Raw genomic sequence first — 71,569 nt, forward strand, 5'->3', positions numbered from 1 at the left:
GTATTGGTTGCAATTTATATTCCTCTCTTTACTATTTTCATGCCTTACATACTCGGTACACTATTCGTACTGACGTCCCTTCTTGTGGACGCTGCGTTTCATGCCGCGCAGGTAAGCAGGTAGACGGGTCCGGTTCTTAGAAGCTTCACCAGCAGTTCACAGAGAGTGCTCCAGTCATTCCGGAGCCACTGTTTATTGGTACTATTTTGTGTACATATATATATTCGGGCGTGACAGTGCTCGGCCCTTCTCGTGTATATGTGTATTATGTCTAGAGGCTCGTAGACAGATGTGTACAGTTAAATGTTTTGTACTTTTAGCAGTCCTAGTCGATGTATAATGTGTTAGTAAAGGTTGTTCGCCTATGTTCATAACTATGCTACAACTGTTAATGTTAAGTAACAGAAAAAAAAAATGGTATAGGTCATACAGCCCACTTAGTAATAAGGATATGAGACAAGATAAGGGGTGCTCGGTACAAGTACCGGGTACTCGTCACGGCCCCTAGTCGGGTCGTGACATTATGTAACCTCTAAATAGTAATTTTCCTATTTATCTATCTCCTTTACTACCCTATTCATATCAAATTAATTCAAGGATGAATTTTTCAACTATAAATAGTTTGTCATCCTTAACTTGTGGGAGTAGAGAAAAATATATACTTTGGAGAGTTCTTAAAAAGTGAGGAAAAAGAGAGAGTTTATTAGTTGAAAGAAGGTGTTCTTCTTTTTGGTGGAGCTTTGGACTCAACATCTTGTCCAGAGTTTGTTGAGTTGTACGACGTGATCGGGTTGTTGTATCCTGGAGGGGACAAGTCAGAAAGATTACTGCTGGACCGTTAGATTTGCTGCAGTGGGCTTGAATCTCCTTAAAGAGAGCGAGATATCCGCGCCTCAGCCGAAAATAATTTTATTTCTTCGTTTTTTTATTTTTCAATTGTAATTGTAATTTCATTGTAATATCACCAACAGATTTATTATTTTGTGTCTCCTCATTTAGAAATTTTAAACTTAATTAAAAATTTCTATTAACTTTTAAAACTACATTTTTTATAATTTCTTTGATTTTCTTAACATGGAAAGAAGATAAAATCATATGGACACAAAATTTTCATGTTAGAATCAAGTTGCTATTTTCTCACCTTTTTTCTTCTTTAATTTTTCTACTTCCCCTCTTAGTTCTACATAAAGAAGAAGAAAATTCAAATGGAAATAACACCAGAAGAAGAGCATGCACACATTTTGTTTACTAATTTTGTAAGTTAGAAATCAAGTTGCTATTTTTCTCCTTCTCCTCATTTATTTATTTTTCTTCATTTTTTTAAATCGTTTCTTCAGAGCACCTTTCCCGTAATTATAATTCTTCTTTTTAACTCTTTATTCTCAACAAAAAATCACACTCTCGAAACAAATATTGTGTTACGATAAATGAGAAGGTAGAAGAAGAAAAAGGAAGAAAAAAAATATTTTAATGGAATTCTCATGCTTGGATTCATGATCTATCAAAACATGAAGTAAAGATAAATAAAAAAGAAACAGACTGTTGGTAGCTTATAATTTTTCAATACCCCAAAAGAACAAACCGTACATGTAATACAAAATCCTTAAGTTATAACCCTGAAAATTCAAGTATCAATATCGTAACAGCCGCTAAAAGATGGACAAGACGAAGAAAAATGAGTTGGGACACAATTAGTTTCGATAATAGATAGAAGATCAAAGCATATTTAATTGAACATAATTCTCAATAATTTTAATCATCATCTCAAAACCCCCAAATCTTTTCAGGTCCTAAATATTTGCCAGAGCAGCGAAAGAACAAAAGAACCTACAATCTAAAACTTGCAATAGGGAAAAAGTGACTAGAACGACTAATAATAAAATAAATCAAACCAATATTATACATAAAAAAACGTAGGAAACAGAACAATCCCAACAGAAAACAAATAAGACATTGTAATCTTATCCTCAAAAATGAAGATCACTTGTTTTTGGAAAAAGCTATTTCTTTCAGCTTCTAATTAAAAGCTGAAAAATAATTTATGCTATAATTCAAAAGCACTTATTTATTCACCAAAAGCTTGTCAAATCTCTTTATTCTCTAAAATAAATAGTACTCCTTCCGGATAAAAAAAAGAGTCCATTTAGCCTTTTTTTCTTGAGTCAAAAAAAGAGTCCACTTATGAAATCAAGAAAGAATTAATCCTGTTTTTTCATATTTGCCTCTATTAAGTGTTATATGATCAAATCTCAATACTTATTTAATTAGGGGTAATTTAGTTAAATTACCTATTTTTGTCTAGGAGTTAATGGTTTCTTAAGAGGTGTACAAATAAATAATTGGACTCTTTTTTTTATCCGGAGGGAGTACTATCATTTTGAAAAGCATTAGGCCTTTCAAAAGACGAATAAAGAAGGAAAAAAAAAAAAAAAGGTCAACCTAAAAATGGTCGAAAGTGGAACCACGTTTTTCTTGAGTTCTAAATCGAAATGAGTTTTTTGATCTTCCAAAAAATACCGGATTTATGTCTGGAAAAAAAAAGGCAAATTAAACCAAACTAGCTTTAACGCATAAAGTACCTGAGGTATGCAAAAATTTACTATGCCCACTCTTTCGCTCTTTCACATTTATATATCTCCTTTGTTCACTGAACGTAAATAATTAGGCTGTGAAAAATGAATGGGAAGAATTTGTTAGTTAATCAGATTTTAACATGCATTACTCTAATTAGGGATGTTCATGGTTCTGTTTGGGTATTTTTCTTAAAAGGAAATCAAATTAATTAAGTCATTTATTCATCACTTCAGTTTTTATCGATTTTTTTAGTTTTTTTTGTAGCGTGTTCTTCTAAATAAATGACAATATACACCAATTACATATTAGATTGACTATGCTACAGCATAACACTATCAAATCAATTATCTTTAAAATATATATATATAATCAAGTTATATAACACCTCATTAAATGTTTGTGCAGTAGAAGTTTGCGTACTGCAGGTGATTTTTGCGTTAAAGCTAGTTCAGTTTCCCATTTTGTTTTTCTTGCAGACATTAGTCCGGTACTTTAGAAAACAAAACTCATGATTTCGGCTTCGAACTCCGTTTTTCTTCGACTCAAGCTGATATATTTAATTTGCCATGCACGAAAATGTCTTATTTCCTGGATCATCTTTGATTTTTCCTATGAAGGTACATAAATTGGAAGAATTGTCAGCAGTCTAATATAAAGAGCTAGGAAGAATTGCCAGCAGTCTAATATAAAGACCTAGAACTTTAATTTGGTGTTGGGTGGTTTGTGAATTAAATGGAGGAGGATATTTTATACAATTGGAATTTGTAATGAGGAAGAGTTATAATAACGAGGGACCTAATTGAGTAAGATGAAACTTCAAGTTAAAACGAAATGACATTATTACAACTTTATCACTGAGATAGAATTTCATTTTACACACTAAAAAAAAGGGACATAAATCTTGTTGAAATGGAAATTGTTTATGTGGATGCGACCCCAAGACGAAAGATGTTCCACATAACAAGACAATTTTGCATGGGAAATACAACTTGACTCTAGAAAAAACGCGGTTCTACATACTTAGAATATAAGCTGTTTGACAATTTCTAACTCTACTTGAGCTTTTTAGTTGACCCCAAATTTAACTTGGTCCTTGCAGAAATGACAAATTTGTGAGTTGTGAGACAACTAAAGATAGCCATATGAATAGTTAATTAATATTAATTGAACACATAATAAACAGACATGTTCGATGAATAAACTCTCATAATAAACAGACATGTTCGATGAATAAACTGTCATTTCAATGTCGTGTATAATTGTATATTGACTTTGTAAATCCAGAAACAAACTCCTAATTAATTTAATCCGGGTTCAATGTCCCTTCTTTTTCGTATCGAGGACGCACCTAATTAACAATTTTTTTATCATATTTTATTCCCAGATCTTGTTGATGATTATTGTGTTGTCTCGCTAAGAAAGCCCCAACACAACATTAGGTAAAGACAAAAATAGTAAAAGAAAAATTGCATGTTAACGAAGTGATAAAATTCTATGTTATCTCTCAGATGTGACACAAATGTTGAAACAAAAAAATATTTTTTTTTGCTCGATTACACAATCATAATTCAAAAGAGTTATCAGCAGAGGATTCTTGCATATATAAGAACTTCAGAATGGTGCTTGAATGTTTTATTGGGCAATTCCAATTTGTTGTTCTCCCGTTCAAAAATTTCAATGCAATACCGTGCCCCTTCTCCAGGGTGCTAGATAGATTTAAAGAACCAAACGATTTCAATTAAAAAAAACTTCTCATGATGGCTTCTTCAGTTGTTAAATGTCCAGCAACCATTATGTCATCTAGCAAGTATAGGATCCGTCAAAAGGTACCGCAAGTCAGAGCTCAGAGCTACGAGGATGAAGGTATATAATTTGTTTATTTTTTTTCTTTTCTTGTATATCTGCTATTTTTAATTGTATTTTCTATTAAAATTATATTATTATTGCAGGTAAATCAAGGCATGTTGTCGATGCAAACTTACAAGTATTAAAGCAAAGAATAGAAGAAGTGAAGATCAAAGAGAGAATGGAGAGGTGTTTGACATGTAAGCAAGGTTGGAATTATACAGCTACTAATGCAAGTTTATATTATGACAAGAAGAGCAAGAAAGAATATTTGGATTACATATCTCAATGTGCTGAACTTTTGGGGATGGTTGGCGGGACTATTGGATTTACTATTCTTTGCTGCACTCTTTGTCTCTGTCTTACTTCCCTGCTTATTCATTTTAGTCTTTAATTACACATTCGTTGGAGCTTTTTGTATGTGTTAACTTCTTGTAAAGATTTTTCCAAGAACTCTGTTGAAGTATTCTTTTTTCTAGCCTAAATTAGAGCTATTTTTATGCATTAGTTGCGTTTATTTTTTGAACGTTGTGTGCTTTAATTGCTGTGCAATGCACTAGTCTTTAAGTCTTTCTTTTGTTTCGATATAGTCCAAACATCTGGAGCAAAATACATATCTTCTCTCGCAGCCTATACTGTGCCAACTATTGGATTTATCAACATCAATCGAACTATATAAAGTTATACAATTCTAGCTAAATGAACTACAATGAAAGGACATAAAGAAGGGGAGTTGGATTTAAACGAGCTGAAAGTTCTTAGAGCCTGTTGCATTTACTGGTCTAGGATAGGTTTAGTGGTCTCAACTTAGCTTGTTGCCCAATTAAATGAAAATTTCACCAGAGTAATAAATACTCATTTTACAAAGGGTATTTAACAAAATATGGTGTTGAAGATGTTAAATTTACTCATATATTATATTTGTGTAGGTAAAATAAAGTATAAATATGATGTGAAATTTTATGTTAAGAAAAAAATCCAACAAATATTAAAATTTGAATAGTTTATTTCTTGTAATTCTTGAAAGTTATGATAGTTAAATATAGACTGAATGTACAAGCATTCAGAGATATTCAAAAATATAAAATGATTTACATAAATTTTGAAATCATTATTATGTACAATATTTCAGATGCTTCGTTTTAAATGACATCACTATTATTGAGAATTATACAATTTTTTCCTTGATTATAATCGGATATTTATTATTTCATTGCAAAAGTTGAAATATGCCGGTCCAACAGAATATTTAGTACAACTATTTGGGGATTCAATAATGGGTCATTTGCACGATTGGCCTTCAAAGGCACTGGCCTTTAATTTTTGTCCCTCAAATTGGTGGTCTTTAATTTTTGTCCTTCGCTAAAAATTACTTGATTTCGGATTCAAATCCCCGCTTAGTCAAAAATTAAAAACAAATCGCAAGGTAGAGTTTGAATTAGCAAGATAGAGCTTTGCAAAACTCTGCCTTCACCAGGCAAAACTTTGGCTCAGGGAGAAGGCAAAATTTTGCCTTAAGACAGAACTTTGCCTTCATGCATCAGACAATTTTTTTTTTAAACTTAGTTGAAATTTTATAAACCTCTGTCTTAAGGCTTAACTTTTGCCCAAATAGGCCTAAATTTGGTACAAACTTCTACCTTTCGACTTTTTTTTTAAATATTTGGTTGAGCTGGGGTTCAAACCCAGAACTCATGAGTTTTAGACGAAGGGAAAAAATTGAAGATTTCAAATTTGACGGCAAAAATTAAAGACCAGTGCCTTTGAAGGGTCCGCACAAAAAAAATGTTCAATAATTGTTTTAAAATGTTCATGACAGTAAACAACCTAAATTTTTAGTGCTACTTTTACTGCAGTTCTACTACGTAAATTTAATTATTAAATATTACTAGTAACAAAATTGATTCCAAGCATATTTTGGAAATTAGATATAATAATCATAGTACTATTGAAATTCACTATTTTACTTAGATGGATGAATTACATAAATATTTCTAATTGTAAATTTTATAGTAAAAAATTGAAATACCAATATCAAAATTTACTCAGAGTTTTTTTTTTTTTTTTTTTTGGGGTAGTTTTAACAAAGAAAAACCTGAAACTGCTTAGCAGATTTTCTTGCGGTGAGGATGAAAATTATTACTGTAATTCATAACTATACAAGTTTTAATAGTATTCATATTTTAGCAGTATTTCCATATAAATTCCTTACCTTGTACGGACGAAACCCTCCCAAAACCAGAGTCCGGAACCTAAATGACCCAAAAAAAAGATGGAATGAACCAAAATACCTCAAGAAAAAAATGTGGTACCAAAATATCCTTAACGCAGTAATCTACTGCGTTATATAAAAGTCACTTAACGTCCCACGTTAAAGTCCGTCACCCGAGTTTTGAGGTTTTTTTTTTTAAAAAAATAAAATAAAATTACATAGTGCAGCTTTTTCATGCGCTATACAAACTCACCCCAACTCCCAAGTTTCTCACTTTAACGTGGGACGTTAAGTGACTTTTATATAACGCAGTAAATTACTGGGTTAAGGGTATTTTCGTACCACATTTTGTTCTTAGGGTAGTTTGGTTCATTCCTTTTTTTTTTTTTTTTTTTTTTTTTTGCTCATTTTGGTTCCGGACTCCCAAAACCAGCCCCCTAATTTCTCGATTTGCATAAACATAGTTCCAACCCCAAAATTTCAATTAATTTTTACTTGCAAAATTATTTAATACGCCCTCAATATTAGCTGCTGCTGCTTCTTCTTTCTTTCTCTCTCTCTCTCTCTCTTTTTTTTTTTTTTTTTTTGGCACTTGTGAAGGAAGCACACGGGTTTTAGCATTTGCTACAAAATATGACGGGCTAATTCAAAATTCCGAAAATCTCGCTCCTCCTCAGTTCAATATAAATCATGTATTATAAATAATATTTTATCCTATTAGCATTAAGCAAACATATTTTACCATGATCACTGTATATAATGCAAAATATTCTTTAAATATTAGACGATTTTGTTACTCTCCAAAAGTTAAAAATATTATTAAAAAATAATTACTTGTTGAATAAGATTGTAATATCTAAGCCTCATCCTAATACAAATTTGCATGTAATTTGTATACCATGAAGAATCTTAATATTATTATACTGCTGGTGGGTTACTTGAATTTTAAATAATGAAGTCTCTTAATTTGAAATGGTCCCAATCCTTTTTAGATTTCGAAGGAGCTAGGCGGGTGGATGAAATTATAATAGTTGGAATTGCTTAAAAGAGGGGGTTCAATTATATTATAAATATTAATCTTACTTATTGTGATTAACCTAATCTGTTTAAGAATAAATAAATTTCAAAAAAACTCATAAACCTAAACCCAAACAAGTTTGTTTGGAAAAAAAAAAAAACGATTTTGTTTTAAATATTATTAAGTACTCCCTCCGTTCACTTTTACTTGTCAACTTTTTACTATGTACACCCCTTAAGAAATAATAAACGAAATGCATAATTTATCAATGTGCCCATATTAATTGGTGCATATTTTTATTGGATTTGAAAAATGATTTGAAGTGAGTATTTAATACTATGGGTAAAACAGAAAAAAAATTTGTCTCGTCGTGATATAATAAAAGTCACAAGTAAAAGTGAAAATCTATTTTTGGAATACTGGATAAGTAAAAGTGAACGGAGGGAGTATAGGATATCATAATAACACTAGATATCTCATTAAATAAGTTAACTAAATAAAATATATCACCTCCTTTAATAATGTACGCCGGTCTCAAGTGGAACCGTTTATATTTTTATTGTTTAATAAGGCTAATATGTATAACTAAAGAACGCGATATATTTTAAGTAATTAACTTATTTTCGTAATATACGTTTGAAACATGCATAAACATTTTAAATTTTTGAACCGCAATGTGCGATAAGAACACTTTATGATATATCAAATGGCATTATAACATATTGCATGCATGAAACAAAAGGATATGGACTGTTGATGAAGCATATAATTCAAAATTAGGTTTTTGAAATTCATATCAGGAAACAAAAGGATATGGACAGTTGATGGGAAATGGGCGTGCACTGTTGTCATTTTTTTGCGCGGATTGCCTTTCTTTTGGGGTGATCTTTAAATTTTGCCCCTCATATTTATGGTCTTTAAATTATGCCCCTCTTATTGCTGGTCTTTAATTTTTGCCCTTCGCATTGCAACACTGAGCGTTCACGCAGAAATCATGAGGTTCTGAGTTCGAACCCCCGCTCAAGCAAGGTTATGCAGAAAACTGCAAGGCAAGGTTTGGGTCGCGTGTATGCCGGACCCGGCATAAACTTATGAAGGAATTACCAAAGTTATGCCGGATCCGGCATACTCATGCCTTATGGGCAGACTTGGCATAAGTATGCCGGGTCCGGTATAACTTTGGTAATTCCTTCATAAGTTTATGCCGAGTCCGGCATAACTTTGAGATCTCATGTCAACTTTTTACAGATTTTGTGACATCAAAATGCTCTATTAAAATTCAAGTGGTTTTTGTGTCAATGTGGCCTAAAGACTTTCTTTGCTACATTTCCTGTATTGGATATATTATAACTGCTCTTGTTAATATATTATGGGGTAGTGTTAGAAAAGAGTAGTTGTCGTGATTTTGTTCCATTATATCTAAGCCTAGTTTTTTCATGAGTATTAACACTATGATAATTGTTGACAGCATTTGCATGACGATGAGTGGAAGAGGCCACACACAAAGTTTTCACCATGAAGCCTTTTAGTTCTGTAATAATATTGGGAGGAGGACAATGAAATTCTTCCTAGGTACCCTCATCCGGTGGGGGCATACTTTTAATGGGCAAACTTTGATGCTAGACCCAGCATAAACTTGTGAAGGAATTACCAAAGTTATGCCGGACCCGGCATACTTATGCCAAGTCTGCCCATAAGGCATAAGTATGCCGGGACCGGCATAAGTTTGGTAATTCCTTGACAATTTTATGCCGTTGGGGGCATACTTTTAATGGGCAAACTTTTATGCCGGATCCGGCATAAACTTGTGAAGGAATTACCAAAGTTATGTCGGACCCAGCATACTTATGCCAAGTCTGCCCATAAGGCATAAGTATGTCGGGTCCAGCATAACTTTGGTAATTCCTTCACAAGTGTATGCCGGTAGGGGCATAGCGAATTTTAACTCTGCCTTGCGAATTTTTTTAAAAATTTTGACTGTGTGGGGGTTCGAACCTGGAACCCATGGGGTTTAGCCGAAGGGCAAATCTTAAAGATTTCAAATATGAGGGGCAAAATTTAAAGACCACCCCAAAAGAAGACTGTTGTTGGGAATAAGACTTGGGCCTTGCTCCAAGTAAACACGTGTCATTCGCACAAATGTCCCTATTTCGGGGTGTTCTTTAATTTGTGTCCTTAAATTTGTGATTTTTTTTTCCCCTTGCATTTTTACCGCGGCATAATTTAGATTTCACAAAACGTATTTTACGTTTCAACTTCGGCATATATATCATAACATATACGCAAATTATGTCTGACAAGGAAAAATGCATAATTTTAAATTTTGTTCGGTATAGTTTACGTTTAACTTTGGCATATGTATCATAACATACATGCGAATTATGTCAGACAAAAAAAAAAAATTAACACTCAACATAATCTGAAAAATATTGCAAAACTTATGCTGCATAACTTAATTCCCATATAATTTATGTCGAGCGAGGTAAAATTTTAATTTTAGAAATTAAAAAATAAAAATATTACAAATATTATGCATTGCGAAACATGTCCTGATATTTTTATTAAATAAAGAGAAAAGACATCATTTAACCCCTGAACTTGGCAGGAAAAATTACTTTAGCAATTAAACTTAAGTTGTATTTATATACCCGCCTTAATAACTTTCATCTTAATTAAATACAACCCCAAATGCTGACGTGGCAAAAAAAAAAAACAAAAAAAAAATGAAGAGAGTAAACAACACAAAAAGTGGACCCGCCGATATATATATATTATTATTATTATACAATTACAAAATAAAATAAAAATAATATACAATTAAAAAATAAAATAAAAATAAAAAATAAAGCTGGGCCCCATAACCCTAACCCTTTTAGCCTTTCTCCCTTCTTCTACCCCCACCCCCACCCCCAACCCCAACTCACCCCTCCTCTCCTTCTTCCCTATTGTTTCAACCTCCTTCTTCATCCTCTCCTTCTTCCCCATTGTTTCAACCTCCTTCTTCACAACCCCCGCCCCTCTCCCCCCTTGCCACCCCCCACAACCTCGCCCCCACCACCTTCTTCTTCTTCTTCACCCCACAGCCCTGCCCCCATCACTTTCTTCTTTTTCATCCCACAGCCCCTGTTACACCCTGAAAAATTCCCCCTTGATGCACAGTAAATAGACTAACGAAAGGCACGAAGTATACGGTATTGCAATAAGTGAGAAATGACATTTGATGACCCTAATTGAGATTTTGCAAAGACATTCGGAGTAAGAGGAGAAAGTTTGACAAGAGAGGGCAAGGCATACGATGTGTATCGGAAAGGATTTACGAGTAATAAGTTAATGATGATTTAATAGTGTCTTAGAGAAGAATTATAATGTCCCTTAGATCGTTAATGAGGTGTTAAACAAGTATCAAGAAGGTTCCATAAGGATTGGAGATCAAACGAAGTGACGAGAACAAGATCAGAGAAAAAATGGGTTACACGGCCGATTATACGGTCCGTATAATGTTTATACGGTCCGTATAATGGTCCGCAGAATCGTCACAGTAAAGGTCTCTCATTGATGGGATTATACAGTCACTTATACGAACCGTATAAAATTATACGGACCGTATAATGTGCCGTATAATCGTCACAGAAGCGAGATGTTGAAGAGGCAATTTCACGGTCACTTATACGGACCGTAAAAGTTTATACGGCCGTATAAGTGTCCGTATATTTTCCCGACGGATCAGATTTTTAAGTTATTAAAAAGGGGACCAAGTTCATTATTTCATTTCATTTTCACCCAACACTTGAAGAACACTCTATAACTCTCTCCACTCTTCATCCATAAGAACTCAAGAGAAATTTATGATCAACTTCATCAAACTAAGAAAACCAAGTATACGAAACTCATTAGAGATCATCTAAGTCAAGAAATTTCATTGGAGGTGAACTAGGGTTTTGGCTCAAGTGAAGTATTTCCACCCAAGGCTTATCCCTATGACATCTAAGGTAAGTTTCATGGTCTTTCCATGTTATTTAAGTTATTGAGAGGTTGAAAGACTTGGATTGTAGAAGGAGATAGAAAATGGGTCATGAATATGGGAATAATGTCATTTTTTAGTAGTAGCTTGGATCGAGTGATGATTCTTGATATGTTATGATTATGATCACGTTATAAATGATATTAAGAACATGGGATAAACATTGTATATGAGTGAACATAATAGTGTACTATGACCATGATTATGGAGGAATTGAAGTGAAATTGTGAAATGTGGATAATGTAGATGAATGACAATTATTGCTTATAATATTGTCAATGTTGTTATGGAGATTTGAGAGTTGATATGTAATATCAGGAAAGTTGTATAAACAAAGGAAATGCTGCTCAATTTTCTCTAGCCTTAGTAAGCATGTTCTTATAATCGATTAGCTAATGTTAATTCGAACTTTCTTGAAGGTAGAAACGCGAGCATCGAAGGAGAACGATCAAACAATAGAATAACTAAACGAAAGAGGTATGTAAGTATAATCCTTTCCTTCTAAGGCATGACTCCTATGGCATGAATCTTCCTATTTTTCCATAATCTTCCTAAGTAACGAAAATTACGAGTCTATGACTATAAAGAGCTACATACGCACATGATAAAGAAAAGAGATACGATACGAGCATAATAATGATGATGATGAGTTTAAGTATAGAGAATCCTCGAGTAATATGCGATGTCCATGAGGTTTATGATCCTAAGCACGGTTCCATTGATGTTTTTCCTTGTGTACACTCACCATAAAATGTTAGTCCCCTCAAGGTGTGACATAATGATTATGATCACTCCATAATGTAATCGGGGGTTCACGACCTTATGTCACCCCGACATCGCCATAGTTACCTTCAAGTTCTAATGTATGTTTTGATGATAAATGTATAATGATGCTAAGTTATGATAAGGTCATGATATGCCTATGAGATGTACAATAATGTTAAGTTTATGATGTGCTCACGATGATACAATTCCACCGTGCCTAAATGGCCGGACATGTCACCGCAAAGGCGGGCTGCTTGTGATTCCACCGTGCCCAAATGGCTGGACATGTCATCGCTAAGGCGGGCTGCTTATGATTCCACTGCGCCTAGAAGGCCGAACATAATTACCACTAGTGGGCGGCGTATGAGGTTTACCCGGACGCAGGTTAACGATGATGATATATATATATGATCCAATGATACACGTACTACGAATATATATGATATATGTATGAAATGCATCCACTCTTAAAAGTTAAGCAGATTATATTTTCATCTTATGTCTTATGATTTCTCTGTGATGTTCATTTTATCCATGCCTTACATACTCAGTACAATGTTCGTACTGACGTCCGTTTTCTTTGGACGCTGTGTTCATGCCCACAGGTAGGCAGGGAGGTGATCCAGACTCGTAGGAGGTACTAGCAGACTTTTCGAGCACCCCATTATTCCGGAGGTGCCATTGATTTATCCTTTTGTATATATATATATATATATATATATATATATGTTTTGGGCATGACGGGGTCCTGTCCCGTCCATATGTCTAGTACTCTAGTAGAGGCTCGTAGATACGTATGTGTGGGTAGCATGGTCTCACGATGTCCCTATTGTATGTACATTACTTTGATAGCCGAAGGGCTTATGCATATAAAGGTAATTATGTTTCCAAGTGAAAAATGATTTTCCTATGATTTGAGTATAAGATTAATGAATGAACGCTTGATGAGTACGATGGGTTATGGTATGAGCGGTGCTCGGTGGTTAGCCCCGGATACCCGTCATGGCCCCTAGTCGGGTCGTGACAGCCCCGCCCCCACCACCTTCCTCCTCCTCCTTCTTCTTCTTCTTCACAAATCCCTCTTTCTCTCTATATTCTCATCATTCTTTTCTTTTCATTTTCACCATTTTTTGGTTTCTTGATTTTGAATTTTGTTTTCTTTCAAAAATAAAGTTATAGATTAATGGTTATGCAAGAAATGGGGTTGCTAATAATAATAATAATAATAATAATAATAATGGCCAACAATAACAACCAAAATAACCAATTTGGACGAATTTGAGTGTAAGTGGGACTAATTTGAGAAGGAATTGGATGAAATTTGGTGGGGAGATGGTGGTAGTAGTGGGTGTTAAAAGATGATGGTGATGATTTTTTTTTTTTTTGAAGGGCAGTTCGTCCAATTTGGAAATATGGACGTGGAAATATGGGTTAATAATTGGGTTAACAATTGATTAGGAATATGGGTTAATAATTGATTAGGAATTAATTAACGTGGAAATATGATTAATAAAAGAAAATATTTGACAAAGATGGGATTTTTGAGTTGGGTTGATTTAAGGCGACGGTGGTTATGGTGGTGGCGGCGGCGGCGGCGGTTGCTGCAAGTGTGGTGAGGATGAGAAAAAAAAAAGAGAAAAGGGAGAAAGAAGAAGGAAGAGTAGAAATAATAAAAGAAAAACAAAAAATGAAGGGTTGGTAGTTTTTGACATGGCAACGACGTGGCAATGACGTGGCGCAAGTGTAATACATCTCACATTGTGAGAGTGGTATTATTTTTTTAGGGTGAAAACTAATTGAAACTTAAGTTGTTAAAGGGATATATAAATACAACTTAAGTTTAGTTATTAAAGTAATTTTTCGTGCCAAATTCAGGGGTGAAATGATGTTTTTAAAGACCATGTGAGGGACAAAAATTAAAGACCACTGCGTTTGAGTCCGTGCAAAAAAATGCCTAAACACAAGGGTCCACCTAAACATCGTACTAGTACTCCTTGAATCTTGGGTAAAATAAAACAAGATCTAGAGCCTGTTTGGATGGGCTTATGCTTATAAGCTGTAAACAGCTTATAAGCTAAAAAAAATAAGTTGGGATAGTCTAACTTATTTTTTTTGATTTATAAGCTGTTTTCAGCTTATAAGCTGCTTTAGATAAACTAAGTTAAATGTGCCCAATTATTCTTTTGAGCTTATTTTAAGCACAAAATGACTTTAAGCTGGCCAACCAAACACTCAAAAAAGCTGAAAACAGCTTATAAGCAACTTATAAGCCAATCCAAACGGGCTCCTAGTCAAAAGAATTTCTCCAGAAAAGTAATTTTTATAAAAATAGAGAGAGAACATAGAGCCTGTTTGGATGAGCTAAAAAAAATCAACTTATAAGCCAAAAAAAAAAAAAAAGTTAGGATAGCTCAATTTTTTTTCCTTTTTTTTTTTTTTTTTTTTTTTTTTTGTTTCTAAACTGTTTTAAATAAGTTAAGCCAAACGAGCCCATATATTTTTGAGCTTATTTTAAGCACAAAATGTCTTATAAGCTGGCCAGTCAAACACTCAAAACAACTTATAAGCTATTTTTTAGCAACTTATAAGCCAATCCAAACAGGCTCATAGTCACATTAGAATTCATAAGTGACTCGCACAAATTCCTTTCAATCAAATGTTAATTGATTTAGGTATTAGTAATGTAGGTATTAATTATACGGGTATTAGTAATGAAGGTATTAATTAAGCATGATTTAGGTATGAAGGTATTAGTTTTTTTTTTTTTACTTCGTCGTCCTACTATCTCGCTGCTATTACTACTTATTATTACTGTTGCTTTTTCATCTTTCTTTGAGCCGAGAGTCTATCGAAAACAGTCTCCCCATCCATCAAGAGGTAAGGGTAAGGCTTGCGTACACTCTACCCTTCCATACGCCATCTAATGGGATTATACTGGGTATGTTGTTGTTGTTTTTGCTGTTAGTTATGCAGCTATTAGTTATGCAAGGTTTACTTATGCATGATTTAGTTATGCGTAAATTATTATTTTAAATGTTGGTTTGTTTATTAAAAGTTAATAAATATTATATACTTTTTAAAATATTTATTTACAATTAAAAATAAAAATATTATACTAAAAATTGTTTAGAAAAGAGGGTAATATTGTCATTTCAATTTTTTATTTCATGTATTAGTAATTCGATCTTCTACCCCATATAAAATAATACATAGATTCCTCATAAAGTTATACATGTATTAGTTATGCGGGTTTCTAAATTGCAAACCAAACGTCGTACTAATTTTATACATGAATAACTTACTTCCTAACTAGCTACCAAACACGGTATAAGTGTGCAAAAATTAATATATGAATAAGATGTCTCTTTGCTAGCTACCAAATATTGTATTGGTTATTCAGAGAATAATACATGAATAAGTGGTCTCTTAACCAGCTACCACCGACCCCTCAAAATTTAAAGTAGTGGAATTATCCTTTATTGACCACAATTATCCTTGCCAAACTGTTTACTCTTAGAAGGTGCAGTTGAATTTATTTGGTGGTTTAAAGAATACGTTGATTGGTTCGTTATAGATAAAGGTAAATAGCAAATGATAAAGTGATGGAATCAAGTAATCATAAAACGATAATATGATAATCAATCCTAGGTCGTATGAGCTTGAAGAAATCTTTCAATAAAGATGACTCAGGATGAACAATCAGCCTTGAAGAACAATGTGGAGCTAGTACAAAAAGTAGACAACATGCAATATGATTTGCTAAAGTACGTAAAGTGTAAATTGTTGAGCTAGAATTGGGTGCCTGTATAGGGTAAAATTCGTCAACACCAAGTGGATATATCAAAGGATGACACGTTGCGATGGTGACATGTCAGATTTGAGTCAATAAGCGAGGGACTCCGGGAAAGCATAACGACGCTCCGGAGGAGTAACTCGACAGCCTCTACCGGAGACAACACCCCGTCAAACGTCATTCAATGTGCAACCGTTACGAGAAACCCCAAGTTGTCCTCCGATCTTAATGTGCATTATTGCCCTTCATTGTCATAGCATTGAATCCCTTTATTACTTTTTATTACCATTGGCATTAATATTGGTAATGCAAAGGACATGATTTGTGGATCATGTACCACATAGCTCTAGTATAAATAGAGGTATTCATCCTATTGTGAGGCATCTGAAACATTATACAACAACAACCCAGTGAAATCCCACACCGTGGGGTCTGGGGAGGGTAGAGTGTACGTAGACCTGACCCCTACCAAGGTAGGACGGCTGTAATGTGAAACATTAGACAATAATACAAAATACTTATATTATTCTTAGCATTTGCTCTTTCTTGCTTAATTCGTGGTGGTCATAGTGTCTCATCGCCTAGAGACTCTAGTTCAAAGCTTGTCCAAGGCCCAGGCTACGTAACTAGCTATGCTTTACTTTCACTTGTCTTGTTAATTATTACTTGCTATTTCATAATTTTGATTATATTGATCCACGTGTCCTTGACCACGTACGCAAATTCAACTGTAACGATTTTCCGTGTAAACAGAAATATTTCTTAATTTTTATTTTGAATTTTTAAGATGACACTTATTTTGAGACAAATAGTTTTTGCTAATGTGACACTTATTTTAGTTATATTGATCCACGTGTCCTTGACCACGTACGCAAATTCAACTGTAACGATTTTCCGTGTAAACAGAAATATTTCTTAATTTTTATTTTGAATTTTTAAGATGACACTTATTTTGAGACAAATAGTTTTTGCTAATGTGACACTTATTTTGGAACGGATCGAATATTTTTTACAGAGGCAACAATTGACACATATGAGGACTTTCCTAGCTAAAGTGCACAGATTTGACGGTTTGGTTTAACCCGCAATGATTCGAGCGGGTTGTGTCCCTTATTTATTACTAGTAACATTTACTACTATTTATTATCGTCTATTCTTTGATTATTATGAATTTGTGACCAGTGCTAGACTTTCTTACCGTATTTTTAGATAAACATAGTGTTATTGGCTGTAAAAGGTTGACGGATACTGGTGGTGATGATTTGTCTAGGATATTCTTTGTTGTGTGATTTAGCTGAGGCAATAAAAAATCGGATAGCCTAAAATAGGGAAAACTTTGTCCAATTTTCCATATAATCCCGATAAAGCTGTGCTTAGAATTTGTTTTTACTCGCGACGATGTCTCGCTAAACCAAACAATGACCGCAAATCGATCCTAGCAATTTCTATTTACTTCTGATGATTTAAAAAAATAATGCTTGGTTGAATCCACATAAATGCTAGTCATAACTAGAAATAGTAGAAAGGCATCATAAACCGGAAAATAAGAAATTAGTTGAGATATATAATCCTCTTCTCTTGAATAAGGTCTCTTCCTCTAATCCAGGTAGGAACTGTTCCACTGAACTACAGCTGAAGCATAGACAGTGCATTTATTCAAAACAATTACACTATTATATAAGACTAGACAAACAATAATAGGTACAAGAGACGAGGGGGTAACCATGTCTTTCTTAGCAAAGAAATCACTCCTGTTGTTTCTCTGAGAACAAGAAATAAGCAAGCTGACATCTTTGGTAAATACATTTTGAGACTTAAAAACTAGCGAGCAATAGAAAAACTAATTAGAGGTTGTAACATGGTAACCGAAAAAAGATTAAAAGTGCCTGGATCATACATAAGCAACGACATACCCAATGTAATCTCACAAGTAGGGTCTGAGGAGGATAGAGTGTACGCAGACTTTATCCTACCTTTATAGGTAGAAAGACTGTTTCCGATAGACCCTCGGCTCAAGTAAAGCAGACCGATCATACATAAGCCAACACTAAATAAGTGATTTTGGAGAGATCAAGCTTTCTGTAAAAGTGATTCCAGTCTGAAGGATATCACATCGAGGCCATAATCTAAATGGCCCTCTGGATGTCCTAAAAGCATGCCCTGTACATTTATGACTTAGGCACCAAAATAGCAGTTCACCATCCGCAAACCTATATTTCGGCATGGCCTTATCAATCCAAGGACCTTCGATAGTTAACAATGTAGTCCAAGATTCCTTGACACCATAGTCTTTCAATACCCATAACTTTAAAGCTGCCTTCCTCTGAAGATAAGAATTAGAATAAACACAAAGCATACCTTCCAATACTGAAACGCCAATAATGATTTTGGCCTTCGAGCATAAAATTTGCTCTGGCAAAGGTATCTCTCCGTACACTTCACTTGAAATACTAAATGAAACCACCAAATAATTTCTTGAAACCACAGAATGACTTCCAAAAATACCGATCCAATGAAATGCCTCGTTTACAATTGGCAAAGACTGCATAGCTTCGATCTCATTGCAAATGCCACGAGGATGTTTATCAATATTTCTCCAGGAACTACTTTTCAGCGCAAGAATTTCACCAGGACGATCTATGTTAGTGTGAATTTTAAGGATCTTATAGCCACCAGAAGTTGAGTCATAACCCAATCCCAAACGAGATTCTTCCCGCTTTGGAAGCTCTGGATTGGGAAGTAGTATTGATTCTCCTGTGGAGGGGTTCCATAGCAAATGTATAGTGCGTCGACCATCAATATTATCATTAACATGGATAACAACCAACCCATCACAACAACCACGGATTGCGCAGTTATATGGTCTAGAGATGACAGAGAAATCAAGTTTTCGTACATTCTCAACAGGTTGAACCGACGATGATAAAGGAACACAATACATGGAATATAAATCATTTTCAAGGCAACGTATAAGAAGTTTTTGGGAATTCTGTTCATTCTTGGCATGATTGAGATGCGTCATCTTAAAGTAAGGCTCGGAGATCAATGTTTCCCATAATTTTGAAACACATTTGAATCGGAGAAGAGACCGCACAGGTAATCTGTTGAGGATGTCCGCAAGAATTTCCTCTTGGAAGTGAGTTCGCTAGATAGAAAAGAAAATGTGATCAGACAATTTGTTTAAGGTATTCAAATAGTATTAAATAATTTCAAGCCAGACTTTAGAAAAGATAAACCTGGAAAAATTCATGATTTCTTCAAACTATAATGATTTGTTGGGTTTGTCTCATAAACAGAGCAATGAAAGAATCTAAGTCCAAGCAAGCAACAACAATTAAACTCCTCACCTTATCAACATCCATCTGCTCTGTACTATTCTTCCCTGAAATAAAGCAGGAGCAGATAGTAGTGGAGCGCAAACAAAAACTAAAAGAAAAAGCAGCAGCAGAAAGGAACAGATACCTTTACAAATTTGATCTGATTTCTTCTTCTTCTGATTAAACTTTTGACTTGCTTCTTCTCCATTGCTAATTGTAATTTGATTGAAAAGATTACCCTTTCCAATATTTGAAATCGATTTACTCTTCTTCTTCTCTGGTAACATTATGATAATTCATAGGATAAAGTTTCTGATGTTGGAGATGCTTGCTAGGGTTGCTCTCTCTTTCTCTCACTCTCCACAGTTCTGCGGTTGCTTGTATTCTCGTTGGATTTACTAACTGGTCCTTCTACTTACCCCCATCCACTCTATTTTTCTTTTCTTTTTACAAGAGTATTTAACTAAGTTGGAGTTAAGTATGTAAAATTTTACTCTTATATTATAAATGGCAAAGGCTATGCTCCTAACCATTGCGAAATTTTACACATTTGCCCATCATTAAAAGGTTGGTACAAAGATGCCCCTAACGTTTTTTTTTTTTTTTGCCATACATGCCTTTGAGTTAACGGAAAATATTGGAGGACATATTTATTCAGTTTCGCAAACGTTAGGGGCATATTTGAGCCTTTGAAATTCCTGAATATTAGGGGGGGTAAATATGAAATTCAAAAACTACATAATAATCATAAAGAAAATTGACCTTTAATTGATGTGATATTTGCCTCTCCATAAATTTTGACAAAATTAATGAATATCTAATTTCTAAACCATGTGAATACTCATCGTTTGTGCAAACTTAAGCCTTCAGTTTGCAAGGTATTTCATGCTTCATATGAACAAACTCATCTCAATTATCAAAACCCATATTTAGGTAGCATAATCCTCGCACATGGAAGCCATCTATTATTGTCATAATAATGTTTATAGCACTGGTGATTCACCAAAATTGAGCAGAAAAAACCTGAGTTGATCTTAAAGTCATAAGTATTAGGTTAAACCCTTATATCGATATTGAAAAATATGTTATCATCAATCCATAATTAAAGAAATATACAAACCAACTTTTATGTGCGCAAGATATAAGGGACGTAACAAATTCTCATGAACCTCTTCGACATAACAAATTCTCATAAACCTCTTCTTGTCTCCATCCTGCAACAATATAACTAATTAAACATGAAGAGATGTGTATATTGAGTTATTTCATTTTTCATAAAAATTACTAATTAAGTTAGATCATGTGTACACTATTGAAGTTTGAGATGATGGCAAAGCTTCAACAGAATCAGTTTGCACATTTACGGGTCCAACAACGACCGTTTCCTTTGATCCAATGACAAGGTTTTCAATCGATGATACTACAAGCCTAGCTTGTTCTTGTTTCAATATTGTGTCCTTGTAACTTAGAGCGCATGTTCATGTTTGCATCACTTTCGAAAAATAAAGCCAAAACAACATAAAATTAAAGGACTTCAATATTAAGAAATAGAGGAACGGGGAAAAAAAATATCAAAACCAAACTATGTTAGGAAAATTTATCTTTGTAAGCAAATATAAAGACATAATTGAAGAGCACAAAAAGACACAAAGAAGAAACGCTAAAAATATGTTTACCGACAATAAACTGTAAAATATGCGAGAAATATACCGAGAACTTATGCAAACAACAAATAAGCCATTAAGTAGTTCAAACGCTACACCATTAAATAATTCAAACACTACGCTATTAGATAGTTGAAAATCGTATCCCTGAAAAGTTATCATCAAAACATTACTAAATAATTATCATAAATTATGTAGATATTTATCAAGAAAAAAATCCACATACAATTTAGAGACTTTCAGTTAGAAGATCACGTTGAAAACCTTGATAAGAATTGTATCTCCACGAAAAAGCTAAAGTTTCTCATAGTGATAGGGTGTAAAACGATAGCGAATTTATCATCGTTGACCGCCTTGTCTACAATGACCATATTTCTCAATTTTCTTCTGCTCCAAAATTGTCACAGCAAAAAGCTTCTTAGCAATTTTTTCTGCCAAAAACAAAAAAGAGAGAGAAAGATTGTGGATAAGCAGATGAGTAGCATAATCGAGCGGCAAATAGCTGGGCAAGCTAAAACAATAGATGAGTAGCATAATGGACTAGCAAATAATACTCCTTAAAATTTTTTTAAAGAACAATCAGATCATTAATAATCAATCATCCATATACAACCTTAACCTAATGTAAATGTAAATTATTGTGGAAAAAATGTAGTATAGTTTAAAAAGAATAAAATTTGAAAAGAGAAAGATATTGAGTATTGTCTAGAGGGTTCTCTTTTTCGTTCCATTGTAGGAAATCTTTTATAAATAGATGGACTTTTCCAAAACCTAATAGAATTTTGTTTCTTTCTTCATGGTAGTATTTAATTTAATTACAATTCTATTTCTAATGCTGTTTTTTTTTTTTTTTAAAAACAACATTTCTAAGGTCCTTCTTGCTTTTAATATAGTATAGATAGATAGATAGATTATTTTGTAGTATAGTGTTTTTTTTTTTAGTTTCCCACATAATATTCAGTGTCCACATTAGAGCCTGACTAAATCTAGATTTGCGCCACTCAGGGCCGAATTTAGGGGAAAGCGCTCCCTACCAAGAATTTTTTCATACCCAAAGTTTGAACCTGAGATCTCTGATTAAGGGAGGAGCAACCCATCCGACTATAGTGGTTTGGATGCTTCATTTTAAGTGACGTCAGTATTATTTGAAAATCGTACAGTTTTTTCCTTGACTATATTCAATTGTTTTTTATTTTCATTGCAATTTTTTTTTTTGGCCGGTCCAACAAAATATTACTACAATTATTTGGGGATTCAATAGAGGTTTATTTGAAGTTTAAAGATGTTCACGACAATAAACAACCGGGATTTTTATACTACTTTTACAGCAATTCTAGTAGGTAGATTTACTTATCAAATACTAATAATAAACTGATTTTCAAGCTTATTTTGGAAATTAGATATATTAATCATCGTACTCTTGAAATTCACTATTTTCCTTTAATGGATAAATTAAATAAATAACTTTTGATATAGTTTCTAATTGTAATATAAACTTTATAGTAAAAAATTGAAATATTAAATAGTAGTATCTAAATTAAAATTTTCTTTTAGTGTGTAGTTTTAACAAAGAAAAACTTGAAACCGCCAAGCAGATTTTCTTGCGGTGAGGATGAAACGTGACTAAATCTTATCAACTAGGTCATCGCATAATGAACGGCCAGGATTAATAAATAAGGATTTTTTAGAGGGTAAATAAAAAATTAGAAACCCCCCCCCCAAAAAAACTAAAAAAATAGAATTGAAATTTCTCACAGAGTAGGAGAAGTATCTGGTTAGTCCAATTCCTTCCTTGATTCAAACCCTATATAAGCAATCGCTACGCCGCCTCATATATTATTCATCCTCCTCCTTTATATATTCTAACCCTAATCTTCCTTTTCCAACTGCTCCACACTTTGTTCATTCAAATATTATATTTACGTTGTTCAATCGGTGAGATTTTTGATTTCCATTTGTTATGTTTACTTTTATTTCCTGTTGATTGAATATCGTCTTCGTGCATTACATAGGTTTATTTTCAGTTTTATGGTTGAGTATTAATTGATTTGTCAATGTGTTTATACTTGTGTACAATGTCAATGGCTTAGTTTCTGCCACGTATTTTTGTATAGCTGAGTAATTAGTTTTATGTTTACGGTGGTGAATATATATGTTGTTATTCATTATCGATGGTTCTGTTGTGTCTGTCTTTGTGTGCTTTATATACGCTGGTTATGAGTATCTTAATATTTAATGATTGATGCTTAATTTAGATGGTCGGAACATGGATGTTCATCCTAATTTATTAAGTTATTGTGATTACTGATTAGTAGGCTATATTAACAATGACAATGGCTTGTCTGTTTTGAACAAACTCTTGTCAATTCCATATTAAAGACTACCAGCATATCACTTTGAGTCCAAATTTTTACAATAATGGGTTTTTCTTCTAGCAAGTGCTACTTTAGATTGCAAGTTAGAAGCTCAGACATGCAATATGTGAGCGGTATATCTGTCGAGAGTTTTAAAATCTTACGACTACAAGTCTCTTATCCAACAAGTGGTGCTGTAGTTTACAATTCAGAAGCTCAGATATGCAATATGTAAATTGCCTCTTTAGCCGGTTATGCAATATGCCTAAGTTATGAGAATAGTACCTATGGCGTTCTATTTATTCATAGACATAAATTTTCCAGAACATAGCATTCTAGAGCTACTTGCTTCAGCTATACAACTGAAAGAATTGGGTTAAAAATCTCCCTCGTCTTTAAGGCGGAAGCTCAATCTGAAACCTGTTATTTCAATTTTTACATAGCTTATATTAGTAAATGTCTTCTTTTGCAACTTCTTATTTTTTATTTTAAGGAAGGTAATAGAAGCTTCCTGATTATCTTATTTATCTGTGGTAGCCACTGCTCCTTTTTTTGGACTGCTTTATCATGCCTTTTTCGCTAGTTTCAGTTTCATACCGTTTTGAACTGCTTGCCCTTTTTCAGACCTTTTTTGTCATGTTTTCTCTTGAGCCGAGGGTCTTTCGGAAACAGCCTCCCAGGTAGGGGTCTGCATCCACTTTACCCTCCCCAGACCCACATTGTGGGATTTCACTGGGTATGTTGTTGTTGTTGTTGTTGTAACAGAAGCTTACTTCTTATTTTTTGATGTGGCTTTTCTTTCTGAAGGTTGCCAGTTTGTGGGTTTCAAGTTGTTGTTTCTCAAGTTGAAGATTCTTTTATGTCCGAACAAGCCACACTCTATTTGGGATCCGTTGGATTGCTTGGAGAATATTGTCCTACGTCAAGAAAAAAGAGTCCTCATATTTCTGATAGGGTTGACTGTATGCATCTTGACTTATTTCAGGAAGGACACTTGGAGCTCAGTGGTTGCAGCCAGACGCAACCTTCTCTCAACAAATTTTGGGCCAAAGGATCCTCTAGAAACCCCTAACGCTTTATTTAGGAAATTTCACTGAATCAGAATGGCTTTGCAGAATATTGGAGCTGCCAACAGTGATGATGCCTTCTACAGGTACAAGATGCCGAGGATGATTACCAAGATAGAGGGACGTGGGAATGGCATCAAGACAAACGTGGTTAACATGGTTGACATTGCCAAAGCTCTAGCAAGGCCAGCATCTTACACCACAAAACATTTTGGTTGTGAGCTTGGAGCTCAGTCAAAGTTTGATGAAAAAACTGGAACTTCCCTTGTCAATGGAGCTCATGATACTGCCAAGCTTGCTGGTCTTCTGGAGATTTTCATTAAGAAGTATGTTCAGTGCTATGGGTGTGGAAATCCTGAAACTGAGATCCTCATCACAAAAAATCAGATGATCCAACTGAAGTGTGCTGCGTGTGGTTTTATTTCTGATGTAGACATGAGAGACAAGCTGACAACGTTTATTCTTAAGAACCCACCTGAGTCTAAGAAGGGTGGCAAGGACAAGAAAGCAATGAGAAGAGCTGAAAAGGAGCGTCTAAAGGAAGGTGAGGCTGCTGATGAAGAGCTGAAGAAACTGAAGAAAGAAACAAAGAAAAAGGTTTCTTCCAAGGAAGCCAGTGGAAAACCTATCTCTAAAAAGAAAGCCAGTGGCTCTGACGAGGATGCTTCCTCACCCAAAAGGCATGTGAATGTCAGGGAAGAAGAGGATGAAGAAGATGATGATGTTCAGTGGCAAACTGATACATCAATGGAAGCTGCACAGAAGCGTATACAGGAACAGTTGAATGCTGTGACAGCTGAAATGGTTATGCTCTCCGCAAATGAGCCAGAGAAGAAGCCCAAGGCAGCTACTAAAGTGCCCCAAAGTTCCAAGGCTGTTTCTGCACCATCTGAGGATGATCACAAAGCTGAGAATGGAGAGAGAACCTTTGAGATGCTTGTTGAGGAGGTGAAAGTACATCTAAAGAAGGGAGTTACGGTCAGCCAATTTCGATCTTTCTTGGGTTCACTCTCTGGATCTCCTCAGGACATAGTTACTGCTGTCTACGAGGCACTCTTGGATGGTGTGGAGAAAGGGTTCTCCAAGGAGCTTATTAAGAAGAAAGGTTATCTTCTTGCTGCTGTTGGTCAAGAGGATGGGTCACAGCTACGTATGCTCCGAGCGCTGGAAGAATTCTGTGGGAAGTCTAACCCTTCAGCTGTGAAAGAAGTAGCACTCATTCTGAAAGCTTTGTATGATGCTGATGTGTTGGAGGAGGAATTTATAGTGCAATGGTATCAAGAGGGTCTTGCTGGGGTTAAAAAGGACTCTAAAATTTGGAAGAATGTTAAACCCTTTGTTGACTGGCTGCAGAGTGCTGAGTCGGAGTCCGAGGAGGACTGAGATCACAACTGTCGTTCCTTATTAAAACTGTTCTTTGCAGGCTTGCGTTTTGTCTCATTTAGGCTTATGCTGTTTTGCCAGTGACTATTTACTAGTTCGGTAGTCATGTTTTCTCCTTTATTTATGGTTTTGCTTGGGTCTGTACTTTTATATATCATGGTCGTACTTCTGTTGTGTGATCCGTCTTGTCTTCATTTTTACGGTTAAAAAGGTGAAAACTTGTACTGTATCAGAATATGCTAGTTCTACTTATTCATTCTGGTTGAGGATGAGTTTTTAAGTTTAAATTCCTATATTCATGTAAAGTATCAACTTTCCCGTGGTTAGGTGATTAGATTTTTGTGGTGATATTTTTACTACAGAGCTTCAACAATATATGACGGCGTTTGTGTTATTTTCAGACATCTGAGGTCAACATTATCCTTAACGTAATTCTTTCTGGATGTTGCTGAGTATAATTACAATGCTGATACTCAACCTTGATTCAACTTCCCAAAAATGTTTTTTCATGAGTCAGGCGTCGATTTTTTTTAAGTGTATCTGTCTTACTAAAATGATTGCATTCACCAGATTAAACCAAACGAATAAAACATGTACTTTTTAGTCGAACACATGTATATAAGTATTTCCCTTTATTCTCTCCGGAATGATTAGTCGCATCGGATATATACTTACTACTGTAGTAGTTAATATGCTTCAATGTTGTAAACCAATTTAAATGTCATAAAATTCATTTGAAAATGAGTCTTGCTAAGATTCCAACATGATAAGTTATGCCTGAGCTTGGCTTTCTTCGTACAATGCGGAACTGGGAATTATTCACGCCCGTACATAGGGATGTATTGTAAATTTGACGATGCTGTGATATCATTTGTTTTTCTGCTATATTCTACAGGTCTCTTTCTAGTATTATTACAGTGAATCTGATGTTGGATGGAGTACCAGATATTTAAAGCGAGCTAGAAACTTCTCGAAAGCAGACACTGCTATGCGAGAGCATGTGATTTCTTTTTTGCAGCTTTGCTTAATCTGACTGGCAACAACTCAACCATCTTTTGGTTGAATCGCAACAGAAGAATACTCAATCATGGAGCAGTGAGCTGATGACATTTACGGAGGACCACCACCTGCAGCTTCTCAATGGTGTTGAGATAATAGTCTTTTAAGCTAAGGGTTCATTAGACATGTATAATATGTGGCTGAGGTGGATGTAGTGGTAGTTCATTCTCATCATTCAATGGGACAATCTGAGAGTGCCGAAGCTGTTGTAATGGTAATTCATATTCTTCATCCGACGAGACAATCTGAGAGTGATGAAGATCCTAAAACCAACATAAAGAAGAGAAGAGATTGGAAATCAACGGCCATCACATTTTGAAGGGTGCACAGAGTGCGCATGAATGACCATTGAAACTCATCAACATGAGAAACACATTATTGCTTATCGTAGCAGAGTTAATTTTTGCAAGTAATATTCATTCAGGTTTGGGCTATAAGTGTTACTTCATAAAACACGTACAAGTCAGTCTGATATCATATTTTTCACTCTTATGTATCTGTCATATTAATATCTCACTGGTAGGTTAAAAAATTTGTTGTTTGCTTAGCGTACTGTTTTGCTGTAGTTACTGTTCCTTTTTCCATTTTGACCTGCTTTGTTTTTGTTTTATCCTGAGCCGAGGGTCTATCGGAAACTAAGGTAGAGGTAAGGTCTGCATATACTCTACTCTCCCCAGACCCTACTAATGGGATTATACTGAGTATGTTGTTGTTGTTGGCAAATTAAAAATATCTTTCTCTGTAATTCAAAATCAAACTGTCATTATGAGTGCTGTTATCAGTTACTGCAAATTTCATTGGATAAACAGCGTTGCTGTGTCTATGCAGTTCTGTGCTGTTCCTGTAGCAGAAATATAACAGGTTCAAAAGCCTGATGCTATGAGAAGCATGGCGCAACAGAAATTAAGGGATTACAAAGTGACTGCAATTGAAACCATATTGAGCATTTTCAAGGGAACCTAAAATGAACTGAAGATCACTATCAGAAAAGAAAAATACTATAATATTAGCTACAAAAATATAACAAGAGTTTTTGATTTACCCACCTGTTGATGCCTTCGGCGTCGAACAGCAATTAAAGCTTTCACCAATACATAGATTGCCAGTAGGATTCCAATGATTTTCAACACATACAACTACAGAGACAAATATATAAACCACTCAGAGGAAAAGGCAAAAGTTTTCTCTTTCAAAAGAAATTTAACTCTCACTAACCATGACCAATGTTACCGAGTTATCTCCAGCAACACCAAATATTATTGGCAGCATTGTACGCAACATCAGTAGAAGCACAAACTGCATGGACAAGGGAAGAAGTTGATCTTATAGATTGTACCTCGATTGACAAGAAAAAAGAACATAATCTAGAGGCATGGACTACTATTTAGGTGTATTAGCCATCCAGTGCTTACTCTATTGATTATACTCAATGGTGTATCACTACGTTTTTTAAATCACTTGTAGATAACACCCACAAATAAACTAATGGATGTGACAGATAGCACGTCCCTCCACCAAAACGCGCTGGAATGCCTGTATGCCTAAACTATGGTGAGAGGGTGCTTACAGTTATGGCAACAATACGGCAGCATATCAAACTTCTGGGATAAAATGCTGAATACTCATCTGAGTCATAATCCATAAAATTGTGGTCTGCAGAAACCAATGCAGCAAAATGAGGATAATCAACCACACCCATGGAAATATCCCAGTTTCCTCTGTGATAGCAAAGACAAACCAAGCACAGCAGCCATAGTTATTAGTTGGAATTGTAAAGTACAGTCTTGTGAAGAAATAACTGGCGAAATTTCAGCTGGTAAAATTACCTCATGTTCGTTGGAAATCCGCAAAAAAGAGGAGCTGGTGCTGTATAATCTGGCTTAAAATTCTGCAATCTCACGTTAAAGAGAAGCATGGTTAAGAGCAACCTACTTTCAACAGCATATACAGAATAATGGATAGCAACATTTAGGTCCTGGCTTAAAAAATGAAGACATGATAAGAAACTGTGCAATCTCAATTGGACCTGGCGGCAGATTTCACAGATGGTGTCCCCCTTCTCATTGCACCACCTCTGTACACATTTGCGATGTGCATACTGCGTATACGAAAACTTCATTAAGAACAAAACACTACTAAATGATTAAGCATGCAAGAAACAGCTTGACCAGGCAGCACAATTTCTGTTTTTAACTTGACATCACTAGTTACTCTGGAGTCTAAAAGGAGAGCAACAACAAGCTGATAGGAAGCCCAAATGTGCTTTGTTACAAAGCTCTAGTAGAGAGCTCAATTTACTAAGAGCTGCTCCTAATAACTAAGTTGTATAGCTAAAAGATTTCTGGAAATGGAAACTCATGGTAACAAATTTCATATATATATATATAGATCCATATGTGCTACCTCTGGAATGGTTTATACCTAAACTGAGAGCAGTAAGCATATTTTTTCAGATATGAGACAAATCAGATCGACATGTATCACAAATGAGCAAATAGTTAGCTCAACACAAACCTGGAGGGTTCCACGGCAAGAACAGGGAATCTCCATATTAGAATCTTCATCAGCATCATGGCAAATCCTACATTCTTCCATCTTCCTTGCTGCAGACTCTACAACATGGATTTCCATCCTATACGAACCAAAATTTTCTCATTCTTTAATATCACAGCATGCAACTACGCGTTTGCTTGAATTTACTTTCCAACACCCCTTGTTTTCACACTAAATCAAGCAATAAAGAGAATACGTATATTCATTCATTTGGTGTAATCAGGCTATTAGTTTTTTTCCCTTTTGCTATCATAGCACCTTCTTAGCAACCCCTCCACCAATAAAGCAAAATAGTCTCACATTTGTGAGAGTAGTACTTGTTTGTCGTTTTTCATTTTTTTTTTTTTTTTTTTTTGGGGGGAATGTAACAACTTACATATTCATATGTACTCTTCGCGAAAATGACTTCCAGGTTCCGAAACAGCCACCTGCATTATGTTAGATATTTTGTAATGAGGAGAGAAAACAGGATCAACTATAACAAGAGTGACATAAGTTAGAAACATGACTGTGTTACATTAAATCACAAATCATGTAACATAAAATCTTAGATAGTATGACATTATATATTTTGAACTGGAAAAAGTGAAATCATATATTTTTTTTTAAGAACATGATAATCTGGGAAGCTAGACCAAGAAGAAGGGGATTCCAAGAATTATCGGACGAAAAGTAGTCGGAAAAATGAAACAATCCAAGAATGTTTGAAAATAGTGAGGAAAAAAAAGGACCAATAGGCTAAGAGTAAGCAAAGTTTCAATACCTTTGATTCTACGAGGGAACTAATTTGAACAATGGGAAAGAGAAGTAAGTGTATTAGTTATGAAGAAGAGGAAAACTTACAAGAATGGGATAGCATTTTTGCAAGAGAAGAAACACTATTCCTTCCTCTTCATTCTTTGCTTCCACTATGTATTTTCATTTCCCATTCTACAATTTGCCCTCCCAATTTTTCTCAATGTCCAAATCTTTCAGAATAGGTTTTCTCCAGAATTATGGTTTAAGTATAAAGCAGCAGTTTTTTTTAGTTGTTTTAGTCATGATCATGAGTCAACCTCTGCAGCAATCCAAATCCAAATGCCTTTTTAGCAATACCCAATTCGAGGTCCCATTATGGTCACTTTTCGAATATTTCCTTTTTGATAATTTACAGGGCAGAGATTTTTATTTTTTCTTTAGTTTATTTCCTTTTACGTTCACGGAGCAACAAGAGAAATAATGTACTCAGCTCCGTCACAATTTATGTGGCATTTGAGTTGACATAAAGTTTAATAAAGAAAAGTTTTTTTTTTTTTTTTTAAATTTGTGGTCTAAATTTTTTTAAAAGATATTTGTGTGGTTATAAATCATATCATTAAAGGTAAATAAAATTTTAAAGTTAAATTATTTCTAATTATAGAAAGATAACATTCTCTTTGGGACAGACTGAAAAGGAAAATGTGTCACGTAAGTTGGGACAAAGAAAGTAGTACATTGACATCCAGCTTATAAATAGTTACAACTACATTATTAGATGTAAAGAATTTTATTTAGCATTGAATTAATGGACTTGAATAGAGCGGACTAGATTAGAGAATCATATGGTTGAACCCAACTAATTTGATGTGAAGTTCAGTTGATTAATTGATTTATCTGTTTTCACTTGGGAACTTTTTTAAGAAAATTAACTTAAAAGGGGGAAAAAAAAGAGAAGAAGCAATAACTAAATATTGAAAAGGGGAACTTACACACAAATGACTACACTTTGTTTTTTTTTTTCAAAGCCTAGCTACACTTTTGCTAATTGCATTTCGTAGCTACAGTTAAGATAAAAATTCTAAAATAGCAAAAGTAGAGTATTTGAATACATTTGCTAATGAATAAGTTGTACACAACTTAATTGAATACATCCGAATTGAATATGCCTAGCTAAGTTGTGTACTTAATTCTGATGTATTCAATTAAGTTGTATTCATTAGCAAAATAGTTAGGCTTATTCAATTCGGATGTATTCAATTAAGTTGTATTCAATTCGTAGCTAGGCTTATTCAAATCGGATGTATTCAATTCTAAAATAGCAAAAGTAGCGAAAGTAATTAGCAAAAGTTGAATACATACTAAAATTCTCAGTCAAGATAAAAATAATAAAAATAGAGTATTTTACTTTAAATATATAATGTAGCTATGATAGGTAATTCAAATACAACTTTTAGCTATGAAAAGTAATTAATTCAAACTATAGCTACTAAACATAATTAGATACTAAATGTTTGCCACGTTTCCCTATTTAAAATGGTAAGCTATTACTTTCCGTTAGGTCCTTAGGATGACTTTTAGGCGAGAAAAAAGGAAAGATTATGCCTTATGAGGATAAAAAAGTGATGTGGTCTCAAGGTAAATATAAAAGCTTAAAAGAGCAGAACCAAAAGTTCGCCATGATGGATAATGAGAAGTGTGATTATGTCAAAAGAAACGGAATTAACGACACTGAAATAGAATATTAGGAGTAGTTTCTATTTACATTTACTTCTTTACCACCACTTTGACCAAAGGGAAGACTAATAACGCTCGAATGTGTTTGAATAATTGTTGCTTTTAAAAGTTTTACTCCCTTCTCAAAAAATAAAATTGTCTCAAATCTGCTTTCATCAAACGAAAGTTTTCAAAACATTTTTAAAATGATTGTCCAAACACATATTTCTTAGTATAAATTTTGCATGTCTAAAAGGGAAAAGTTCATTATGCCATGTGTTTATTTTGAGCATGTTTAACGATGCATTCGCGCTTTAGGCATGTGCAAGTCAAAAGAATCCGTGACTTAAATACGCGACCGAATATTATAAGTTGCATAACAGCCTTGTCACCACGATCCATGGAAATCCACAAGGTTCTATTTCACATGATTTGCCTATGGAAATTGAGATGTGCTCGTCACATCAAGAGTGGATTGGACCAGAAAATAACATGAGCCTCAGCTCCATCCTCCAAAGCTCCCAAGAAAAAGCATACTGACTTAGCCAAAACTCAAACTTGGACAGCCACCGGATTTTATAAAGCATATAAGATGTAAATCAAAAAATTCTTGCCTGGGGACTTAAAACCTTTAACATATGAGGTTAACAAACAATGTCTACTTTACAATTGGATAGAAGCTTCATATAAGGAAGTTGTTACTTTCCCTTACATTGGATTTCCAAGCAAATAGGGAAGCACCGCGTAAGAGAGATTCAATTTGTTCCTTGATCTATAATGCTTCAAACAAAACATAGAAAGGTAAGGCACACACTACATATATATACTGTAGTACATAAGTTAATTAATTTATGCACTGAAACAAGTAGAGACACTGAGAATTGATCACAACTATGCCATGTCGCTTATTACATAGGAACTCTAAAATTGACACGATAGTGCACGAATGTTTCCAACAAACCTCAGACATAAGAAAGCAGAATCTTGAAGTAAATAATAACGTATATTGAAAGAGAAAACAGAGCAAATACATGTTGCCAGAAGAGCATTGCTGAAGCTTCTCTGACTGCATAACCTCTCAAGCTAGCAACTGCTCCCAACAAGATGGCACTTGGTGTTGTATACTGCAACAAAAGAACGAACCGGTACATCTGATCATCAGGGATTAAAAAGTTCATTTGATCAGCCAAATAGACCACTCCTGTTCCCACCAAAGGAAGGACTAAAAGTCTAGCAACAGTAATCCCAACGGTGGTTCGAACCCCAAGTAAAGATTCATTCGGACCCTCAGCAAGCATTCCTCCTAGAATCAGCATAACTGAAGGCACCATAGCTTGAGCAAGAATTTGTAAACTATCCGTGAGGAACGCAAGAGGAGCCTCATTACCATAAACAACAGACTTAATCGGTGGAACCATTCCGACAAGAAAAGCCAATAAAATAGCAAACATCGGAGGCTGGAGAACATAGCGAACTGGCGTTTGTTCAGCAACAATTCTTAATTTTCTAACCATCCGGGGCTCCGCCAAACATCTAATAGATTTTGGACTCCTTGGAGCTGGTGGCGATTCCTCCAAACTATCCAAACTATCAGGATCAGGAATAGAACTACTCGAAAGGGTTGAGACACTTGCAAAAACCCGTGCAATAAAAGGCGTCTTGCAATGCTCAGTTTCTCTATCTTCCATACCAGGCCACTCAGCTTCCACAAGAAGTGGCCTACTTAGATCATTACTAGGTAACGGCTCCTGAATCTCACCACCGTCTTCAACAACATCGAAGTACTCCAACGGGGGCTCCATCATATGGTAAACAAGAGTGTAAACAAGGAACACTGCAACCCATTGTGCAAACGACACATAAGACACACCAGTTGTGTAACAATCCGGACCAAAAGGATTGTCACTACTATGACACACCGATCCAACAATGGCAAGAGGCAAATTACCCGTATTCCCAAATGCAGTCGCAATGATAGTGAACCTAAAGTACTCCTGGGGCGGCTTGCAAATTTTAGCTACCAAGTACCCCAACAGACAACCGATTGCAGTACTGAGAAGTACATTAGCTGGTATAAACCACCAGCGCAAAAAATTCTGAACAGTAATAGTCTCACCAAGGTGAATAAAGATAGTACAAGGCAAGAAGAGAGCAAATACAAGCTTACTAAGGAGCTTAAAAGTAGCTTTAGGAACTAATTGGGTTCTTGGATGTGCAAGAATTAGGCCAATAACAGTTAAACATAGGAGTTTCAACAATGGTAGAACAGCATATACAAGGTAATGTCTACTATAATACATATTGGCCTGACTTTCAGCAGATGAGGGTTCCATTTTTTAGCTTGAAACCACTAAGGAACTTTCCAGAACCTTTATTAAACCCCAAAATCAGTTGAAGTTCTTGTAAAGATTGAAACTTTACAAGGTGGGTCTCAGAAAGACCTTCAGATTTGAAAAATCTAACCCCAATTAAGAAGATTACAAGTTACCAATAGTATCTTGGTAACAATCTAAAAAGGCACTCAATTCAAAGGATACTAGTACCTAAACTACAGTTCAAATCCAAGAATCCCAAAATAAGATTCCTTGGAAATGGTCAAACTGCTAAAATATATAATAAAGATGGTAGCAAAAAGATAGAGCAAGATATTAAGGTACCTAAAACCAATAAGTGGGGAAAAAAAAAAAGAGAAAAAAGAAGTGTTAAGACGGCAAATACTTGTCTTACGCAATATGAAGAAGCAGATACTGAGCTGAGTTGCAGATGCAACCTCTTTGCTGGTAGAGATAGAGCCTTGTCCAAGCAGAACTGAAAAGTGACAAAGAGAACACGAAACTAGCTACTCTATGATTGAACCAGTTAGGTGCACTGTGTCTATGTACGTAGCTTTATTTATTACTTCAGCAAGGTTAGTGCAATCGGTAGGAATTAATAAAAAAATCCTGGGTTCACCTTAAAAACACATGAGTTTTAAGTTTTATATCTGTCGGTCTAAATATTTTTTTTACTATAAGGATATTTATCTGTAAGCTTTCTTAAAATTAGTATTTGAAAATATTAAAATAAGATATGTTAACTGCTAGAAGCCAAGTAAAGTTAGTATGATGGTGTAAAAACTATTTACACTAATGGTGTGTATTACATAAACTCAAAAAATATTATCCTATCATAATTAAGCAATTAATTAATGTTACGATATATACTTATGAAATATAATTAAGTGAGTAAATTTTTTCATAATTCAACTAATTTACCTCCAATGAGAAGCTGGGTTTTTGGTTGCGATATATAATAAACTATTGATCTCTCTGGGACGGAGGTAAAAAGAAAATAGTGACAGTTTTGAATACTACTGTTGGATGTGAATTCGAGAACCGCCTCCATCTGTTGTTTTTCGTGCTGCCTCTCTTAATTAGAAAAACAAAATCTAAATTAATAAGTTAATCATGTATATATAAGCAAATTAATCAGGAATCAGCAGGGGATCGAGTGATATGATTCGATTTAAACTTAATTATCTTTTGGATAGAAAAATACCTTAATATCTTCCAAAGGTAATAGCTACGTGAAAATGCCTCCATGTGAAATTCTGACACTTGTGCAAATGATTTGCATCAATGTGGTCACTTAAGTATTGTTGAATCTGCTTGAGTAAAAAACTATTCTAGAAAAAGGAATATCTTATTGCCCCACCACTCCCCACATGAATGATGAACCCATGAAAAAACAATTGAAGGAAACTTCACATGCATTTCTCCATCGTTTGTCTCGTATATTATGAAGTTAGGTGAGTTGTCCAAATTTGTTACCTTATTTTTTTTTAGCATTAGGGATTGTATTCTTTAATTCCCATGGACACATTTGGACAAAATATTGGACAAAATTCGAGAAATTGTAAAAAAGAATGACGAAGAAGAAAATTATCACGACTTTCAAAAACTTCCATGTGGTTTCTATTATGATCTCTTCCCCACTTCTTCATCCACATGTGAGTTTGCATTTTAGATTTGTAATCGTTAATGTAAAATTTTATTTCCTTTGTAGAAATAATTAGTCTTTCTGTCCCAATTTATATTAAAAGCTTCAGAGTATGAGGGTGAAAACATTTGATTTTTCTTATGAAATTGGGTATAAGATTCTTCAATATTTTTAAATTAAAATTCACATATTTGAAAAATACACGAAAGTACTACAAGTCAATATAATTAATGATTCAAAATATCTTTAAAAAGTTGAGAAAAATATATTCTAAGAAAAAATTATTTGACTTCTCAAACAATAATACCTTCACATAAAATGAGACGGGAAGTATTTTAGACTAAATGTGTGGATTATATCCACGCCTCTAATTTACTTATCTAAGTTAATTTTTCTGTTTTTTTTATTTTACATCCATTAAGTAGATGATTTTGTATTTGTAAGAGATTTTCTTATTTTATTTGCTTCTCCTTTTTGGCATTTTTTGATGAATCTTCCTATTTTTTTCTCCAAAAATACGTAATGCTTAAACATAAACTTCCATACACTCAATACATTCAGTTTTCTATCCTCTTATTTTTTTTCAAAAAGACATGTTGTTTGAATAGTAACCGGCATAACTTAATACATAGAATGTGCATTATATTACGAAGTGTATCAACAATGCAGAGGTTTGGCTCATTTTACTTGCTGATTCTGTGGTCTACGAATAATGATTTTCAAATGCAATTGTTTTCACTACCTGAAGCATGAATTATTCATGCTCGGTACTTGAAAAATAAAACACGAAGGTGCAGGATTTGATCGATTTATTATCGCTGTGACAGGAATTTCATATTTGAATGACAAGATTAATATATTTAGGAGTTAGTATGTGTGTGATAAAAAGCAAAAGATACATATTATGCAGGTACGAATATATCTTTTTTCCATACAGTTTTTCACATACATGAGGATGAAGTTAAGCAATTGATATATATTTCATTAGCGGTAATCCTAAAATCGTTGGTGATATCCTTTTACAAGACAAATGGATCTCATTTCTCCTAATCTATACTTTGACAAGTATATGGCAAAGGGGGTTTTGGGTTTATATTTCTATCGTTAATTGCACGCTTTCCCTCAATTTACCTAAAAAGTCTAACATCTATTATCCTCTCTCTTCTCCTATTTAAGCTACTTACATTGCAACTATTAAAATTTAAATTGAAGAGGTAATAATAAGAAAGAGATGGAAATAAATGAAATAAGAAAAAAGATAATACTGAAAGTAACACATAAAATACCAAAAAAATTGAATTCACAGAAAAGAAATAATAGATGATAGATAAGAAGAAAGTTTAATTAAAAAAAAAATCAAAACTTTAATTATAATAAATTGAAAACATATATATTGTTCCAGACATTTGTAATTTTTAGTGTAATTAGACAACATCTTGGTTCGAATATGGGGGTTGCTTAACTTTTATATGATAGGTTAGTATATGTTTTTTTTTTTTTTTCATTTATCAATATGTAGCATTAATTTTTATATTCATATCCATGAATTTTTTTTAAACTCTTGCTCAACTAAATTAAAATATTTCAAGTTCATTAATACTTTTTATGACTCTACTAGTTAAAGATCTAAGGGTGACATACAATCGAAACTATGCTAAAAGAATCCTCGTAATTATTTGAAGTCCACAAGATTGCATTGACCGATTTTTAATAGCTTTCCCCTATTGAACATCTTCTCCAAGTTTAACTAGAGCGTTAATCTTTTAATATATGTTGTAACTTATATAATCCGTCCAAAGATGTTAGGTGAGTGATATATTTGTCCAAGAATTGAGGTGGGATAGCCTCTCATCCATCCAAAAGACAACTCGAGCTCTATTACTATACAAAATCAACTTGCCGTAGAGCTTTGACAAAACATGAAACAAACAGACAAACATATGAATTTATTCACTGCATAAATGAAAATTTCGTTTTAAAGTTATAACCTCTATCTAACTCATTTTGGCTGAAGCAAACGTTTAGTACGTGAAAATGTTTCCTTGATTTTTTTTGTATTCTCCGATCTACAGTATTTTCGAAAAAGAAGTCTTCACATTTGTAGGATTGGACAATTTTCTTTCCTCGAGTCAGATTTTTATTAAGCCCACCTTTTTGATATCCTATCGGGCAATTCGCATGAATAGTCTTTAATTTTTGCCCTTTATTAGAATTCCTTAGTTATGGATTCGAACCTCCATTCAGTAAAAAATTCGTAAGGTAGAGTTTAGATTCGCTAGGCAGAGATTTGCCTGCAAAACTCTTGAAACTCTATCTTAAGTAGAGTTTTACCTTCAGGCATGTCAAAACTATGTCTTGCCTTATACGTAAAGGCAAAACTCTGTCTTAAGGCCTAATTTTGCTATAAAACTTTACCTTGCGAAATTAGCTTTTTCTTTTTTTTTACTGAGCGGAATTCGAACCCTAAATCTCGTCATATTAGGGGAAAGGGCCAAAAATTAAAGATCATTGCATTTGATGGGCACTCCGCACAAAAAAAAATGTATCCTAATTGGTACCACTGCCACCGTCTGGCCCACCCTAAGAGGGCTAATGTAAACCGGGCCATTTGCACGATTGACCTTCAAAGGCACTGGCCTTTAATTTTTATCCCTTAAATTGGTGGTTTTTAATTTTTGTTCTTCTCTAAAAATATTTTGGCTTTGGGTTCGAACCCCCGCTCAGTAAAAAATTTAAAAAAAAATCGCAAGGTAGAGTTTTTCCTTCGGGCAATTTTTGTTTTTTACTTAGTTGAAATTTTACAAATCTCTACCTTAAGGCTTAACTTTTGGCAAAAATTTGCCCGAATAGGCCTAATTTTTGCCAAAAGTTAGGCCTTAAGACAGAGATTTGCCTTACAACCTAATTTTAGGTAAAAGTTTGCCTTAAGGCCTAACTTTTATCCGAATAGGCCTAACTTTGCTACAAACCTCTGCCATGCGAAATTCCTTTTTCCTTTTTTTTTATTTTTTTTATTGAGCTGGGTTCAAACCCAGAACCTCGGGGCATTAGGCGAAGGGCAAAAATTAAAGACGAGTGCCTTTGAAGGGAAATCCGCACAAAAAAATGATGTAAACCTTTTTCATATCTTGTGGGCCAAAGTTCATTTTTTTGTGCAGATTGCCCTTCAAAAGCACTGGTCTTTAATTTTTGCTCCTCAAATTTAAATTTTTAGTTTTTCCCTTTTGCCTAAAAATTGGTGGGTTCCGGGTTCGAACCCCTGCTCAGATAAAAATTAAAAAAAAATTGCAAGGCGGAGGTTTAAATTATAGTTTGCCTTATATCTAAAGACAGACTCTGCTTTAAGAGAGAGTTTGCAAGCAAACTATGCCTGCGGCCTAACTTTAGCTTGCAAAACTATGCCTGCAGGCCTAACTTTGGATTGCAAAACTATGTCTGAGGCCAAATTTTGGCTTGCAAAACTATTCCTGCAGGCCTAACTTTGGCTTGCAAAACTATGTCTGAGGCCTAACGTTGGCTTGCAAAATTCTGCCTGCAGGTAGAGTTTTGCAATCAAAATTTTTTATCTGACGCCTAACTTTTGCCTGAATAGGCCTAATTTTGTTACAAAACTCTGTCTTGCGATTTTTTTTTTTTTTGGCTAAGCCGGGATTCTAACCACAAACTCATGATATTAGGCGAAGGACAAAAGTTAAAGATCACCAATTCACTGGGCAAAAGTTAAAGGTCATCCCAAAATAAGGGCATTCCTGACCAATTGCCCGCCAAAATTCCAGACCGTAACTGAATAACTATGAGTACAGTTAAGAAATTAATTGGCCTGAGGTACTTTTAACAACCGATGGATTCTTTAGCATGTACAAGCCGATGGATTCTTTAGCATGTACAAGCAAATTATCAGCCTTGCTGGTAATTATGAGTTATGACTCTCTTATTATGATCTTCTTCCGTATTTATTTATTTGAAGGTGTTTGACTACACAAGAAATTTAAGAAGAAAATAATTTTTTAAAAAATTTATGTTCTAAAACAAATCATGAATATATGTGTGGCTAAATCTCATTAAGAGTAAAATGAGAGATTTACTTAAATTATTTTTACATAAAAAATATAACATTCGTTTTGAAATAGATTAGCACATAAAGTATGACACATATATTAGAATAAAGGGAGTACTTATTCCATATTAAGATATATATTGGTTTGGTGAATGTAGAGATGACATTCTTTTGACAATCACAATGGCACTCCTTTTATGTTTCAATATTCTAATATCTCTCCTAAAGTGATAAGGGCTAAAACCAAAAGCAAGAGGAAAGTGTATCTTTGATTTCTCAATCATACTAAATTTGTGCATTGCATTTAATATTATCTATCGTTTACCTTAATAAGCTTGAAGTACTAATAACCTTTTTGCCATGTTATCTCACCATCGACATGATCTGTACATGTTGTTTTCCTTTGGTGCATGGAATAAGAACTTCAATTACCGGAGACATTGGATGAAAATGACGTTATGTTTAGCTGGTTCCGTGCAGAATCAAGAGATAAATTATTTTCAAGTTAACTTGACACTCACTTAACAAAGTATATTTGTTAGAAGTTTAATTTATTAAATTAATAATCTTATTAATTGTGCTTTGGAAATTTAAGTTTGACTAGTCTATATATAATATAAAGCTAGGCATACACAAGGCGATGTGGCACCTCTTAATGGCCTAGAAAACTATTTATCTTTTTTCTCCTTTTTTTAAATTTTTTCCTCATTTTAAATTAATGTGTTACTCTACTAAAAAGCCAATGACATTAATCATTAAAGAATAAAAGGCCACGAAATTATCTGATACTAAAGCAGCCCCTAAAGCCTCATACATAACTGCCAATAAGCGTTTCGGTCCTAACAAATAAATTAATTAGTATCATCCGTTTTTGGTTTGTGTCCTTTGATATCTCATAGTAATTACTATCATCCTCCTTCCTACTGACTTCATATATGCTAATGCCAATATTTCCTGTCACTACTGTCCTTTTAGTTTTTCCCATTTGTCTTCTTTAAAATGTGCCTTTTGATGGAAGTAGAAAATTTCAATTCGGTGATAAACTTTGATATGCATGCTTATGGGGAATATTTTTTAAAGTTGTGTTTAAAAAGGGCTTTGCATCACACAAAGTAAAGAAAAGTCTCTGGTTTGTTCTGTTAATGGAAATTATTTGCTCTTCGAATAATAATATCAGTTTCAAGGTTCACGTGATATATTTTTACCTTAAACTCTTTTGTGGTTGTGTTCACATCAATAGCATTTTATTTGTCTATAAATATGACACATTTTTATAGATCTTTTGAATATTCATTTTGGTAACAATGTGGTGCTTTGTTTTCATTAGTAGTAGTGAGATAATGGTATGACATTTTTAAAGTTTGACGTGTTCAAATTGCTTTGGCTCTTATTATAGCTAGATCGATTAGAAAACTTTTGCAAAGAGACACATTCTTTTCCTATTGATGTTTCTGATTTATTAATGGAGACAATTTATTGTCTATTTTGCAGAGATATTGAAGGATTAATATTGAAACATGGTGAGCATTTGTCTCAAACATGTCATTTGTGCATCTAAATATTGTTTTTAATTGTACTATTGTAATATAAGTTTCCTTTTTTTTTTCTTTCCCTCAAATCCCTAATCACTTCTATAATATGGATTAATAATGTATTGTCATCAATTGTTTTGATTTGCAACTGAAAGTCCAATATCTCTAAAATTATCAGTGGGAACATATTTCACGCTAAGTGTTGAGAATAACAATGATAGTAATTCTTTGGCTAAAAGTTTGTAATTTTGGTCCTTTTTTCCTCCCCTTTCAATCCACTTTTTCAATTTGTTGTTCTCTTTCTTCATCTTTTTGCACCTTTAAGTTACTTAAAGATAGTTTATTTAACTCTTCTCTAAAATTTATTCTCATTAATTTCTTTCCTAATTAGTTTGGATACACCAAAAAACTTGAAATATATGAACTTATGATTCTTCTCTTCAAAGTAAATGAAGTAATCAATTCTCACATTTAAAGTATTCTTTTACCGAGTCAACATTCCAAGCAGGGAGTTGTGGCTTGATTCCTCTATTCAAAGTAAATGGAGTAACCAATTTTCAATCGCGGCTTACAAATATTATGTGACACTTTTTTGTCTCTTGTATTTCTTTTTTCAAACTACAAGCAGATCAAAGTACTACCTTGAGACGTTGAAATTTCTAAATTTTGCAAGTCCTATACGTTATATTATGTTACTAACATTATAAAAATGCATTTTATTTGTATTTCAGCTTAATAGATGGTGATAATAGAATCTCAATGAGATACGAAAATTGTGATTTTCTTATTTGAAGGAAAACATCATAAGCCATGTCTTAATTTTTGGTGATGCCATTTATTTAATTTTCATTGTTATTGTTCTTATGAATAATTGCATCTTCTTTTTTCTCTCTTCTACTTTTAATCTTTAATCGCGTGGTACTTTATATGTTGGAATACGATTGAATTAATTAAAAAAAGTACTTCATGATGCAAGAGTTGATATATAGCTGTCACTTGGTATTTTGTGCAACTTATAACAAGGTTTCGATAAATAAAAAATTTCATTATAACATAGAATTGTTAGCCGATGTTGTATCAAACCGCGCGAAGCGCGGGCAATTCACTAGTTACCATTATATATAAGGGACATCAAAAGGACTTTTGTAATCTTTACAAATTTTTCCCAAAAAAATGTTAAACTTTTCAATTAATTACTTCTAGGTCCTAACCTTATTTTTTAAAGTCAATTTTTTTTTTTTGTTCTTATGGTCTACTTTTTAAAAGCTGTCAAACATTCTGTCTTATTTACCTGTTTTTTATCCGATATCCGGTACCTATCGGAGCTATCCTAATCTAGATGCATGTCACATAGGGCCCAATCGGGGGAAGCTCTCTCTACCAAGGATTTTTTATACCTAGGCTCGATCCCGAAACCCCTAGTTAAGGGAGAAATAACCCCATCCGCTGCACTTTATTTTTCCTGTTGCTTTCTTCTATTGATCTTATCTATTAACCTAAATAGTCATTTCTCCGCTAGATATTCTTGCTTCTTGTTGCTCTTTGTTTTCTTCGTTTTCATTTGTTGCTTATTATAGATTTTTACATGTAAGCATTTCTTTTACTTTATATTTATACTTTAATGAGCTCATATGTGTTTACCAAGATTACTACAAAAATGATTTTCAGATAGTTTTAAAATTTATTAAATGATGCCATATAATGTTAAAATAAAGACAACATTATCAGTTAAGATCGGGTTATCTTTAAAATCTCTTGTTTGGTTAACTAAACTTAATCTTTTAAACACAAAATGAGTTTGAAGTAGGGTAGAATTAGAGTGTCAGCTACCGATTTGATCGGATTCGGTAGCACTTTGGTCCAAATTCTATATTTGTCTTAAAAGTTCATTAAATATGTACAAATTATTAATTTAAAACTAAATAACTTAAAAAATTAGAATTAGAAACTCATATATTTCAAATTATGGCTCCACATTTAATTTGAAGTAAATAACTTCATCAAAATGAAAGTTAAGATATTAAAGGAGTGAAATGAATGTTTTTCTTTTATATATTGAAAATATACTTATTTGAAGTTTAATTATTACCAACATAAATTATATTTCTTTAATTAAAAGATTACTTTTTATATCTGGAGTTGGGCCCAATCTTAGCATGGGCCTCGAGAAACTAGTATTTTATCTAAGGGAAAATTAAATAGAGTACCTACTTAAGACTCTTTATTATAAAATATATAGATAGTTTTCCTTATTTACAAAACATAACGATATATTTATATATATTTATTTTTATTTTTTGCTCAAAGGCTTAAAAAATTACCTCAAATTTTTGTGTATGAAAAATGTATGAAATGTGTATGTGTGAGCAAAATTTTTAATATAATTTTCATACACAAAATTGTGAGTGAAAACTTTAAGCCTTGAATCTTGTACGGAAGTTGTTACAATGTTGTTGTAGTTGTATTAATTTTCCAGAAACCTAATATGAACTTTATATACGAAAAATGTGAATGAAATTCGAAGTCTTGAGCGAGATATACACATTTCATATCATTCCCATACATAAAATTTTGAGCGTAATGTTTAAGCCTTGATTGAGATATACACATTTCATACATAAAATTTGAGCGAACTTTTTAAGCCTTGAGCAAGATATACACATTTCATATGCAAAAATTTGAGCGATTATTTTAAGTCTTGAATGTTGTATCAAAGTAGTATACAATGTTGTTGTAGTTGTATAATTTTACAGAAATCTAACATGAACTTTAAACACGAAAATTTGAGCGAAATTTAAGACTTGAGTGAGATACAAATTCTATATTGTTTTCATACACACAATTTTGAGCTGATTTTTTAAGTCTTGAACGATATATACATATTTCATACATTTTTCATATCGTTTTCATATACTAAATTTTGAGCGAACTTTTAAGCCTTGAGCGAGATATACACATTTCATACATAAATTTTTGAGCCAAAAAAATATTTTAAAAAAAAATTAAAAAAAAACATGTTTTGTATATGGTTTGTAATTTTATGTTTTGTAAATATAAAACTATCGACACATTTTGTAAATATTTCTCCTTAAGATGTATATATATGTAATTGTCCCTTTATATAATTACTTAATGATAAGGGTAATATTGAAAGAAAATAATAAAAATCTATTTTTAGCATAAGGGACTAATAAAAAGGAACCGAGAGAGTCACGAGTCCAACTGATTCATTGCTTTCGTCTAGAACTATATATACATGCAAAAGAAAAAACCTAAAATACTTACATATAATAAAATTACGCAGTGTCTAAACCCGGAATTTGACTATAGCTAGTCAATCTCTCACACACATATATAACATGCAGCTCTAGCTAATTAAGGAATAACTAAATAACGAATCCTATATTTTGTTGTTGTCATTTTTGGCTAGCTGGTTACATACTTCTTGTACATTTTTATGAAACGGAAAAGGACCAAATATACATCGGTACTATTGGAAAAGAGCTAAATATATCCCTCGTTATATTTTGGGTTCAAATATACCCCTGTTATTATACTATTGGTTCAAATATACCTTCCTCCGTTAAAGTTATCTAAGGTGAACATTCAATCCTATGTGGCACTAACATTTGATAAGGTGGATCACGTGGCATGCCACCTCACCACCCTAACCCATTTTACCCCTCCCCTCTGTTTGTTCTTCTACCACTAAAATTTTCTTCCCGTCCACCACCATCGAAGATCATCGCGGGAAACTTTTTTAAGGACCCAGATCACTTGCTCTCCACCACTGCCGATGTTCTTTGACATTGTTGCTGTAAACCAAAAACTTACTAGGCTACATCGGGTTATCAATGGAGTCAAAGATCATGTATAATCAACCTTTAAATGCAATGAGATTCAGGAGCTCGAACAAACTAATTGAATTATGATAGCAGATGATTGAAGACAAAGGAAATTATCTTTACTATTCTACTAATAGATGGTGAATTGATATCTTTAAATTCAGTTAAGACGATTTTAGTAAAAGGTGCTTCCACAATAGATATTTAACCTTGATATCACAATTATGTAATCTGGTTTCTTATAAAATAATATCAATTAATTTGAGATCATGGTCTTGAAACAAATTTCGTAGTTAAGCAAGCCCAAATGTCTGTGCAAGAAGATTGTCAACACCAACGGGGTCACACATACCATTAACGTATCTAAGACGGGCCAACTTGATTGGTGGCCTAAAGCCAAATTTCAATATAAGGCTTCAAATTTTTATTTTTTTTGGATAAAAGTCGTGCATATATATTATTTGATGTGTATTTTTTCTAGCCTTTTAAATGCAAAAATGTTAATTGTTATTTTCAGGATGGACTAATAAAGAAAGTGTGTCACATATATTGAAACACAAAAAATTAAAAAACTCAAATTAAAAGGAAAAGAAACTGAAAAAGATCAATAGCAAGATAGAACAATAGAACCTAATTCTAGAATTTGATAATCGGATATTACAACAAAATTTCACTATTTCAATTTGTTTGTTGCTATGCCCAACAACCCGAGAAAAAAAATAAAAAAGAGTGCAATTTGATGTATTACAAGCCTTGTTTTCGTGAGAATAAATAATTTAATAGTAGGAAGAAAAGAGAGCATAAACATACAATTTTTTTTATGAGAGTAGACAAAAGAATAATAATATAGCTTCTAAATGCAAATTACCTCAAATATATATAAATACACTTTAAATTACATCAAAAATTGTTCTACAGACCTTATACCCTTTTATTGAAATATTTACTATTTTTTTCAAAATAAAAATAAAAATTAACACATAAGACCAACTTTTAAGGAGTAGTCATTAATATGGGGTCTAAAGCGGTCGCTTCATCCGCTTGACCCTTGAGCCGGCTCTAAACGTATCCCCAGATATAGAGGTTGTGATGGTGACGGTAATGGTGGTGGATAGGGAGGAGATGGTAGCGGTGGAAGAAAAGCAGAAGAAAGGGCTAAATGGATTGAAGCGGTGAAGCGGCATGCCAGGTGGTGTCCATCTCACCGAGTTGTCAGTGCCACGTTAAATCTAGTATTCACCTTGGATAATTTTAACGGAAAGGGAGTATATTTGGACCAAAAGTATAATGACAGGGTATATTTGAATCGAAAGTATAATGAGAGGTATATTTGGCCCTTTTTCGATAGTATAGGGCTATATTTGGCCCTTTGCCGTTTATGAAATATGGAGAATAAACTTGGCCATCTCCAGGGCATGCAGGACCAAAAAATAAGTTGAACACGACACACTCAAACAAAGCAGAGCCGACATCCCAATAGCCAAAGCTGGCCTAGTCTCCATCAAATACATTTGTAACAAACCTATGACTTCACAAACGTCCTCATTGTAATGTGCAAAGTACTTCTTCTCCCATCCCATCCAATTTGAGGGTGCTCCTGATTTTCCAGCTTCTAGCAATTTCATCTCTTTAATACGCATTCGTAGGACAATCATGTTCTCATCCACAATCTTGCTTCGGCCACGATTATGTTGATCAAATCTTGCATTCACATTCACTACTTGCCTCGGCGCCTTTTTAAATTTCATGCAGGTGGAGCCTGAAGGAGGAGCCATCGCCACAGAGATCAATGAAGTCATTTTTGGAGAAACAAAAATATATTTTCGTACGTGTAACTGCTTGGGATTGAGGCTAAGTTGTTAAGGTTACTGGATATATGATTGTAATTGCAAATATGTTGATGGAATTTGGTGTGTTGTATATGGAGGATTATTGTGGATTGTGAAGAATATATAAATAGAGGGATAGGAACAAGGTGTTGTGTTTACGCATGGAAATTACTTTATTTATCTTAGAAGGGAAGGCTCCCAAATTGCGTCGGCGCAACGTGGGGGACTATGCGCGTAGCCTCAACAAAGGGGCGGCCGGTGGAACTTCATAGATACGTCATACGTAATTATGAAGTAACTAATGTGGAATATTTGGATTGATTCATTTGATTTGTCGCAAGTCTGTCTTGTCAATTGGGGTTTGATTTGAGTGTTCACAGTGAAAGCTGAGTAGACCTTCTTTTTGAGTTTAACTATTTATCAAGTCACATTTAGATAATTTTCTCATCCGTTTATTTTTGTTTGTCCAATATTCTAAAAATATATTTTTATTTTTACTTATTATTTTTAACATATCAGGAGAAGATAATTTCTTTTTTTCTATTTTACCCATAATATTAATTACTCATTTTAAATGATTTTTCAAATTCATTAAAAATATGCACCAATTAATACGAATACCATGATAATTCTGTGCAAAATTCATAGTGGAGAAGTGAAAGTAAATGAAGGGAGTATTTTATTTCAAGATTACAAGTATTAGTACTAATGTAGTTTAAGTGTAAAACTTGTTACTCCGATTGATTTATCATTTTCAATAGGTAATCTCTCTTTAATGTTTATTAATGATTGTGCCTCACTAGATAGAAAATAATTTGATCGATTATAAAACAAAGACGGCAAAAGCAAGTCGATTTTTTTGTAATGAGAAAAAGTTGCTTTGAAGGGTGTGGTCAAATAATACATGTTTGGTCGACCTTCTAAAATTAACTTATTTTGAAAAGTGATTTTTTTTAAAATATTTTTCAATTGGCGAAAAACAGTTTGTGTTTGGTCAATAAATTTAAAAAATACTTTTTAAGTAGCAAATAATGTTTGGCCAAACTTTTAAAAAGTATTTTTAAGTATATTTTTCTCAAAAGTATTTTTGGACAGAAACTATTTTTTTTTAGCTTCTGAAAAATAACTTCTGCTACTTCTTAAAATCACTTATTTTTCTTCCAAATACTTAATTAAATATCTCATTTTTTTAAATAAGCACTTATTAAAAAAAATAAGAATTTTAATTTGGGATAAAATAAGCTCGGCTATAAGCCCAAATCTTACGAAGGCTGAACGTAATGAGTATGCCATTAGTGGTTTTACCAGGAAAGAAATGAATTGGGCAGATACATGAATGTCGTCGAGAAGTGTTTATTGGGTAGGAAGAAATAATTAAACTAGACAACTTTCCTAATCATTTCTTGTCCTATGTTCTTGGTCACACTTTGCTGGTCAAAATTTAAGGGAAACAACACAAAATACCCATAAAGGACAAACTATTTACCCATCTCTGGCCCCATATAATCTAATTACAACAGCACCCACACGGAGTAAAGTTTTTACCCGGGTACCCCCTTGAATGATGGGCCGCTGCTGCTTCACTTTTTGTTCTACTAATTTCAGCCGAGTATCGAAGTGTGGTCCCCATAATCAGCGTGAGTGATGAAGTGTGCTTTCTTTTTGTCACTTTGTGAGCCCACGTAACTTATTTGAATGTATTCACGTTCTTTTCTAAGTAATATCACAACAAGTTAAGCAAATTTATAGTGTTATTTAGAGCCTGTTTGGATTGGCTTATTTTAAAGGATTAGTGGTTTTCTTTTTTTAAGGATTGAATCAGTTCATTATGAAACACTATCACTATATGATATATATCATGTGGATATTCTAAAGCATTGATGAGTTTTTTTTTTTAAGGACCTATGATACCCTATCAGTACACAATATATACCATGCGTATATCATAGAGGATTAAGAAATATTTTTAAATTTTTAAGAAATGAACTAGTCTCTATGATACCATGTCATTATATGATATGTACCATGTATGTATCGTAGAGGATAAAATTGTATTTTTCTTGGAAGATGGACCATTCCACTAGATACCCTGTAGTATATAGTATATAATATATATCATCTCAGTATATTTTTATATCATGATGGTATTATGGAGGACTGTTGGAGAGTGTTTGAAAGACTGCAGCAGTCCTGCATGATACCATCTCAGTATATTTTTATACAGTGATGGTATCATGGAGGACTATTGAAGAGTGTTTCATTGAGAACTGCAACAGTCCTGCATGATACCATCTCAGGATATTTTTATACCATGACGTTATCATAGATGACTGGGGACTGTTTCATTCAAGGACTTCAGTAGTCCTTCATGATACCATCGTGGTATATATCATGCGCATCATTCATTCATGATACCCTGTTAGTACATGATGCTATATGGGTATCATAGATAATTGAGTTGTGTTTTTCTTGAAAGAATAAACCATCCCTCTATTCAAAAAAGAGTCCTTCATGATACCATCATGGTATATAAATCTACGCAGATGGTATCATGAAGGATTGAGAAATGCCATTGAAGGAATGAAACAGTCTCCATGATACCATCTGCGTAGATTTATATACCATGATGGTATCATGCAGGACTCTTTTTGAATAATTGAAGTTGTCCTTCATGATACCATTCATGATACCTCTTTGTATATGGTATATATCATGATGGTATCATGCAAGACTGCTGACACATGTGAAGGACTCAAGAAATCCTCCATGATACCATCTCAGTATATTTTTATACCATGATGGTATCATGGAGGATTGGGGACTGTTGCATTCAAGGACTTCAACAATCCTACATGATATCATCTCAGTATATTTTTATACCATGATGGTATCATGGAGGATTGGGGACTGTTGCATTCAAGGACTTCAACAGTCCTTCATGCTACCATCTGAGTATATGGTATATATTATGATGGTATCACGTAGGGTTGTTGAAGAGTGTCTCATTGAAGGAATATAATGCGATGGTACAAATATATTGTGATGGTATCATATAGTGGTATATATCAGGATGATATCATAGAGGATTAAATGTTTTTCTTGAAGGAATGAACTGCCAATCCTCTGTGATACCTATCAGTATATGATATACCATGTAGGTATCATAGAGGATTAAGTAGTATTTTTTGAAGGAACGAATCAACCTTCTATGATATCCTGTCAGTATATGATATATATTTTCTGGACAAAATCTGTCACTCTTCGGGCAGGTGTGGACATCACTGCAACAGTCCTCCATAATACTATCTAAGTATATTTTTATACCATGATGGTATCATGGAGGACTGTTGAAGAGTGTTTTCGTTGAAGGACTGCAGCAGGCCCGCATGATACCATCTCAGTATATTTTTATACCATTGTAGTATCATGTAGGAGCTTGTCGGTACCTGACTTTCTTCCCTTGTTTTTTTTTTTTTAGCCGAGGGTCTTTTGGAAACAACCTCCCTCCCTTCTAAGGTGGGGGTGAGGTCTGCGTACACTTAACCCTCCCCAGACCCCACACTGTGAGATTCAACTTGGTCTGTTGTTGTTGTTGTAGTAGTAGTATCATGTAGGACTGGAGACTATTTAAATAAGGACCTCAACAGTCCTTTATGATACCATTGTGGTAATACAATCTCACTATATGCTAGAATAATTATTTTTTGAGATACAAAAAATAGAATAAATTAGAAAGATAATATATCACAAGAAATAAAGAAAAAATAATTTTAAAAAACTAAAATTAAAAAATAAGAAAAAATTAAATGAAAATCACAAGAAATTAAAAAATAAAAATAGCAAAAAAGGTGAATGAAATTAGATTATGAAAATAAAAAGGAATAAATGAAATTAAAAAAGGACAAGACATAAAGAAATAAAAAAAAACAGAAAAAGCGAAAAGAAAGGATCTAGAATTAAATATGGAATCATATTATGGTGAAAATAAAAATAAAAAATAGTATGATTTGGGAAAAAATAAATGAACAAGAAATAAAAAAAAATAGAAAAAAAAACAAAAAGAAAGGAGCTAGAATTAAATATGGAATCATATTAAGGTGAAAATAAAATAAAAAATAGTATGATTTGGTAAAAAAAAAAATGAACAAAAAAGGAGAAAAAAGAATAAAAAACGAGAAATTAAAAGAAAGGAAGAAAAGAAAGAAAAGGAATAAAGAAGTAAAAAAGGAAAAAAGAAAAAGTGACAAATACCTACAAAAGCTTCAATGGGTAGAAAGAGTAAAGAATTTTGGGGGTATGAAAGGGTAATTATTTTGTGTGTAGGGGACATCGGTGTTCTTTCCCCAAAATATAATAGATGAACTATGCATTCTAGTTCTACATTTAAGATCCTTGTGGGCACGTTTGGTTAGAATGATTAAGTAGGTAATTTCGGTATAAAATTATAGTTAAACATATTTTGTGTTTGGTTGAGGATATTAGTTAGAATTAGAATAAATTTTATACTCCAATCATGAGATTATTATTTCTTCCATATAGAACGTGGAATACATAATCTTAGTTATAAGTTCAAGATTATAATCTTGGTTATAATCCTAGCTAGTTATAGTGTTTTTACCAAATTTAAGATTTTACACTAAATATATATATGTGTCTTTTCTTTTAATTCATGTCTTAATAAATAAGCTAGTAATTTTAGTACTTTCTTAGTTATATTTTATTTAAATTTTCTAAATTTCTATTAAAGTATAAAAAACTCCCTCTATTTAAATTTATATGACATATTTCCTTTTTAGTCCGTGCCAAAATGAATGACCTCTTTCCTAATTTGGAAACAAATTCACTTTATGAAATGATTTACAGCCACACAAATATTTAAGACTTATTTTGAATCACAAGTTTAAAAAATCTTCACTTTTTCTTAAATGTCGTGCTCAGTCAAATGAGTTCACATAAATTGAAACAGAGGGAGTAGTTAGCTAACATTTTTTATCATTATATTTTATTTATTTTTATTAAACAAAAACGAAAAAAAGAAGAAGATAAAATCCAAAAGACAAAAAAAGTGCATTAGTCAAAAAACAAATCCATAGCATTAAATTACAATCTTTCTTGTTTGAAAAAGAAGGGCCCAACCAATCCCCCAAATCCCTCATTGCAGATTTTTACACTCCTTCATTTTCATATCTTCACATTACACAATACACATATTGCTCTTTTCCCACCCGATAAATTGTTGGGATCAAAATAATCATGGCGTCATGCGGAAGCTATCAATTGCAAATCTTAAACGACGATAAATCAGACAACAACAAAAAAACATACTAAAAGAGGCATAATAATCTAATATGATTTGATCCATTAATGTACATAAAAAACTAATATAAAAACATAAAAACATAAAAACTATTGAAAGAATAATCTCCCCCTAAATAAACTCTTTAAACGACTACATTGTAGATGCTATTGTGTTTCAGTTGTGGGAAGGAGATCTTCAATTTATAGTTGTCCAAAACTTTTTCTCCAAGATAAGGAATAGCCAATATGAAAGAGAATTATATTTTCCTTTCAGGAAAAGTAAAAAACAATTATAGTAATACTTTGAATTTCCTTCAAGAGAAAAGTAAAACTCAAATTTGGTAAGAAAATCAGGGCAAAAACCCCTAACAATCTCCCTTTTGGCCTGGATTTTCTTAACAAATAATTTTCATCTTCCTTCTTCACATAATATTTATCACTGCTGCTTGTCATGATTAAAAATAAGGTTAAAAATATTATGAGTTAAAATTGATTTAAAAATATTTTGCTTTTTTTTTTTTTTTTTTTTTTTTTTTTTTTTTTTTTTTTTAAGATGCAGCAACAGGAATGTTAAAAATATGGTTGAAATTCATCTCCACATTTAGTACTTTGGACAAAATCTTCATTATCGCGAAATCGATTGCAGCTTCATTTGAACTGGTCGCCTTGAACATGTCTTCAACCCGTTGAACCATTGGCTCTGATACCACTTGTTGGGATTGAAATAATCAGGGCATCATGTAGAAGCTATCAATTGCAAACCTTGAACGACGATAAATTAGATAACAAAGAAAAACATACTAAAAGAGGCATAATAATCTAATATGATTTGATCAATTAATCTACATAAAAAATTAATATAAAAACATAAAAACTATTGAAAGAATAATCTCCCCCTAAAAAAACTCTTTAAACGACTACATTATAGATGCTATTGTGTTTTAGTTGTGGGAAGGAGGTCTTCAATTTATAGCTATCCAAAACTTTTTCTCCAAGACAAGGAATAGCCAATATAGAACAGAATTATATTTTCCTTTCAGGAAAAGTAAAAACAATTATGGTAATACTTTGAATTTCTTTCAAAAGAAAAATAAAACTCAAATTTGATAAAAACTTAAATTTGATAAGAAAACCAAGACAAAAAACCCTAACATAAATAGACATTCATCCACAACACACAAAACACACAGATAGAGAGGAAAAGATTGAGAGAATAGAAAAACACAACAACTTTTCTAGTAAAAAAAAAAAGACAGAGAGTTTTGAGAGTTTGTTCGAGATTGAGTTCTAGTTTTTCCGAGTTTCGGTGTGGCGTTTCTGTTACCGTTCTTTATCAGTTTCCAGCATAAAAATAGTCTTGTTGCACTTCATTTATTTTAACAGGTTCTCTCCACCCTTCTTAATACTTATTTGAATTCTTCCTATTATACATGAAAGCTTGACAAAAGCTATCTAACATATGAGATACGTATGTTTTCTTCAAGTTTTGCTCGTGTGTGGCCATTTAATGCATAATATATGTATGTTTCTTCAAGTTTTACTGTAGAAGTGTAAAAAAAAAAAAAAAGACATTTTAATCATGAGAAAAGAAAATCTTAAAAGTTGTTATCCAAACATGTGTGCATATAATTCTGTTATAAAAAAAAAAAAATCATCTTAAAATTTTAGTACTTTAAAATGGAAAGGCTACAGTTACATGCCTAATTTTAGATATTATTATATATGTTGTTTTTCTCAACCTTTAGCTACAATGGCCGATTAGGTAGGGAGTACATTTTTTATATATAATAAAATTGGTACAATTAATTGACTGTGAGCTCGTGACTATATTTTTATCTACACCAGTAACCTCAATATTACTTAGTTAGTAGGTCCTCTAGGTAGTCTTTTAATACTGCACAACCCACAACGGGAATCCACACTGTTGTTTCCCATTGTATAAGTTCTTGTACACATCCGGGTTGTAATATTCCCCGTGGACAAACTAGTAATGATCTGTATAGTTTAGGTAGTTGTAGTAGAAGCCCCATGGCCCTCAATATCAATGTAAATATAGGCAAGGGAGCTCATCCCAGTAGTACGTAATACTGTAATTGGTTTTTCTAATATGAATGTGTCTTTATCACAAAAATAAAATAAAAAGACATCATGTGCTAAGCTTCTGTATTTTTTATATTTTTTAAAAAAAGAAAAGAGTTTTCATGTAATTTACAATTTTTGGAATACTAGTAGTAATACTTTCAGCTATCTATTTAAACATTGATCCTTGCATTGCTTGTGCTTGGTCTTTATTAAAGAAAGGAGGAAGAAAGAGTGCCATTTATTTGATGTTAAAGTAGCGTTGTGGACCATTCCTGAGCATCTGAGTTTAATTTTAATTGTTTGAGTGGTTCATATGATATGAAATTTGTATAATGGAACGAGACAGTTTTGACTAATTTTAAAGCGAGTAAAAAGGCAAGCATATTTTATCCAAGATTTATTTAAGCCGAATATTAGTTAATAAAAGCGACCGTGCTAGAACCACGGGGCTCGGGGTGCCTCATACCTTGCTCTCAGTCAACAGAATTTCTTACCCGGTCTTTTGTTTTTGCGGACCAAAAAATAAGGAGTCATTTCCTTTTGATTAGGGATTCAATAAGGTGACTTGAAACATCAAAAATCTATTCTAAGTGTCAACTCTGTAAAATAAATAATTCCTTTTCGAAATCGTCACTTCAAATGGGAAAATCCTTTTAAATCTTAAAATCCTTATTCGGGGTGAAGAAGGAGGTGTGACAGGTGGAATGATTACATTACATGCATGAAGTTTGCTACATTAATTTTCGACGAGGATTTGTATTGTTTTATAGCCAGAAGTTGACTTAGAATTTAAGTGGTGAAAACACTCCTAAAATTGACACAGTTTATTACTTTAGTCCTTGAACTATTGACATACTTAAAAACACCCCTAAGTTTGGAATTGAATTTAAATTCACCCCCGAGTGTACACATGGCACAGCAAGTGTGCCCAAACTCCTACGCGCGCGTGAGAAGCTTCCACGGTAGCTTCAAACAGTAAAACATTCCATTTTTACATTTACCTTTAACCTTTTTTCCTATTCCAACTGCCAAATCACCCCCTTCCTCCTTTATTAAAACCCTCCTCCATTAAAATACACAACAACTTGAAATTCAAGATTCTTCTTCATTTCCATTAAAATACACCTCCTTCATTTCTAATTGCTAAAGTTCTTAGTCATGTTTGTTGTTTTTTTCTCTAAATTGTATTCATGACTTAGAGTTTGTAGATGTGGATTTTTGTCGGTGGTGAGAATTTTATGGTCCAAAGTCAATCCAAGAAGGAGATTTTGGGGTTGTCAAAACTACAAGTTATGTAATTTTTGTTTTTGGTATGTCAATTTTAGTATAGTTTTGCTTGATTTGTTCTATTTAGAAGGTTCAGTTTGCACCTAATTTTACTGGGTTTCTAACTGATTTTCGTTCACTTTGTATAGGTGAGAGGTCGATGTTCTTGCAAAATTTTGGAGTGGTATGAGCCACCATTTCCGGAGCAAGCTAATATTGTTATTTGGGAATAGATATGAGCAAGAATCGAAGTGGTCAAGAACATTGAAGATTTGCCAATGCATTAGTGTGCTAAATTTGATGTTTTATCTTGGCACACAATTTGGTTATGGTATTTAAGTATTTGGGGTTGATTTATTTGGCCGACGGGTCAATGGGTCGGGTTATTTAATGGGTTGGTTTTTTTCTGGTTTGCTGGTTTTTTTTTTTTTTTTTTTTTTTTTAGGATGGCACATAGGACGAAAATTTCAAGTGGACAGCGTATGTATTCACGTTGCTAAGGTGTCTACACTCGGGGGGTGAATTTAAATTCAGTTAGCCAAGTTTACGGGTGTTTTTAAGTGTGGCAATAGTTCAGGAACTAAAGTAATAAATCATGTCAAGTTTAAGGATGTTTTCACCACTTCAGCCTAAGATTTATTTACAAACATGTGCCTCTCCCCCAATTGAGCAAAGGTCCCAAGCAAAGTACTTTGGCTCTTCTACGTATTAAATTTTTCAAGTAAGTTATACTCTAAATTATTTGTTTTTTTAGGTAGGATTTTTTCCTTATTATTCTTTCATCACATATTTCTTCACGTACAATTATTGAGATGTTAGTTTAGCTGCCTTGTAAAATAGTTGAGCTTCAACTTTTGGAAAAATATTGATCTAATCTTCTTCAAATATACATCTAATATAAGAAAAACCTTTCATTTTAAAAAAATAAATAAAAATACTACCATTAAGTCACATAGTAAAATTGAAAATTCAAACATTAATATTCCTTTAGCATGATTAATACCCAGTTCAATAACATCAAAATCCATTAAGATCTATTATTGCTTCTTTCTTTCGCGTCTTACCAATTACATGTTTAATCTGTTTTAAATAAGTGTCACGACCCAACCCACGGGTCGTGCGGGCACCTACCATATTATTAACCTAGTAGGCGAATCCTTACCAATAAACCCAACATTTAAAACCCTTACAACAACCATCTTTAAAAATTACAGAATTAAAGTAAAAACTTCGTACAGACTGTTTCAAAATACAATAAATCTGAAAAGAAATTTTCCAGGATCTAGTCTAGACAGGTACAAGAGCTCCTATAGTACAGGAAGACAAAAAAAAATGACACAGCCTTCGCCGGGAGTGAGATAAGCGAGGTTGTAGGAGAATGTCAGGAAAATCCCCACGGCGAAACTTCAATTAAGACTTGCAACACATCTACACCCAGAAAGGGCGTAGCAAGAGTAGTATCAATACACCACATGTACTGGTAAGCATCATAGGTCGATTAAGATTAGTTCACGCGACACAATATAAAGTCAATAAGATAAGAAGATAAGTCAATGAAACTCAAGATTCTAAATAAAGGTTATTACATCCTCATAACTTGCCTTCCCACTCTCGCTGTTCACTTCTTTTATTTTCAAGAATTATGGGCATTCTACTTACTCATGATCGTTCCCTCCCTTCCATCCAACCTATTCACTCCTGTCTCCACGCTCGTCGTATACTCTACCTTCTACCCTTTATGTTCGTAGAGTTCACCTACTCAAATTACTTACTACAATACGATGCACCTAGGGAAATGGATCACTATCTGACAATCCGCTACTATACTTATCTTATATTAGTCGCCTTTCCACCCAGACTCTCAACGAAAACATAAAGATGAATATGCAATATCAACGACAGTAGTACACACATGTATATCATAGAAATATGAGATGTAGTGAAATGCAAAATGCGATGCAAGGGCCCAAACACACTGTACATACATGCTATCTGATGTCATTGCTCAGTAGTCATGACCTGCAGAGGACCCATGGTGTCCATGTACCACTCGTTCCGGATTCACTCCTTGGACCGAGCACAAACCTCCATTCTGGAACAAACCTTGGACGCGGATCCAAATCATATATATATTCCACGTATTCAACTCAACGGCCACAAGACCAGATAACACAAAGCCTACACTCAGCCTTGCCTGCTACAAGTATTTCCTCATAAACCATGCAATGCAATGCAACGATGCAATATACCAAACCAATCATACATCATGCCCTTGATGGGTGGAGTGCCAATCTAACATATAGTTCTTTCAATACAAATCTCTTGTTTCCAAGGAAGACAGCCATGTGAATATTCAATACAATCGGGTATAAAGACGGAAATCACCCATTTCTAGGGTTGCATAAATTAAATACGAAGTATCCCTCAGTGATAACAACACTTTCTATTAATAATAACTTATTATTACCCTAGTTATCATTTACACAATATTTTAGTCACATTAAAGAGTATGTCCATCCAAACTCCATGTCCGAAGACCTAATCATGTAGTCTCCCGTCAACTCTAAAAGTATATACGATTCGCTAATCAAAGTCTAACACAAGTAAACCATAACCTACCTTGTTGACGAACAACTAATTGAATCTCCACGAATTGCTCATCTTCTTAGCCTTCATCCGAACCCATGAGCGACAATATTCGTAGAGAATGGTGGGGAGGAAACTAGAAAGGTTTCTTTTTTTCCTAGTGTCAAGGTTTTTTCTTTCATATGGAACCCTAGGAGCAGCCCTTGGGAGTTTCCTATAGGAAAAGGAGAGAAAATAAACTAAGTAACAGAAAAGGGGACCACTGCCTCGTGTGGACCGCTGCGGCGGTCGGTATGCTGCTATGGTGGTGCACTGATCGCTATAGCTGTCCGCTTCCTCTCTTTGGCCCGCAATTTCTAATTCTTTCCGAAATTGATTTTTTCCACTCTTAACCCTTCAAACACATCATGGAGCTTATTACTTATGACTCTCGACCTAGATTGGACATGGGTTCACGAAATATTAAATAACGATCGGACGGGTCGTCACAATAAGTCACCCATATTTTATTTAGAGAAAAGACATTATTTCGCCCCCTAAACTTAGCCGCACAACTCACTTTAGCAATTTAACTTAACGGACGTTAATTTACCCCCTTAAACAACTTTTAAGTTAATTAAATACCACCTTATACTTGCAATACCAGTTTCATGGTTGGAAGGTGCTATACACGCGCATCACCTCAACGACACGTCATTAACACGTCAGGTAGTCTCTCTTTTCTCTTTCTCTTCCTCTTCCTCCTCCTCCTTCTTTCTCTCTCTCTTTCTATCTTTTCTTTTTCTTTCTCCACCTTTCTTCTTCCATCAACAATAATGGCTACCTTTCTTCTTCAACCCCCCTCCTTCTCCACCATTACTGCTGATTTTTCTGCAACTTACCCCTCTCAATTCCTAAATCTTGTTGCGTTTGTATATGATAAAACTGAAAACCCATTCTCCATCTGAACCAATTGTAAATTATTTAAAATATCATCACTGAATTCCCCTTTTTCAGTCATCCCAAAAGGCTCCATAACCACACTTTCTGATTCACCTTCACCAAACTAAACCTGGGTTCCTTTTTTGCTTCTTAACAAAATTTCCAACGCTTTTCCCACTCCTTCTCTCTTTTAAAAATTACCAAATTGCCCTCCCCTTCCCACAACTCCCTGCAATTTCGGATTCAATATTCAGCCATGGAAAGTGAGAAAGTTGAAGCTACTATTGAATATGGAGGGAGGATTAATTTAATTTTCTTGACCTTTTAAGTTCACCCATTTGGGAAGAACTGTTCGGATGGGCTATGGCAATGAGCATACAAATAAAGAAAGAAAAAAGAAAGTAAGAGAAAGGAAGAAAAGGAAAAAAAGGGATAATAAAAGAGAAATATTGAAATCGAAAGAAAATATTAAGAAAATTAGTTAATTAAGTAAAGTTGTATGCCATCCAATTAGAAGATGACATCTGTATAGTTTGTATCAGTTTTTGTGCTCTTTTTTCCCCCTCTTCACTCGCTTGTAGGAAGTTTTTTTGCCACGCCACCTTTTAGGAGGTAATTAAATTCAACTCAAACAAGAATAGGGGGTAAATAAATATTCATAAAGTTAAATTGCTAAAGTGAGTTGTGCGGCCAAGTTTTGGGGGGAAATGTGTCTTTTCTCTTTTATGTACTTTGCTACAAAGTCAGGGGTGACTCGACTATAAGGCCAATAAATCAATTCCTTTTTGGGGCTCATTTTTTCTTTAAAGATGTATTTAATATATAAACTGTTGCCTCAACCGAAAGAAGTTTTTCAAAATTAAAATTGATGAGATCTTATCTAAGATCAACAATGTCTCAAAAGAAATTGATTGGATTAGCTATATTAACGATTGAAAAAGAATTATTAGAACAAATCGATTATAAAACAGTAATTAATGACTTCGCATCTAAAATAGCTAGAAAAGTACATTTTAAATAAAAATGTATATGGTGACCTTTTCGTTCCTTCTTTTCCGACTACTTTATCATGCTTTATTTAATTAGTATTTTATCATGACTTCTTTACTTATGTTATTTCTTTTTCCGGATTGCTTTGATTTGCTTTTCTCTGAGTTGAAGGTCTGCTTACAGTCTACCGTCTACCCTCCCCAAACCCCACTGTTTGGGATTACACTGGACCCCACTGTTTGGGATTACACTGGACCCCACTGGTTGGGATTACACTGGGTATGTTGTTGTTGTATATATGACGATCTTTCCTTTAAAAAATTAGGGCCTCTGTTTGAAGTTTGGCTTTAAGTCCCTAATGTTGTTGAGACGGCCCAGTACAAAGTTTTCGTAGTAACATTTTCATACAAATTAGAATATATTTAAATTTGGGATTCTTTTACTATCCAAGCATCCACTCTATTATGTATTGCTAGTATATAAAGGCAAAAGTTATGTAACCATTAAATCAAACAAAAATTAAAATAGACATTCTACCAAGCCGATCGAGAGGAATTGAAGTAAGCGAACATGCCAACCATTAGGAATTTAGGATATAGTGTAAGCATTCATTAATTACTCTTCATTACAACATATAGGGGCATTTTCTTTGCTAATACGAAATACAATTACTAAAACTACACTATGTCCATCAAATATGTACAACTCCTAACTGATTAATTAGTAAAACGAATCAACCAAGATGAACCGCTGATATGATGCCGCTGGCCAAATAGATGAAATGAGAGAAAATCATGGCCGTTGAAGCTGGAACACTAATGAGGAGGAGTACTAACATACCAAGAGCCAAACTGGGCCTTGTTCTCAACAATTGCATTTGTATGCACCCTACTAAGTTACATATTAACTCATCATAACTAACATAACACTGTTTTTCCCATTCCATCCACTCTGCTGGTGGCTCATAATTTCTCTCTATTACCTTCATCTCATGAACTCTCTTCCTTAATATAATCATGCTTTCATCCACTAATCTCCCCCTATAATCCCAATCACAAGAATCATTACGGCTAGCAGAAATTTTACACTTTGATCTTCTCAGAGGAAGCAATTTGGGATCAGAGAGAGACAGATTAGATGGAAGTGTATAGTACGAAAAGAAGAGTACTTTTTCCATGGCTAAAGATGATATGTATATAATCAAAGGCTAATTAAGACTCAGACTGATGAATGAATATGTGTAATTTGGTTGGCTATTTATAAGATGAAGGGAGTTTCAAGATTTATGATTTAAAAGGAAAAAGAAAGTACCTGGTAGCGGTTGGCACATGACATTTTTTCATATCTCTATACAAGGTTGACAGTTTTAATAATGTTCGAAACCGCCCTAGTGGATATTTTAAGCAAGGGGTCGGTGATCATAATACACTGTACAATATTCTCCATTTTTTAATCAGATGTATATAATATTTAATGTAAGTCAAACCAAGGTGAGTTATGAAAAATTGACAAACATTATTTGGGTTAGCTGGGTTGTATCAAACACTTTAGATTCTCTTTTATGGAAACTTCGTGTGCACCAACGTGTCAGCTATGCCCATGTGTTATATGCAAACTATGCGAGATTGCCATGAGATGAAGCCATGAAGGTAAGTGTCCTTCAAGTACATAAAGGATATGTGAAATGGACATGTTTTCCATTTTGATTTGGTGCTTTAAGTATATAGCAATTTTATCCAAAATAAGCACACAAGGGTATATGAAACTTAACGGTCTTTGCCAAAATATTCCAAGAAAAAGACTGTTAAGCTATGCACAATTTAAGAGCCGAAGTGTACTTAGAGAAGTCCAAGAAAAAAGACGATTAAGCTAAGTGAACTTAGAGAGGTCCAGAAGAAAAGACTAATAAAGCTATGCTGCACAATTTAAGAGACAAAGGTCTCATTTGTTTCCATTAAGATTAAGATGTCTGAATTTGAATACACATCTGAAAATTAAGATGTGGTCTCTAGATCTGAACACTGAATGATTAAGTCTGTTTGTTTTCAATATCTGAATGTGCATGTGAAATTACACTATATCAATAAAATATTATAAAAATCTCATTTCAGTAAAATAAATTTATACTTTTGAAGTGCAAATAAAAAAAAGGTTACAATTGGTGCTCACAACACCAAAAACACAAGAAGTGCCATGACCTTAGTTCAATCGTATGTTTCTTAATGGCCAAAGTCATAGATGGATCCTGAACTTGTCCTGATTTTTCATTTACACCACCCAATTGAAACATTGACCATCTGAACCCCCGAACATAAGATAAACTGTGTCATTTGAACCCCTCGTGCCAGCGGGGTACACGCGTGCAGCTCACTTGCTGTGACAGAGCGTGAGAGACCAATTTTTTTCTTTTTTAAAATTTTAACAAAAATTCTATTTTAAAATCTATTTAAATAATTAAAAAAAAATTTAAAAACCCAACCCATCCTCTCCGATAGCCCGCTTCACCGCCGCTGCTGCCTCCGCCGCTACTGAATCTATTTAAACAAATCTCCGACGAAAAACGACACCATTTTTTTAATTATTTAAACAGATTTTGAAGCGGCGGCGGCAACAGCAGTTGCAGTGGCAGTGGTGAAGTGGGCTATCGGAGAGGATGGGTTGGGTTTTTCAGATTTTTTTTAAAATTATTTAAATAGATTTTAAAATTATTTTTTCTTAAAATTAATTTTTTTTTGTTGACATGGCTTATTTTTATTGGTCTATTTTTTCATGTCACAGCAAGTGAGCTGCACGCATGTGCCCAGCTGGCACGAGGGGTTCAAATGACACAGTTTATCTTATGCTCGGGGGTTCAGATGGTCAACGTTTCAGTTGGGGGGTCTAAATGAAAAATCAGGACAAGTTCAGAGGTCCATCTATGACTTTGACCTTTCTTAATTTCAAATTTTAATATATGAATTACATCATAGAGGCAAGGTTGTCGAGTCAACCAAAATGACTCAAAAAAAAAAAACCTTTTGAACCAAAATATCCCAACAAAAAAAAAGTGACATAAGTACCTTTAGCGTAGTAATTTACTGCGCTAAAGTACTTAACTGTAACGGCGCAGTTAAGTCCTTTAACGTAGTAAAATACTGCATTATAGAAACAGTAAAAAAAAATAAAAAATTGGCCAATTTTATTTTTGGCAACACTTTAGTGTTTTTTTCCATACTTTGACCAACAATTAATCGTGTGTCAAAACTCCGAAACATCAATATTTTATATAGAACCTGATATTTTTTTCTGCGTACAATAATGTAGGCTCCATACATCAAGGATATGTAAACGTTCGGATCGTCATTTTAGGGGTTGAAAAGGTGCCCAAAGTAAGTTTTGTTTGAAAACTTTAGATTTAAGTGTTCTATTTTTATAAGGTTATTTTAGTCAACTTTATATGTCCAGAAAATTAGTCAGCTTTATCTTGAAAAATTAAAACCACAAAAGTAAAATTGACATTCACAACTACATTGCCCCGAGATTTTTACGTTGAAATCTATTACGTATCATCATATCATAAGTAAAGAAAACTAAAAACTTCAAGCCAATTTGAAGGAAAATTGAAATTGAATAGGATAACAAGTGTTTTTTTTTAAATCGGCTTGGCCAAACCGTCTTGCGGCAGTTTGTCAGCGTAGATCTCGAAAAAATACACAAGATCCAAAAAACAAATCGCGTAAAACAGACATCCCAGCACAAAGTTATGACCATCTAAAGTTTGACCACCTTACAACTAGTTTTTCGCCCTATATTTTTTAGAATTAGATTTATATTCAAAATAAATTTATGTTTTGATTAAAAAATAACACGCTTAAATCAAAACCTTATAAAATAAACATTTAAACCTAAAGTTTCCAAACAAAACTTACTTCGGGTACCTTTTCAACCCCTAAAACGACGATCCGAACGTTTACGTATCCTTGCTGTATTGAGCCTACATTATAGTACGCAGAAAAAAAATATCAGGTTCTATATAAAATATTGACGTTTCAGAGTCTTGACACACGACTAATCGTTGGTCAAAGTATGGAAAAAACACTAAATGTTGCAAAGAAAAGATTTATTAAAATAAGATGTTGCGATCTTTTTATGGAAAAAAAACACTAAGTGTTCCTTAAGTGTGTTGTTTTTTAATGTGTAACTTTATTTCGAATATGTTGCAAAAAAAAAAATTGCGTAAATCGGACATCCGAGCCCAAAAAATCGCGTATATTCAAAATAAAGTTACGCTTTAAAAAATAACACACTTAAATCTAAACCCTAAAAATAAAAAAATTTAAGCTAATGACAACAAGTCTTCAAACAAAAATGGACGTCTATGCATATAGAACACTTAAACCTAAAGTTTTCAAGCAAAACTTACTTTGGGCACCTTTTCAACCCCTAAAATAACGATTCGAACGTTTACGTATCCTTGATGTATTGAGCCTACATTATTGTACGCAGAAAAAAAATCAGGTTCTATATAAAATATTGACGTTTCAGAGTCTTGACATACGACTAATCGTTGGTCAAAGTATGAAAAAAAAACACTAAAGTGTTGCAAAAAATAAAGTTGGCCATTTTTTTTTTACTGTTTCTATAACGCAGTATTTTACCGCATTAAAGGACTTAACCGCGCCATTACGGTTAAGTCATTTAGCGCAGTAAATTACTGCGCTATAGGTACTTATATCACCTTTTTTTTGGGGGGGGGGGGGGGGGGTTTATTTTGGTTCAAAAGATTTTTTTTAGGGTCATTTTGGTTCCGGACTCCCAGGTTGTCCACCCACAAAAGATTTGCTAGGATGAGAAAGCTATTCCAGTCCATTATTACTCAACACATTAACAATATACTGAACACAACATCAAGCGAGCGTCCAAACTGTTTTTTAATGAACACTTCATCATTCTTCATAGATATGATAGCCCCAAACCCATAAATTTCTATCACGGTACTATTCTCAACACAACCTTAAAACCAGAAAATAAAGTTCCTTATTACTTTGAGCAAAAAGTTCAATCTTTTTTCATAAATAGGGCAACAAAAAAATGCAGCAGGCAATGCACTCAAAAATATTGTGAATATAAAAAATAATGTACAAAATACTCATAAAGATTATGAAAAATTACCAGTTTAAGAGGAAAAAAATGGTATTTTGGTTGAGAAAAGTAAGGTAGAGGAGCGAAATTTTTGGTTGATAAGAGACGGCAGAGGCGTGAAATTATTTTAATGAGTCTGAATGGAATAAGACTCTCTTATGGATCTGATTTATTCAGACCTATTCAGATCCATTAAGAGGTTTTATAAGGAAACGAAACAAATGCACTTAATGGGCTGAATCTGAATAATTAAAATTCAGACCTTAAAAACAATTGCACTTAATGGGCTGAATCTAAATGATTAAGATTCAGACCTCCATTAAGTGCAAACAAATGAGGCCTAAGTGAACTTAGAGAAGTACAAGAACCATCAAAGGATGTGATGGATAATCCACTCTTAACTAGAAGTTTTAAGCTTGAGTTCTAGGAATAAAAAAATCTTAATAGGAAACATTTTCCCTTTAATGAGCCTTACTCGATATAAATATGGATTAGTCGAGTCAATGAATTTCGAATACCAGATGGTTATTAAAAAAAGAGAAAATGTCCAAATTTTCCCCTAAACTTTTGTGATTATGTACATTTCATTTTTTCCAGGCATCATATATCATCACGCTAGATCAACCATCAACATAGCAATTGACTCTCTTCACTCTCAAAAGCACCACTTGAAGACCTTCGTTATTCCACCACCGCTTTACCCCGATGACATTCATAGAAAGAATACATAAAATTTCATATAAAAATCACCAGATTCAGATGATCTCTCTTACACCTTCATCTTTATCACTTTTCATGTCACCATTTTGCCTCTTCTGATCCAAGACCACCGACCCTCAACCAGTATAACCTAGATTGCCAAAATATTGCTGAAAAATGATTTACAAGTTTAAATACCATGTACCCAGGGTTGTTTAATATAAAGTTGATGTAGAACTTTGGCATCGTTATTGAGGATCTTAGAAGGATTATTGCTTGAGTTGTGTCGATGGAGCTTATGGCACATGAAAAAATTCAACATGGTGGTGCAATTGATCATTTGTTGGGTTGATTTGAGGCTTGAGGGTGGTTAACTTGAGTTTGGTGGAAAACGACCTCGCTATTTGAGGTTTTGAATGTTGAAAAACAGAATGTTGCTGCCACAAGAATATTGACCCCCCTTCTTCAAAGTAAATCTTGATCATTTCACATGGTTCAAAGGTAAATTTGACAATTTTCCCTTGTAATGGTCTATGTGTTGGAAAGATTCTGACGTTAGTTAACAAGGACATATCTGGATTAGTTTTGTAAAGAATGAATATATTTAACTCCAAATTATTAACAAAAGATAAATTTGAACCCATTTTACAAAGTTCTAAAGCAAATTTGAACCTTCTTCCTATAGAAAAAAAGAGGTACAAGAATATATTTTCAATTAGGAAATGGTTAAGGTATTTAAGTAACAGATGTGCATGTTGTGACCATTCAATATCAACAAATCAACCATGAGGTGCAGCAGCGCAGTTGGGATCAAACACACCCACAACAATGCCAATATTTAATTTGTAATTAAAGAAAGTTATTCAGTCATTGTCATACCATGCCCACCGAAGAATAGAATGGAGAGAACATGAAATTTTGCCAGTGCCCCAGCAATCGAAATTAATAAATTTGTATTATATTTGATCGTTTAGCTTAAATATTTAAAAACTAACTTAATTGATTTAATTTTCTTTTAAACAAAAATTAAATCAAACCAAGCCGCAGGACCAGTCTGTCTAGGATAAAAATGTTTATTTGCACTTGATATTTACGACAACAACATACCTAGTAGGCGTTTGGACAGGTCATCTCATCTGAGATGAAATCAGCCTTTGGACATGCGATTTCATTTCTGATTTCATCTCATGAGATGAAATCCAAATCATCCAAAAGGCATAATTTGGGATTTGAAATCATGATTTCAAAAAATATAAATGTAAAAGTTGATCCATAAGTTTATATTGTGTAAAAATAGATCCATAAGTTGGTAGATATATTTACCAATCATGTTTACCAACCATTTATATCAAATATTAAAAGATCTACAAGTTGGTAGTATATTTATAACAAATTTACTCTTACCAATCATGTGGGAGGAGGAGGATTATATTAAAGATTAGTTACACTACAACTCATGTTCAAATTTCCATTTTATTAAACTAAAGTTTGATCGATTAATGTTGTATTTTTTAGAAAGGCCTTCCAGCAGAGTATTAATTTGTTATGAACTATGACTTGCTCATTTGGTAAGATTATATAAGAATTGGGAAAATTTTAATGGTTTTCACAACTTGTGGGGTTTTTATGTCTATAAGAAAAAATACAACTTCAGAAATTCAAATTGCATGTCCAAACATGATTTCATCTCGTGATTTCATCTCATGATTTCAAATCATATCCAAACAGCTCCCTAGTATAATCCCACCAGGTGAAATTTAGAGAGCATAGAGTGTACTGAGACCTTACCCTTAACTTGGGAGGATCGATATTTACAAATTAAATAATTTTAATAGTCATAAATTTAAGTGAGACAAAAAAAAAAAAACTTTCTTTGTCTCAAATTATATGTTGTTTTTTTTATTTTTCACGCTCCTTAAGAAATATTAATTAGGAGGAGTATTTGACCTACTTTATTCTTATTTATGTGTAAGTTATAATCTTTCATTAAATGTTTACTGTATTTGTATGTCATCACAAAATTTTACTAAGGGCCAAAAGGAAAAAAAAATGATTAATTATGTCTTGAACTTCTAAAATTACAATGAGACAAACTATTTTTAGTAACCGCGACAAGTAATTTGGGACGGAATGATACTAAATGGATAAATATGTGTATGAAAATAAATATCATAGAGTAATTACTTTGTTTGGGGTAAATAAAGTTTTACCTTTGACGTTTGTTAAGCATGTAACATGTTGGAGCCCTAATTGTTCCTTGTCGGTGTCGAAATAGAGAAGTGTTCAAGTGGGAAAGAAACCCAAACGTTTTCATCTCCGATAAAAATGGCAAACATAAACAAGAAAGAGGAGCCAAGTACAGCGCCAGAGCCAGATCGGTGGTACAATTTGAGCTTAGGTTCTTCCTTCAAAGACCATCAACCTTCCTCCAAGTTCTGTACTTTACGCTGTATGTCTTGTCTACTCTACATCAATAAACTCTAATTGGCTATGAAACCTTATATTTTTATATTTCAATTCTTTTAAAGATAGTTACTCATGCTGAGTCTTCAAATCTTAGATCAACCTTTAGCCAAAACTGCTGAGATAGCTGTGTTTTTAGTTGGTCATGTTGTATGAATGGCCAAGGATGAGATTTGTTTGGTACTATCCTGATGTTATTGTTATTTGAATAGTTAGATTTTGTCTCGCCTTACAATTGTTTTTCATTTCTCCAGATGAATTTAAACCAGCTTCAATTGATAAAAACAAACCTGGAAAACTACACAAGACCAAGGACAACAGGATTTCTGTTGAATTTCAAAATAACCAGCCTGGTAAACCCAAGGTTGCCTTTGATGGCAGTAGTGAAGATTACAAGGAAAATGATGCTGTTCTTTTCTTTGATGGTGAGTCATTTCGGTTGGAGCGGTTACATACCGCTGTTAAGCGGTTGAGGTATAATCGTCCCCTTGGAGAATCCGCTGCGGCAGCAGCACCTGCACCTGCTTCTGCTCCTTCTCCTGCTCCTGCTCCTGCTCCTGCTCCTGCGCCTGCTCCATTTGGAATGCCTGCAGAGACGAGTTCACCGCCAGTTGAAAAAGGGGCTAGATTTCATTCTCTAAATAAGCCTCCAGTTCCTGCGGTACCAGTGAGTTCTATGCAAACTTACTTTCACTTTTTTCTAGTTTATTTAGGACTGCAATATCACATTTTTCTTTATTCAATCTCAGAGCTTATTTAGCTTAATTACAATGTGATAAAAGATGAAAGTAAGTTTGCCCATGATTTTTTTTTTTTTTAAAAAGTAAGCTTCAACCTGTATGCCTTTGCTTTGTGCCACTGTTAAGATCAGTGAAAGAATTACTTAATTGATTCTCCAACTTCAGTTCTCATGTTGACACTTCCCATAATTTTAAAAGGCTAAACTGAGCCGGATGGAATGAAAGCACACTTTACCTTTACTTGCACTGTTGCCTGTTATGCTTCTGCATTGCAGAAGAAAGGACATATGGCTATATATATGTCTGCTTGACTGGATGCATTGTTTTTTAGTAATAAACTGTGAAATATTACCATAGACAAACAAAACTATACACCTAAGAGCACCTCAAGGATTAAACCACCTTCTATGAAGGGTATTTGCACCACACAGGCCTCAAGCAGAAGAAACAACTAGTTACAAAATTTCTGAATCAAAAAACTACAATTTCTAGCTTTCTTGGAACCTTTAACCCAGTGTTGTCAAAGGCGCGCTTAAGCCCTTAAGCAAGGCTCAAATCATGTTGAGTGCTTCGCCTCGCTTTTTCTGCGCTTCAGTGTCATCATCAAGGCTCTAAGACATACTTTTCCTTGCTAATGAGTCTCTCTTGAAGGAGGTGATACTAGATAATTGGTATTTCACTTTATCGTAATGTTTTTACAGTTTCTTTGTCCGGATATTTGTTATTCATGCTTATTATTATTTGTCTTGGACTAAACATACATATAGCTGTATTTTTGCACCATTGCGCCTTTTTTCATTAAAGCCCGCGCTTTATTTGCGCTTTGCGCTTAAAGCCCCAGCTGACCTTAGAGCGCTTTTCGCTTTTGATAACACTGCTTTAACCTGATCTATTCTTTCTTTAATCTCTTTCTGTATCTGTGTTGCAACTATCTCTATCTGTACAGTTTTCCCCTTGAATTGCTTGCTGTTCCTAGCTTCCCAAATGTGATATATCATTGCCCCCAAGAGTGCATTGTTGTAGTTACACATTTTGATGGAATGTTAGATGCTGGGTCTTTGATGCGCTGCTTCCTATTGTTATATCGTAGTACTTGGCAAAGTGTTTATCCTGCACATGTTGGTACCTTCTCTCCACCCATTCTTCTTGTTTCAACATAACAAACAGAAAATGTGGGGTCTGGAGTCAATGGGTGCATTGCCTATGGCCCAACAACTGTTGTCACCATTAATTTAAAAGTGCAGCCTGACATGTTGAAGTGACAGATTTTTCTTGTTTCAATCTTGCTTGAACTTGTGTAACTTAGTTCATGAAATTGTCTTCAGATGATTGTAGTGCCAGAAATGCTAGTATATACATTGTATCTCATTCATTTGGTACTTGGCCTGCTGTTGTGAATTTTACAGGCTACAGATAAAAAAATTTACTCCTTTCTTGCCTACACTGCTGTCTGATGTGTCTCATCAACCTCTAATATGATTAGTTTGTCTGTTTCCATATTCTTTGTAGTTTTGACTATTGCACCAATATCTCAAACTTTTCTGTTTAATGCTTGTTCAGGTTGAGGTGGAACGAATCAAAGTTGGTGATTTTAGAAGTTCAGGTATGTTTTCTCAAACTCTGCGCTGGTGTTAAACTGAAAAAATAGGGAAGAAGGGTTTTTTTTTTGAGGGGGGTGTTTACCTTATGTTTGGTTGAATTTATTCAATGAAGGAGCATAAGTGGTTATTCGACACAGATTGGAAATGCAGGGGCAGAATGAGATGAGAAGTGTATAAAAGATCACTCAGATCTTCGGAATTAGTTTTCCATTTTAACATTGAAACTGTGTATATGGTCTCAACTTAGAATGGAATTGCAGTTGACCATGGACTTATTAGGATAGAACCTAAAGATTCAAGGGCCTAGCTTGACCAAGAAGAAGATACCTTGAGAGTTGAGTTGTGTCGAATTTATTCTCTGCCATTTGGCTCTCAAAGTTTAGGAAAGATTGTATCATATATTATCCGCAATGCAATATTTTGATTTGAGTTTTTCTCCCTTTCTAATCTGTAGTTTGTTTGAATTAAGTTGCACACATTTCATC

At 33.7% G+C, this 71,569-nt stretch overlaps 7 protein-coding genes across 12 annotated transcripts in view; 3 read left to right on the top strand and 4 right to left on the bottom strand.

Annotated features, from left to right (window-relative positions):
- Nucleotides 1-4,086: 4,086 nt before the first annotated feature.
- Nucleotides 4,087-4,888, top strand: LOC132624113 (uncharacterized). The gene is made up of 2 exons (XM_060338940.1): nt 4,087-4,437; nt 4,524-4,888. The coding sequence occupies exons 1-2, from the start codon at nt 4,329-4,331 to the stop codon at nt 4,811-4,813; spliced, it is 399 nt and encodes a 132-aa protein (XP_060194923.1). The 5' UTR covers nt 4,087-4,328; the 3' UTR covers nt 4,814-4,888.
- A 12,895-nt stretch (nt 4,889-17,783) lies between these two features.
- LOC132622848 (F-box/kelch-repeat protein At3g23880-like) lies at nt 17,784-21,931 on the bottom strand. Of its 3 annotated transcripts, XM_060337518.1 has the most exons (4): nt 21,474-21,931; nt 19,691-20,759; nt 19,576-19,610; nt 17,784-19,373 (listed from the first exon to the last, which is right to left on the bottom strand). In XM_060337518.1, the coding sequence occupies exons 2-4, from the start codon at nt 19,830-19,832 to the stop codon at nt 18,276-18,278; spliced, it is 1,275 nt and encodes a 424-aa protein (XP_060193501.1). In that variant the 5' UTR covers nt 19,833-20,759; nt 21,474-21,931; the 3' UTR covers nt 17,784-18,275. The 3 variants fall into 3 exon arrangements, with proteins under 3 accessions (XP_060193501.1, XP_060193500.1, XP_060193502.1); XM_060337517.1 differs by having other exon boundaries at nt 19,691-21,931; XM_060337519.1 differs by lacking the exon at nt 19,576-19,610 and having other exon boundaries at nt 19,691-21,931.
- A 1,011-nt stretch (nt 21,932-22,942) lies between these two features.
- Nucleotides 22,943-26,279, top strand: LOC132622847 (eukaryotic translation initiation factor 5-like). The gene is made up of 2 exons (XM_060337516.1): nt 22,943-23,144; nt 24,371-26,279. The coding sequence occupies exon 2, from the start codon at nt 24,667-24,669 to the stop codon at nt 26,011-26,013; it is 1,347 nt and encodes a 448-aa protein (XP_060193499.1). The 5' UTR covers nt 22,943-23,144; nt 24,371-24,666; the 3' UTR covers nt 26,014-26,279.
- Nucleotides 26,280-26,419: 140 nt separating this feature from the next.
- On the bottom strand, nt 26,420-30,972 carry LOC132622849 (uncharacterized). 3 transcript variants are annotated; one of them, XM_060337520.1, is made up of 9 exons: nt 30,469-30,965; nt 30,002-30,053; nt 29,587-29,704; nt 29,099-29,170; nt 28,899-28,960; nt 28,640-28,790; nt 28,288-28,368; nt 28,119-28,208; nt 26,420-27,335 (listed from the first exon to the last, which is right to left on the bottom strand). In XM_060337520.1, exons 1-9 carry the CDS (start codon nt 30,482-30,484, stop codon nt 27,192-27,194), a joined length of 786 nt encoding a protein of 261 aa, XP_060193503.1. In that variant the 5' UTR covers nt 30,485-30,965; the 3' UTR covers nt 26,420-27,191. The 3 variants fall into 3 exon arrangements, with proteins under 3 accessions (XP_060193503.1, XP_060193504.1, XP_060193505.1); XM_060337521.1 differs by lacking the exon at nt 30,469-30,965 and adding an exon at nt 30,389-30,423; XM_060337522.1 differs by having other exon boundaries at nt 27,201-27,913; nt 30,469-30,972.
- A 1,900-nt stretch (nt 30,973-32,872) lies between these two features.
- Nucleotides 32,873-35,763, bottom strand: LOC132621539 (protein PIN-LIKES 2-like). 2 transcript variants are annotated; one of them, XM_060335853.1, is made up of 2 exons: nt 35,614-35,763; nt 32,873-35,483 (listed from the first exon to the last, which is right to left on the bottom strand). In XM_060335853.1, exon 2 carries the CDS (start codon nt 34,407-34,409, stop codon nt 33,039-33,041), a length of 1,371 nt encoding a protein of 456 aa, XP_060191836.1. In that variant the 5' UTR covers nt 34,410-35,483; nt 35,614-35,763; the 3' UTR covers nt 32,873-33,038. The 2 variants fall into 2 exon arrangements, with proteins under 2 accessions (XP_060191836.1, XP_060191837.1); XM_060335854.1 differs by having other exon boundaries at nt 32,873-35,479; nt 35,614-35,757.
- Nucleotides 35,764-46,864: 11,101 nt separating this feature from the next.
- Nucleotides 46,865-47,287, bottom strand: LOC132624679 (uncharacterized). The gene has a single exon (XM_060339422.1). The coding sequence runs from the start codon at nt 47,285-47,287 to the stop codon at nt 46,865-46,867; it is 423 nt and encodes a 140-aa protein (XP_060195405.1).
- A 21,238-nt stretch (nt 47,288-68,525) lies between these two features.
- LOC132622164 (uncharacterized) overlaps nt 68,526-71,569 on the top strand; it is a 4,035-nt gene continuing 991 nt past the window's right edge. Inside the window, exons 1-3 of the mRNA XM_060336708.1 lie at nt 68,526-68,729; nt 68,998-69,410; nt 71,044-71,086. Coding sequence (XP_060192691.1) covers nt 68,606-68,729; nt 68,998-69,410; nt 71,044-71,086 — 580 coding nt within the window. The 5' untranslated portion in view covers nt 68,526-68,605. The remainder of the gene's footprint in view (nt 68,730-68,997; nt 69,411-71,043; nt 71,087-71,569) is intronic.

The sequence above is a fragment of the Lycium barbarum genome, chromosome 12 (assembly GCF_019175385.1).
Source record: "Lycium barbarum isolate Lr01 chromosome 12, ASM1917538v2, whole genome shotgun sequence".
Taxonomy (NCBI): Eukaryota; Viridiplantae; Streptophyta; class Magnoliopsida; order Solanales; family Solanaceae; genus Lycium; species Lycium barbarum.

Bases quoted from the DNA above. Each gene is read 5' to 3' on its own strand.
- LOC132624113 (XM_060338940.1), top strand. From the start codon at position 4,329: ATGATGGCTTCTTCAGTTGTTAAATGTCCAGCAACCATTATGTCATCT. The intron at 4,438-4,523 runs GTATATAATTTG...TTATTATTGCAG, and splicing joins TCAGAGCTACGAGGATGAAG to GTAAATCAAGGCATGTTGTC.
- LOC132622848 (XM_060337518.1), bottom strand. From the start codon at position 19,832: ATGTTACCAGAGAAGAAGAAGAGTAAATCGATTTCAAATATTGGAAAG. The intron at 19,611-19,690 runs GTATCTGTTCCT...GCTTTATTTCAG, and splicing joins ATCAGATCAAATTTGTAAAG to GGAAGAATAGTACAGAGCAG. The intron at 19,374-19,575 runs GTGAGGAGTTTA...TTTTCTATCTAG, and splicing joins AGCAGATGGATGTTGATAAG to CGAACTCACTTCCAAGAGGA.
- LOC132622847 (XM_060337516.1), top strand. From the start codon at position 24,667: ATGGCTTTGCAGAATATTGGAGCTGCCAACAGTGATGATGCCTTCTAC.
- LOC132622849 (XM_060337520.1), bottom strand. The intron at 28,209-28,287 runs GTTAGTGAGAGT...TTGTCTCTGTAG, and splicing joins ACTCGGTAACATTGGTCATG to TTGTATGTGTTGAAAATCAT. The intron at 27,336-28,118 runs GTGGGTAAATCA...TGTTGGTTTTAG, and splicing joins GACGCCGAAGGCATCAACAG to GATCTTCATCACTCTCAGAT.
- LOC132621539 (XM_060335853.1), bottom strand. From the start codon at position 34,409: ATGGAACCCTCATCTGCTGAAAGTCAGGCCAATATGTATTATAGTAGA.
- LOC132624679 (XM_060339422.1), bottom strand. From the start codon at position 47,287: ATGACTTCATTGATCTCTGTGGCGATGGCTCCTCCTTCAGGCTCCACC.